Here is a 72,089-nt window from a genome sequence, read left to right as displayed (position 1 = left end):
TGTCTGTTACCTGGCTTGGCCATCCATTTGCAATATAATCATACACCTTTGACATAACTGGGTCACGTTTGGTTGCCCTCCCAAAAGAGAGAAGTGTGAAATTAAATCAGAAGGTGAGAGTGAAGAACCATTACCATAAATGGGTAAAGTGGTTACCAGGAAGAATGGTGAAGATATTTGGTCAAGATGTTTGTTAATGGACAGGTGAGGTTTGTTCACATTGATCAATAATGGAATCACTCCCACAGTCATGGAAGTAGTTGAAGGTGGGAGTGATTCCATTATTTCTGACTCATCAGATAGTTTTGATACACCAGTAGCATATCCTACATCCAATGTACTGGAAACAAATCCAAGAGAAAATCAGAATTTAAGTTTGAATCCGAGTCAGGAAAACAAACAGTCTGAAGTTAGAGAGAGTTCAAATGGAAATCAAGGGCATCCCTTGGAGGAAAACTTCCCTCAGGATCCGCCTTGAATGAGTTTAAATTCAACACCATGTTTGGAAGGTTCTGTTTGAGAGCGAAGGTATCCTCTTCGAAACAGAAAACATGTGGTTAAACTTGATTTGTAAATATGGCAAATAAGTCCATATCCTTTGCTATGTATAACCATGCAAGTTATGTATGATGATTGTTTGTTATAATAACTCTTCATTAAGGAGGGAGAAGTGTAATGTCTATAGCTCCACACTGTGGATGCCTATGTTACTGCAGCTACTGCTGTTAATAAGGTCAGGGGTCAGGGATCACCGGAACCTGCAGCCATTTTACAGGCTGTGTCATGCATGTGCTCTCTAAGATATGACAGAAATAGATAAGTGCAAACAATCAAAAGCTTAGGCAACGGCACCCCAATCATCCTGAAATGTAGGTCACAGCAATAACGACCATTCTGCTTTTACCATAACTTTGGAGCATTAGCATCAGCAAAGCTAATGCAGAAAGGAAGAGTGGATCAGACTGATGTAAGGGTGCACATGACTTCCCTGCATGCCAATCACATCTTGAATAACACAACCTGAGAGAAACTATTTCTACTTCATAAGGAATGCCAAATTTGTAAAAATATTGGCATACAAAATTAACTGGCATACCTCAGATGTACTGGTTACGTTATTCTGGCCATACTTTATTCCCCCATTTCCCTGACCTCTGTCAGAACAAAATAATCAAGTAATGCTTTTATCATCACATAGCCAGGGTGCATTCCAACCATATTACATCAGAAGTTAAAAGCGGACTATTAAGATGAGAAATCTCTCTCCATCCCTAAATAAATAATCCCCAAAATTATTAGTGATGCCACTCTGGATTCCCACAGCACTGCCTTGCACAACTCACTAAAAGGAGCATTCTGGCCATGGATTCGCCTTCCGCTCTCCTTCTCCCCTGCCTCCTCTCCTCCCTTCCCCTTTCCCTGTCCACAGTCTCTCACCCCCTTCCTTCCTATTCTTGCTCATTCCCTATCTCTTCATACTCCTTTTCTCTTATTCTCAATCTCCCCCTCCCCTTCTTTTACCATAGGAACAGGAGTAGGCCATTTAGTCCCTCGAGCCTGCTCCACCATTGTATTAGATCATGGCTGAAATGCACCTCAACTCCATTTACCCGCCTTTGCTCCATAACCCTTCATACCTTTAATAAAAATCTGTTGATCTCAGTCCTGATCATTTCAATTGACCCAACATCCATAGCCTATTGGGTGAGAGTATTCCACAATTGTACTACTCTTTGTGTGAAACAGTGTATCCTGATTTCGCTCCTGAATGGCTTAGTTCTAATTGTAAGATTATGGCCCCCTTGTTCTGGATTCCCCCATCAAAGACATATCTCCTCTGTATCCACTCTATTAAATCCCTTTTATCATTTTAAACATCTCAATTATTTCATTCTTCAGTCTTCTAAATGCAAGGGAGTACAAGTTAATAAAGAAAAGAGACTTGAATTTATATAGCGCCTTTCATGACCATCGGACATCTCAAAGCACTTTACAGCCAATTAAATACTTTTGGAATGTAATCACTCTGGTAATGTGGGAAATGCAGCAGCCAATTTGCACACAGCAAGCTCCCACAAACAGCAATGTGATAATGACCAGAAAATGTTTTTGTTATGTTGATTGAGGGATAAATGTTGGCCAGGACACTGGGGATAACTTCCCTGTTCCTCTTCAAAATAGTTCCATGGGATCTTTTATGTCCACCTTAGTTCCCCATCCTCCTTTCCCACTCCCTGTCTGTCTCCCTTCCTCTGCAAATTCACTGTCTCCCCCTTCCCCCTATCAATGCATGCAGGTCTGTGTAACACCAACACCTGGGAATTCCTGGCCCAAGACCGCTCAAAGTGGAGGAAAAGCATCCGGGAAGGCGCTCAACACCTTGAGTCTCTTCGCTGAAAGCAAGCTGAAGCCAAGATTAGATAGCAGAAAGAGCGCGCGGCAACCCAGGCACCCTACCAACCCATTCCTTCAACCACCGTCTGCCCCACCTGTGACAGAGATTGTAGGTCCTGCATTGGACTCTTCAGTCACCTGAGAACTCATTTTTAGTGTGAAAACAAGTCATCCTTGACTCCGAGGGACTGTCTAAGAGAAAGAAGAGACTAACATTGTAGGACCCTGGGAGATAATGTATTAATAACTAACTTGGGAAAGCTGGTAATTATTTGTGCACTTATATTTAAGGAACTTATTGTGTTCCTAACACAGAAGAGGCTGCACATAGGGAGGTTAAAGTAACAGTGACCTCAGTCTTTAATAAGACACTCTAGAGTGAGAAATAGGCCTTGGGAGCCGGCTTATATACAGTCCTCCCAAGGGATGCTGGGATCCCTTGGGACTTCAGGGGATGAGCTCCCTGGTGGCGGAACATGGGAGTGCATGCTTTACAGATACACAACATCACTACACCCCGCAAAGTCAAAGTGAAAACTATTTAGAAGGTGAGGCGGTCGGGAGCCTTTCTTTCCCTGGTGGACCGCCTCGGTACAAATGTCTGTTCTGGTATGTTGGCTGTGCCCTCGCTGGGCTGGTATGTTGTTGGCCCTGCAGGTATGCGAGGTGAGCTTGGCCTTGCTGGGCTGTTGGGCATGATAGGTTTGATTTCCTGGTCCGGCGTGGTGTCGTTGATCCTTTGGGTGTGTGTTGTGGGCTCGAAAAAGGTTGTGTCTGCTGTGGGTTGTTCAGGGCAGTCTGTGAACCGCAGCCTCGTTTGGTCCAGGTGCTTTCTGCAAATTTGTCCATTGTCTAGTTTGACTACAAACACCCGATTCCCTTCTTTAGCTAACACCGTGCCCGCGATCCACTTGGGACCATGTCCATAGTTTAGCACATACACAGGGTCATTCAGATCAATTTCCCGTGACACAGTGGCGCGACCATCATTTACATTTTGTTGCAGCCTCTCTACCAGATCATGCAGGTTGGGGTGAACCAGCGAGAGTCTGGTTTTAAGTGTCCTTTTCATGAGTAGCTCAGCCGGGGGCACCCCTGTGAGCAAGTGGGGTCTCGTGTGATAGCTGAGCAGTACTCAGGACAAGCGGGTTTGGAGTGAGCCTTCTGTGACTCGTTTAAGGCTCTGTTTGATGGTTTGTACTGCCCGCTCTGCCTGCCCATTGGAGGCTGGTTTAAACGGGGCCGAGGTGACATGTTTGATCCCATTGCAGGTCATGAATTCTTTAAATTCGTCACTGGTGAAACATAGCCCGTTGTCACTGACCAGTATGTCAGGCAGGCCGTGGGTGGCAAACATGGCCCTCAGGCTTTCAATGGTGGTGGTGGCGGTGCTTCCCGACATTATTTCACATTCAATCCATTTTGAAAAAGCATCCACCACCACCAGGAACATTTTACCGAGAAACGGGCCCACATAATCGACATGGATCGTCGACCGTGGTCTAGAGGGCCAGGACCACAAACTTCGTGGTGCCTCTCTGGGCGCGTTGTTCAACTGAGCACATACGCTGCTTTGCCGTACACAGGACTCTAAGTCAGAGTCGATACTGGGCCACCACACGTGGGATCTGGCTATCGCTTTCATCATTACTATATCCGGGTGTGTGCTGTGGAGATCCGAGATGAACGTTTCCCTGTCCTTTTTTGGTGGCACTACGCGGTTACCCCACAACAGGCAGTCTGCCTGAATGGACAGCTCGTCCTTTCACCACTGGAACGGCTTGATTGGCTCTTGCATTTCAACGTGGATGCTGGCCCAGCTCCCATGCAGTACACAGTTTTTTACTAGGGACAGCAGAGGATCTTGGCTGGTCCAAGTCCTAATCTGGCGGACCGTGACAGGTGATTTATCATTTTCAAACACTTCCATGACCATCAACAAGTCTGCGGGCTGTGCCACCATCAACAACTTTGCAGGCTGCGCCATTTCCACCCCCGTGGTGGGCAATGGTAGCCGACTGAGAGCATCCGCACAGTTCTCGGTGCCTGGCCTGTGGCGGATGGTATAGTTATACGCAGATAGCGCGAGTGCCCACCTTTGTATGCGGGCTGAGGCATTAGTATTTATCCCCTTGTTTTCAGCGAACAGGGATGTGAGGGGCTTGTGATCGGTTTCCAGCTCAGATTTGAGGCCAAACAGGTACTGATGCATTTTCTTTACCCCGAACACACACGCTAATGCCTCTTTCTCAATCATGCTGTAGGCCCTCTCGGCCTTAGACAAGCTCCTGGAGGCAAAGGCGACAGGTTGCAACTTCCCCGCAACGTTAGCTTGTTGTAATACACACCCGACTCTGTACGATGACGCGTCACATGCTAGCACAAGTCTTTTACATGGGTTATACAATACAAGCAGCTTGTTGGAGCATAAAATGTTTCTGGCTTTCTCAAAAGCAATTACTTGTTTTTTTCCCCATACCCAGTTCTCACCTTTGTGCAATAACACATGTAGGGGCTCGAAAAGGGTGCTTAACCCCGGTAGGAAGTTACCAAAATAGTTGAGGAGTCCCAGGAACGACCGCAGCTCCATGACGTTCTGTGGCCTGGGCGCATTCCTGATAGCCTCTGTCTTGGCATCTGTGGGCCGAATGCCGTCCGCCGCGATCTTTCTCCCCAAAAACTCCACTTCTGTTGCCATGAAGACGCATTTCGACCTCTTCAGCTGCAGCCCTACGCGATCCAGTCGCTGGAGGACCTCCTCCAGGTTTTGTCGGTGCTCGGCGGTGTCCTGACCCGTGACCAATATATCGTCCTGAAAGACCACCTTGTGTGGTACCGACTTGAGTAGGCTCTCTATGCTTCCCTGGAAGATCGCTGCAGCCGACCGAATTCCAAACGGGCATCTGTTGTAGATGCTTTGTACGTGTTGATGCAGGTGAGGCCCTTCGAAGACTCCTCCAGCTCCTGCGTCATGTAGGCCGAAGTCAGGTCGAGCTTGGTGAATGTCTTGCCTCCTGCCAGCGTCGCAAATAGGTCGTCTGCCTTAGGTAGCGGGTATTGGTCCTGTAGCGAGAAACGATTAATAGTTACTTTATAATCGCCGCAAATCCTGACCGTGCCATCACTTTTGAGTACTGGAACAATCGGGCTGGCCCACTCGCTGAACTCCACTGGGAAGATGATGCCCTCGCATTGCAGCCTGTCCAGCTTGACTTCCACTCTCTCCCTCATCATGTGAGGTACCGCTCACGCCTTGTGGTGAATGGGTCGTGCCCCTGGGACCAAGTGGATCCGCACCTTCGTCCTGGAAAAGTTTCCAATGCCTGGCTCAAAAAGGGAAGGAAATTTGTTAAGAACCTGGCTACATGAGGCCTCATCGACATGTGATAGCGCTCAGATGTCATCCCAGTTCCAGCGGATTTTGCCCAGTCAGCTCCTTCCAAGCAGTGTGGGGCCATCGCCCGGGACAATCCAGAGTGGCAGTTCGTGCACCGTGCCTTCGTAGGTGACCTTGACCATGGCGCTGCCCAGGACAGTGATAAGCTCTTTGGTGTACGTTCTCAGTTTCGTGTGGATGGGGCTCAGGGCTGGTCTGAATGCCTTGTTGCACCACAGTCTCTCAAACATCTTTTTACTCATGATGGATTGGCTAGCGCCAGTGTCCAGTTCCATGGCTACGGGTAAGCTATTCAATTTTACGTTTAGCATTAAAGGTAGACATTTCGTCGAAAATGTGTGCACCCCGTGTACTTCAGCATCTGCCTCCTCTCTCTGAGGCTAGAAATTGCTTTAATCCACCATGGACCGATCTTCTTCTGCCACGTGGTGGTTAGCAGGTTTTGCAGAGCTTGCAGCTCATTTGCAAGCACGTTGGAGGTGCCCCATTGTTCTACAGCTCTTGCAAACATACCATTTGAAATGGCATGAATAGGCTGAATGGAAGCCTCCACAACGCCAACAAGGTGTGAATTGCCTTGCATTCATCCTTTGTTGGGGACTCTGAGTCATCTGGGTCACCTGAGGCCTGCTGGCAGTTGCAGACTCGTGGGTTCTGCCCTGTACATTTCTGCTCGCAAACACAGTTCCAGTTAATTTATGAACATTGCTAGCACTTGTGTGCTAAGAGATTTGTTTGGTGTTATCACTGGTGGACATAAACGCCTGTGCTATTGCAATGGCCTTACTGAGGGTCAGTGTCTCTACAGTCAAAAGTTTTCACAGGATGGTCTCGTGGCCAATGCCCAGTACAAAAAAGTCTCTGAGCATTTACTCCAGTAGCCATCAAAGTCACATTGTCCTGCAAGTCGCCTTAGCTCGGCGATGTCGCTCGCCACTTCCTGACCTTCAGATCGTTGGCACGTGTAGAACCGATACCCGGCGCCTCACAACTTGAGCCTCTTCTGGGAAATCCCCTCCGTGCCTTTCAGTTCTGCACAGAGGGGATTCCTGTACAGGCTGCTCTTGCACACTCTCCACGTTGCCATCCTCGTCTGCCGTCCGGACACGCCATGGAGCACCACGTTGCCGTCCGGAGGAGGCGGGGGTCCTCAATGGAGTGCTCTCTATGCAGGAGTCCTCCCTCTATTTATTGGGGACTTGGCCTGGAGGGTGTTGCACGGAACAGTCCCGTGCAATAAGTTTTTAAGTCGGTTCACGGGCACCCACACCGCTTGTCATTTCTGCAGTCTAGAGGAGTCCGTGTTCCACGTGTATGTTGAGTGTGCGAGGTTGCAGCCCCTCTTCCAATATCTGAAGGGGCTGCTCCTCAAATTCTGGTTGCACTTCAATCCCACACTCCTGATCTTTGGGCACCCTGTGCGGAGGGGAACGGGAAGGTCGGAAGGCCACCTCGTAGGACTGCTCCTGGGCACGGCCAAGGGGGCCATCACCCGGTCCAGGCAGCGGGCGGTCGAGGGGGTTGTTCAGCCTGACTGCCTGTCTCTCTTCCGCGGTTACATCCGAGCCAAGGTGTCCCTGGAGATGGAGCACGCGGTGTCCACCGGTACGCTCGCGGCCTTCCACGAGAGGTGGCGCCGGAGGGAATGGAGTGCATCATCACCCCTGGCAACTAAACTTTAATTTGATCCTTAATGTTTAAAGTTTAATTTGTCTATGTTTGTCGGTTTTAGTGCCCCTCCCCGCTTTTAGCCACAGGGGGCACTTGTATAATTTGTGTTTCTGGTGCTCTCAAAAAAAACAAGGGGGCACTTGAAAGGTTTTTGGAGTGTGACCTCCCTTTAATCAGGGGGCACTTGTTTACTGTTCACAACTAAAATAGTTGTAGACCAGCAGGTTCTGCTGCCATTAACTTGAGTCCCGCAGAACCTGCCTTACCTGCTCCCAGTGCAGGCCCATTAGGCAGCAGCTCTGCCAATTATGTTTGAAGCAAATAAAAACAAAAAATGCTGGAAATACTTTTTAAAAATTCGTTCATGGGATGTGGGCGTCACTGGAAAAACCGGCATTTATTGCTCATCCCTAATTGCCCTTGAGAAGATGGTGGTGAGCCACCTTCTTGAACCGCTGCAGTCCGTGTGGTGAAGGTACTCCCACAGTGCTGTTGGGGAGGGAGTTGTAGGATTTTGATCCACCGACGATGAAGGAACAGCGATATAGTTCCAAGTCAGGATGGTGTGTGACTTGGTGGGGAATGTGGAAGTGGTGGTGTTCCCATGCGCTTGCTGGTGTTGTCCTTCTAGGTGCTAGAGGTCGCGGGTTTGGGAGGTGCTGCCGAACAATCCTTGGTGAGTTGCTGAAATGCATTGTCATCAACATCATCATAGGTGGTCCCTCATATCGAGAATGACTTGCTTCCACGCCAAAAAGGAATGAGTTCACAGGTGTTTCAATGAAGGACCTAATATTTCAGGTCCTAAGCTACATGTTAAAGGGTGGAAGATGCCTGTGCCTAGATTTTTTAATGTGTGGTGGCCGTTGCACACCAGCCACTGCATGGGCTTGAAAGAGCTAGGTCTTGGTCCAGTGACAAGGATTAACCAAGACGACTGTAGCGCATCTTGTAGATGGTACACACTGCAGCCATGGTACATCGGTGATGGATGGAGTGAATGTTTAAGGTGGTGGATGGGGTGCCAATCAAGCGTTCTGCTTTGTCCTGGATGGTGTTGAGTTTCTTGAGTGTTGTTGGAGCTGCACTCATCCAGACAAGTGGAGAGTATTCCATCACACTCCTGACTTGTGCCTTGTAGATGGTGGAAAGGCTTTGGGGAGTCACGAAGTGAGATACTCGCCACAGAATACCCAGCCTCTGACCTGCTCTTGTTGCCACAGTATTTATGTGGCTGGTCCAGTTAAGTTTCTGGTCAATGGTGACCCCCAGGATGTTGATGGTGGAGTATTCAGTGATAGTAATGCCGTTGAATGTCAAGGGGCGATGGTTGGACTCTCAATTGTTTTAGATAGTCATTGCCTGGCACTTGTATGGTGTTAGAGGGAGTTAGATATGGCCCTTACGGCTAAAGGGATCAAGGAGTATGGAGAGAAAGCAGGAAATGGGTACTGAGTAGAATGATCAGCCATGATCTTATTGAATGGTGGTGCAGGCTCGAAGGGCCAAATGGCCTACTCCTGCACCTATTTTCTATGTTTCTATGTTTCTATGATACCTCGCCATCAGCACGCTCTCCCTCAGGTTAAGATGCTCCTGAACCAGTGTACACAGCTTCTCATACGACTTATCTGTGGGTTTCACTGGAGCCAGAAGATTCTTCATGAGACTGTAGGTCGGTGCCCCGCAGACTGTGAGGAGGACCGCTCTCCTTTTTGCAGCACTTCCTTCTCCGTCCAGCTCGTTGGCTACAAAGTACTGGTCTAGCCGTTCGACATAGGCTTCCCAGTCCTCACCCTCCGAGAACTTCTCCAGGATGCCCACAGTTTGCTGCATCTTTGTGTTGGATTCGTATTCTCGTCACCAGTTATTGTGTTCCTAACACAGATGAGGCTGCACACAGGGAGGTTAAAGTAATAGTGAACCCAGTCTTTAATAAGACACTCCAAAGTGAGGAACAGGCCTTTGGGGCCGGCTGATATACAGTGCTCCCTAGGGATGCTGGAATCCCTTGGGACTTCAGGGTTGAGCTCCCTGGTGGTGGAAGTGCATGCTTTACAGATACACAACAGAACTAATAACAAAAACACCTGCCTCTTAATTTTTTTCTCATGAAAAATGAGTTTAAGAATATTTGACCATTTACCTCTTGCTTTGTGCTTGCCATTAGGTTAGTCCCAGCTCTGGCTGCAATTGTGGGCAAAATGCTGTGTTGTTGGGTCAGCAGGATTAGATGGTGCAAAAATGCTAGTGAGTATTGGGGAGGTGGTGGGTGGATTAAATACCACATCACTTTCCAGTCCACATGCAGTGTGTTCACATTGTGTTTGGAGATAGGTGTGGGCCCACTTGAATGGAAATGTGAAATTTTATTTGCTCCAAAGCTGTGTTCAGCTTTAGTTTTTACTTGCTTGTTTTTTTTTTCATTTTTCTAGTTTTAATACATAGTGATGTATCATATGCACTATATCATAGTGATGAAAGTTGACTTCTTGTACATTGCAGGGGTAATGAGGGACTGCAAAGCAGGCTAATCGTGTTTCACAGCCCTTCTGTTCTTAAACTATGTTGATACATGAAGGGGTTAAATAGTTTAAGGTTTTATCCTACTTCAAGTGGCAAGATAAACTAATTAAATTTTACCAAAAAGGTTTTTACACATAATCAGTTTCGAAGATCGGAATGCTCTGGGTAAATACGTATGCTTCCATTTGTTGCAGCATTGCTGACACGTTCCCAGAATTTGGTTGAACTGCGACTTTGGCTCATGAATTGAGATTATGTCATTCATTTAACAGATGAAAGGACATGTAATGCGTATGAGATTGCACAGCGATTTGACGCATGAGTTCTGTCTCGGATGCCAAGAATAAACTAAACTGCTCAGTAGGTCTGAACTTGTCAACTTGACAGGACCCTGGCAGGCCATTGCAGACAGTGATGTTGGTGAATTGTTTGTCTAGCACAGAAACTCACTCTAATCTTTGTAAAATTAAACTTGAGCCACATCACTTAAATCTAAAACAAATATTAGTTCCTTGCTTTCTCTTTTCTCTGCAGCGTGGTGTCCTCAAGTATCAAGCACTTTGGTGTCCAGCAGATTGGCAGAATTATTTTTTTAACACAAGTTAATGGATATCTGGAATCAAGAACAACTTGTATTCGTATAGCGTAGCAACATGTCTCCAGACACTTCACGGGAGCGTAATCAGATAAAAATTGATACCGAGCCAAAGAAGGCTGTAAGGAGCATCTTAAAGAAGGAGAGGTGGAGATCCAAAGAGGTTGTGGGGGGAATTCAAGTGCTTAGGGCCTAGACATCTGAAGGCACGGCCCCCAAAAGTGGGGCGAAGAGAGTGGGGAATCTCCATTGACGCTTTAATATTGTGTCAATTTGCGCTTTAAAATCTGGCTGAATGAATATCTAGTAACAAATGGGATTAAGGTTATAAGCATAAATACAGACAGAGATGACGGAATGGCCCATAAAATATAATGCTTCCTGAGCTGCTGGGATGGTGCAAATGTCACGCGGAGCAAGGCAACTGGTCTAAGATTGCTGATATAAGATGAAACGTTCGGCCTTCTGGGGTTTTTCTTCTTGGACCTTTTAGTCAGAGGGAGCAGGGAGCATCTTTGCAAAACCTTTCCTCAAGAGATTATGCAGAGTAGGTAGAGATCCTGATGGAGCACAATCTACATCATCACTGCAATGGGCTGAATGGCTTTTTCTCATTTAATACATTACGCTCATCTTTTGACACAGGCATTAAGATGCAGATATTTAGGTTGTTGCTATCTCAACAAATAAATTCTGCAGGGCAAAAAACTGCAATGTAGGTAGTGAGGATACTTATATAGGATAGATAACATAGGATTCCATAGGGTATACGGCCCAGAAACAGGCCATTCGGCCCAACCAATCCATGCCGGCATTTATGCTGCATTCACGCCTCCTCCCGTCTTTCCTCATCTAAATCTATCAGCATAACCCTCTATTCCCTTCTCCCTCATATGCTTGTCTAGCCTCCCCTTAAATGTATCTATTCTATTTGCTTCAACCACTCCCTGTGGTAGCGAGTTTAATACACTCACCGCTCTTTGGGTAAAGAAGTTCCTTCTGAATTCCCTATTGGATTTCTTGGTAACTATCTTATATTGCTGGCCTCTAGTTATGCTCTTCCCCACAAGTGGAAACATTTTCTCTGTATCCACTCTATCAAAACCTTTCATAATTTTAAAGACCTCTATTAGGTCACCCCTCAGCCTTCTTTTTTCAAGAGAAAAGAGACCTATCCTGTCCATCCTTTCCTGTTATGTATACCCTCACATTTCTGGTATCATCGTTATAAATCTCATGACATTAAGGAAAGTCTTCATATTCCAATATCAGTTCAACACAGCATAAATGTTTACCATTCATGAATGAAAACTGTCATGTATGTAGACCATGTATACTAACTGTATAGTCACATAAGGTGTGCCACCAGAGGGCACTGCGGTGAGAGACCTGAGGGTCACCTGCATAGGTGTGCAGGGCCCAGTATAAAAGGCTGCCCACCATGGTTGTGCCTCACTCTGGAGTTACAATAAATGGGTCTAAGGTCACAACAGCTCAAATACAATACTAGACCTCGTGGAGTCATTCATAAGAGTATTAAAGACATAACAACTGGTGACGAGATTACAAACTTTCACGCAAAAATGACTAACGTTGGTGCATTAGAAAAGATCTCAGAGGGTGAAGATTGGGAAGCCTTTATGGAGTGGCTCGACCAATATTTCGTAGCAAACGACCTGGCAGGCGATGATCCGGCCATGCTGGCAGATGAGCGCAGAGCTATCCTGTTGACCAGTTGTGGGCCCGCGGTCTACGGCCTCGTCAGGGACTTGCTTGCACCAGAGAAAACAACATACGAGGAGCCGAAAGTGCTAATTCAGGACCAACTCAAACTGAAGAAGAGCATCCTCACGGCCAGGCATCGATTTTATACACACCACCCCCCGAGGGCCAGGAAATCGCGAAGTACGCTGCCGACCTCAGGAGGCTGGCAGGACCGTGTGAATTTGGCGCATCCCTCGCCGATGCATTGCTGGATGTCTTCGTAATTGACATCGGTTAGAGGCCCTTCTTCACAGGCTACTGTCTGCCGAAACCACTGTCACTCTGCAGAAAGCCATCAGCATCAGCCAGGCGTTCATGACCTCAAGCTGCAGCTCCAAGCAGATGATGACTCACTCTCAGGACTCTAACCCACAAGTACTGTAAATAGAATGGCGCCTTTCACAGGCAGAACTGTTGAACGTGAATCTTCCCAGGGCAGAGTGTACAGGCCCCCGAGTCCTTTAACTCAGAGTCCGCCGAGGGGTGCAAACGTAAGTTGAGTAGCACTGTGCTGGCGTTGCGGAGGTAATCACAGGGCTCATCAGTGTCGGTTCAGAGACTATGTGTGCAAAGGCTGCAGCACAAAGGGCCACCTCCAGCAAATGTGCAAAAGAGCTGTGACTCACCACGTGGAAGAGGAGTCAGCAGATGGCTGTGAATCCAGCGCGGATTACGAGGAGATGGCTAGAGAAACAGGTCAGTCCCAGGACGAAGTGTATGGAGTATATACCTGCACCACAAATTGTCCTTCAGTGATAATGGAAGTCGAAATAAATTGCATTCCAGTCTTCATGGAAGTGGACACGGGGGTGAGTCAGTCACTAATGAGCCAGGAAGCCTTTCAGAGGCTATGGAACGATCAAGCTAAACGACCCAAGCTGATCTCGGTTAGGGCAAAGCTGCACACCTACACCAAGGAACTGATATCAGTTGTTGGTAGTGCGGATGTAAGTGTATCCCATGATGGCGCGGTACACAATTTACCATTGTGGATTGTTTCAGGTGATGGACCAACGATATTTGGAAGAAGATGGATGGGGAAGATTCATTGGAACTGGGAAGACTTCATCCCTCCAGCGATCGACATCCCCCGTGCTCAGAGGCAGAGTAATCCCCCACCTTTGGTTGGACGAGGCACCGGAGAGCAGATCCGCGCAGCCTCCGAGGCACAGACCGCTCATCATGACTGCGTGGCGATGATCTGGCCAAGATGACCCAAACACATCGTCCCGGTTTCAGTGGCAGGACTCCTGGGGAGGAAGATTGGATCCGAGGGCGCCTTCCCAGCTTCAGTGGCAGAATCCCTGGGAAAGAAGACATCATGGACAGGGAAAAGATGGCGTCCAAACCACGAGGGGCAAGGCTAATGGAGCAACGACACGTGGTTCCATGCAAGGAAGACGATTGGGGTAAAAGTAGTAAGGCCATTTTAAAGGAGGCCAGCAACCTGCTATTTTTGAATGAACTGCTTGAAATTGATAACCAATGTAAAAGTCGAGCTGTAATGCGCAAAATGTTGTTGAGCGATGTCGGGTGCAAATTGCAATCAGCCAAAGTAGCGGGCGAACATCTAATGGTTGTATACAGATCCAGCGGGCTACCCAATGCTGTAGCCTGCGTCCCGGGACCAGAACGATACATCACAAAGGTCCCCACAACTGACAGAAGTAGACAAGCCACCGAGTAAACGATCCCCGGAGAGCAGAGGCACCGGTAGTGATACCCTGCCTCAGATCGGTTTAACATTGCAGGCACCGGATGGCATGAACCACCATGGGCCAGAAACAGTAAACTGCACCTATGCTCGCAGTCGGCTACCGTCGCCCACCATCCAAGTGAAAAGGAGCAGCCCACAAACCCACTCGCCACCACGGCACTGCCCAAGAGCGAAGGGTTACCTGCAACGGCTCCTCCGAACGGGACCTGGACCAGCCAGGATCCCAAACTAGAGAGTGCTCACAATGGTGCCCTCAAGAAAAGCGAATCAGCAGTCCCCTGCAAACTGCTAGACAGGACGAGGCAGCCCCACCGTCGCTTAGACGAAACGCTCACTCACTTAGACCACTTCCCAAGGAGCAGCAGCGACACTGTGCAAACGAAAAGGACCGGGAGGTCACAGACACATCAGCTGTCTTTGGGCCTGCCTGACCCTAGGTGTAATGGCAAGAGCCCTGAGCTCCGGCAACTCGGGCAAAATGAGCTCACCTCGCCCACAGACCCACTAGCATGGGGCGCTGCAATGCCACCAGACGACCTGGATCTCATCCGGCCGTGCTGGACCTAGACTGTCCTTGTGTACCTGTACTGATATACCTGTACTGATCATGTAAATGTACCACACAAAAAGAAACTAATCCACCCAACAAATGTACCAAGATGTAAATGTAAACCCATGTGATGAACTTTGAATGCAACTTGCATGTAACGAGCCATTAGCACGATCTCTGTGTGGGGGGGAGAATGGAGTAGTTATGGACTCACAACCAGAAACCACTGTGACCCCCGCTGGCAACAAATCTCACTACCAACCCACCCAAGCTTGAAGCGACCCTCCAATGGTCAACCAGGAAGAGCAAAGCCCAGGTCACCGACAATGTACGAGTCAATTTGCATTAAAGACTTGGAGGGAAATGATGTCAGGTATGTAGACCATGTGTACTAACTGTATAGTCACATAAGGTGTGCCACCAGAGGGCACTGCGGTGGGAGACCTGAGGGTCACCTGCATAGATGTGCAGAGCCCAGTATAAAAGGCTGCCCACCATGCTTGTGCCTCACTCTGGAGTTACAATAAATGGGACTAAGGTCGCAACACTCAAGTACAACACTAGACTTCGTGGAGTCATTCATAAGAGTATTAAAAAGATATATCAAAAACATTCACGAGTGTTTGTATACAGAACACTACAAATGCAAGGGCTTGTTGTAGGCCCATGAAACTTTGTGTCTCTACAGCAGAATATTTTTGTATGGTGTGTTACTTTAAGTTTACTCACACAGTTTAAACCATTGCTACACGTCCTTTGCTTTCCTGAAAAATATGTTGATTGTTCTGGTAATGATTCTCTCGACTATTTGGAGGTTCGATGTTGTAAGTAATGCTGATTGTCTGCCGAAAAAAGGATTAAGTTCAATGTTTTACTTTCCCAAAACAATTTGTTTCACTGGAGCGTGCCTTGCTGTGTGTCTTCTCTTTAATTGCCAGTTTCTGACATTAGATGCCAGAGTGCTGTATGTCACACTCATTTGCATCATTCAATTATCACGTTTCTGCTTGTTAAAGCAGCAAATTTAAGCAGCAGCCTTATCTCACTGTTGGTGGTATGGAAATGGTACTGGGTCAGAATATTCAATGCTCATGATTCAATGGTAATGCCATAGAATGGTTGAGAGTGCCTTTACACCTGCCATTCCGAATGTCTGCTCTTGAAGTCTTCTATAGACATTTCTTATTTCTCTTCCCCTCCCCCCCCACACCACTTCTGTAAATTCCTGACAATGCCAAATTTATTGAGAAGCTGCCAAACAATGCAACTGAAAAAAAGAAAGAGTTTGCATTTATATAGCGTCTTTCACAACCTCTGGACGTCTCAAAGCACTTTACAGCCAATGAAGTACTTTTGAAGTGTAGTCACTGTTGTAATGTAGCAGATGCGCCAGCCAATTTGCAAATAGCAAGGTCCCACAAACAGCAATGAGATAATGACCAGATAATCTGTTTTTAGTGATGTTGATTGAGGGATAAATATTGTCCAGGACCGTGGGAAGAACTCCCCTTCTCTTCTTCAAATAGTGCTGTTGAATCATTTGCATCCACGTGAGCAGGCAGACATCTCGGTTTACCATCTCATCCAAAAGACAGTACTCCGGCAATGCAGCACTCCCTCAATACTGCAGTGAAGTGTCAGCCTAGATTATGCGCTTAGGACTCTGGAGTAGGACTTGATAGCCTGTGGCTGAGTTGATTGATGAAGGAATTGACTAGCTTAGCAGTGCTATGCTTCATTTTATATGTGTAAATTCTAACTTGTATTTGTCCAACATGATATTTTGATCCTTTAGCTATGAGGGCTCCAATATTTACAGGGAGGCGGGTAAGGCCGAAAATGGCCGAAGAACCCAGCAAGGCCAGGGGCCTGGCGGTCCTGCCAAGCTTAACGGCAGGGCCTTGTTAATACTTCTTAGCTCCGTTTTCCACCTGCCAGCCAGCCAAATAAACAGCCTGGCCAGTGAGGGGGATGGAACCCAAGCAGCAGGAGGCCACAGCCTAGGACCCTTGGGTGAGGTTGTCAATCAGGAGCGGGGGAGGGAGAGGAAACCCACAATCAGGATTGGGGATAGAGCCCACATTCGGGAGGGGGAAGAGAGCCTGCAATCGGGAGGAGGGCCCTGATCGGGAGGGGGATTGACGAGGCCCATGATCGGGAGCGAGGAAGAGGCCCGTGATTGGGAGAGGGAAGAGAGCCTGCATTCGGGAGGAGGGAAGAAGCGTCCGATTGGGAGGGGGAAGAGGCGCCCGATCAGGAGGGGGAGAGGCCCCCGATTGGGAGGGGGAAGAGGCCAACAATCGGGAGGGCTGGGGGGAGGTCGCCAACAGGGAATGCTGGGTGAGGAAGACTGGCAATCAGAGCCAGAGGAGGCTGAAGGCTTCCTTGAGGGAATTCCTGCTCCTCTTGGCACACAAGAAGTGCTGAAACAGGCACTTACCTTGTGGAGCCAGCAGCTCCTTCCTCCTTTTCACTGCCGGGTTTCCCAACCCCTGGGAAAACCGCGTAGCAACAGTAAATTTTAAATCGGGCTCCCAATAGTTGGACCAAATGTACTATAGCACTATCATCAGATGACTTCTTATTTTCATGTTTAAATATTTACACACATTGTTGGTTTTCAGGATTTATTTTTAAAAAGTAACTATAGTTACTCAGGCTACAGGTGTGTGCCAAAAGCATGCCTCTCATGACTGAGAAAAGCTGCTGATCAGAAACACTTGTGTTTACCAGCTAACAATTTTAAATAGCAGCTACTTTGTCATGGGGGGGATTAATATTGAGGCCAATGCCTTCAAATAACTAATCAGTGCCGAATTACTGTTTTGCAATTGTGTGTGAGAAAATGTTTAAACAGACAGACCTAGAAATAGCGCCGTGACCACTTTTGGGCATCCCCCACCCCACATGACTGAATCGGGACTTGGTCCCATTTCAATGTTGCAGGGGAAGCGGGAAGAGCCCGTCGGTCAAGAGAACGTATTTGATGGCAGATGATGTCGTCAGCGATTTCCTTACTTCTGCAGCTAAAGTCAAAAACAAGCTGGCACAACAGCCACTAAGGAGAACTTTGCTAAGGTAACTGTAAAAGGAAAGAGAGCTGTTAGGTGAAACCGAAGGATCGTTAAAGTAGTATTTGAAGCCTCTCTGGAGCAATCACGGGCTGCTGCAAATGTATGTTATGAGACCAGGGAGATCATTAGGGTGATGGAGCAGGATCAATACCTTCTCTTCATCTGCAATGGTGCTCAATTATATAGAATTGATCCGCAGCCAATTTTCCCTGGGTTAAATGCTGATGTCAGTGATTATCAAAAGGTTCTTCTGGACTAGTACCAATGATTGACAAGTCTGCTGATCTCCAGCAACAACAACAACTTGTATTTATATAGCACCTTTAACGTAGTGACACATCGCAGGAGTATTTTAGATAAAAAATTTGACACAGAGCCACATAAGTAGAAATGAGTGCAGGCTACCAAAAGCTTGGTCAAAGAGGTATGTTTTAAGGAGAGTCTTGAAGGAGGAAAGCGAGGTGGCGAGGTTTCGGCAGGGAGTTCCAGAGCTTGGAGCCTGGGCAACAGAAGGCACAGCCACCAATGGTTGAGCAATTATAATCAGGGATGCCCAGGAGGGCAGAATTAGAGGAGCGCAGACATCTCAGGGCAGAGGGGCAAGGCCATGGAGGGATTTGAAAATAAGGATGAGAATTTTGAAATCGAGCTGTTGCTTAACCGCAAACCAATGTAAGTCAGCGAGCACAGGGGTGATGGATGAGCGGGACTTGGTGCGAGTTAGGACACGGGCAGCCGAGTTTTGGTTATCTCTGGTTTATGTAAGGTAGAATATGAGAGGCCAGCCAGGAGTGCATTGGAATAGTCATGTCTAGAGGTAACAAAGGCATGGATGAGGGTTTCAACAGCGGATGAGCTGAGGCAAGGGCGGATACGGGTGATGTTACGGAGGTGGAAATAGGCGGTCTTAGTTATGCTGCTAAGCCATGCGGGGATCTCTGAGGTCTAGAATGAGCACTATACTGAGTGGGCACCTGACCTAGCAGACCATAGCAAGGACTCTTCTGCGTAAAGGTTGTATAAACCAGTTCATGTGCAGCACAAATAAGTTTAAATCATTTGCATAATCACCAATGTAAAATTTTCAATGAAGCACGCAATCGGACAGCACACACCTGTAGCCTGAGTAATTGTATCTTGATTTTTTTTCTTTCCATTAAAAATATTCCTTGATGTATTTAAGAGAGGTAGCCTGGTGCAATTTTATTGCTACAGCTGAAATAGCACAGTTCTAATGTGATAAACTGCACCAGTACCATTGTGCACACTTGGGGGTCCCTAAAACCTGGCTCTGTCAACCTGCACCTAAGCTGTCCGGACTGGTTAAGTGGTGTGTGTACCGATAGAGAGAAAGTATGCACTCTGTGCAGGTGTAGATTTCTCAGTAGCATGATTCAAAGGTGCTGAAACATGGTTTATGCATATGCCAGATACTCAACCAAATGTTTTATTGTATCCACAATGGATATTAACCAGTAAGATATTGGAGCAGAACAAGTCAACTGGACCAAGTCCATACACAAAGTAGCTACTATTTCAAATTGTTAGCTGGTCAACACACATGTTTCTGATCACCAGCTTTTCTCAGTAGTGAGAGGATTGCTTTTGGCACACACCTGAAGCCCGAGTAACTAGTTACTGCAAATGGTTTATTTTAGCAAATCTTGAAAACCAACAATATAAGTAAATATTTAAACATGAAAATAAGAAGTAATCTGATGTGATAGTGCTATAGTACATTTGGTCCAACTATGCTCGCATTGAGTGGGCAGGTGAACAAAACTGACTAAATATTTCAAAGTCCCAGCTCTCTGTTACAAACATCAAAAATTGCAATTCTACATTGATGTAACAATCCAGTTAAACACCTTTCTTCCTCCATTTTCTCCCTGACAATGTTGCTTGAGAGCCTGGGAACGGGATGAGGAATTAGATCAAATAAGTCACTTTTATTCTTTGCCAATACTGTACTACTGTATGATTGGCCCAACAGAAGACGCAGCATAAACACAGAAAAAAAATGATTCAAACGTACTGTTGAATGCTGTGTTGGAAAAGCAACCCACGCTTGCTGCTTCAAGAGATTCAACTGGTTTATGACATCATCCTAACTATTGTCTAAATTGCTGTCTTATAACTCACTGGCAGTCATTTGTTATCCTCTCCATAATACACAGAAGCCACAGTATTCTCATGGATAGTAAATGAATCCTGATATCACTGCACGTCACATCACATGGACAATGTAATTGTTTTTCAAACTATATGGTAGAATATCATGGTTTATCGAACCGTGAATTGATTGGGTGAACTGCCATCAGTTTGCTGCTTGCCATGATACCCATGACCTCTACCCACTTCCCTCCTCCCCAAAGACTAAGGGCTGAGAACGTGCACTCGTTCTGGTGGACTCCTGAAAGCTACACCAGGTCTCAGGTTCACCGGATCTCTGCTGCAGGGCAACGTTTCCGAAATGGCTTTGTGGGGCCTGAGCCTTTGCTCGTTCCTGCAAGGCCATATTTGGGGGGAGTGGTGGTATCTTCAAAGGTGTACCTTGCCAACAAGGGCAGATGTGGTGACCACCTGGGGTGTCCAGAACATAATCTGGACCTGCTTCCCCAAAGATAAGGGTGCAAAATTTTTTAGGAAATGTTACAAGTGGCCCCCTGAAACATAGGGGCCACAGAGGGCAACACTTTCACTTTTCAGATGTGTGTGTGTGTGTGTGTGTGGGGGGGGGGGGGGAGGGGTGGGGGTGGGGGAGGGACCTAGCAACAACCCGTAGCCCGGCAGGTTTTGCCGGAGTAAGTGACAGAGGATGCAGGCAGGTACATCTCAACATTTATGCCAGGATGCATTTAACAATTCACCATTTAGCCCTCTCCAGAATAAAATTCTAGGTAAAAATATTCAACTTAAATGAGTTTATTTCACAGAAAATAAAGCCCTAGCTATCAATACGTATCTGTTGCACAATAGGTCGTGCACATTTCGGCTTTTAGCTTTGATTGAAAGAACTGAATAGACATCACTGCATCAAAATCAATGTTATTACACTGCAATTTCATGGGACTTGATAATCTTTTTATCCCTTTTGGTTCATTTACTTATGGTGAATCCTATTTAATTGTGTCTTGCAAAGGGACTTAGCACTTCATTGTTCAGTCAAGCTGGTGAAATGAACAAAATGGCAGAAACACTGAATTGAACAGTTTCCCTGTGTTTTCTTATTGCATGTAACAATTCCGAGTCAGATTCGATGTAAATGAATCAGGAGGAATGGAAAATATGTAATAATAGAAAATGTGATCAAATGATATGCTACAATGATAGGATATGATCATTTTGATGATGAGGGCAATGCATATGGGAACTGGACTTTGAAGACTTGGATGAAAGTCTCTGTTTCCTGGCTGTGATGGCATTAAGTCAAATGTGTTTGGCCAGTCACAATACAATTTATAGCACTACAGCATAGAAGGAGGCCTTTCAGACCATTGTGTCCCCACTGACACCTTGGAGTCCCTGGCCAAAGATTGCCCTAAGTGGAGGAAGTGCATCCGGGAGGGCGCCGAGCACCTTGAGTCTCGTCACGGAGATCATGCAGAAATCAAACGCAGGCAGCGGAAAGAGCGTGTGGCAAACTAGTCCCACCCATCCCTTCCCTCAACGACTATCTGTCCCACCTGTGACAGGGACTGTGGCTCTCGTATTGAACTGTACAGCCACCTAAGAACTCATCGAGTCTTCCTCGATTCCGAGGGACTGCCTTTGATGATGGTCTAGGAACGTAGGAATTGCTAGATGAATAAAGATCAAGGTCCATCTAGTTTGCTTGCGACCATCCTGGTAGTCACATGATATAATGATGAAGGAGTTGTTAACTAATCATAGCAATTAATCTCTATCAATTATTCTACAAGAGACCCAGACATGAAGCGAGGAAAACCCCAATGGTGGAAAGCTTTGGGAACCATAGGTCCAAAGTCACTTGTTCCTCCTAAGCATGTCTGTTCTAGCCCTTTGCTAGATCAATCCAAAGCCCGTGCTGACTCTCAGCTCGTCCCACTCTCCACCCTTTCCCCGTAGCCTTACAAATTTTCTTCCTTCGGATACTTATCCAACTCCCTTTTGAAAGATAAGATTGAGTCCACCACCCTTTCAGGCAGTGCATTCCAGATCCCAATGACTTGCTGTGTAAAAAATGTTTTTCTTACATCGCCTTTGGTTCTTTTGCCAATCACCTTAAATCTATGCCCTTTGGTTCTCGACCCTTCTTCCAATGGGAATAGTTTCTCTCTATCTACTCTGTCCTGATCCTTCATGGTTTTGAACACCTCTATCAAATTCCCTCTCAATCTTCTCTACTCTAAGGAAAACAACCCCAGCTTCTCCAGTCTATCCATGTAAATTCTGCCAAACTTATAACGACAGAGCGGGAGCAGCTCCAAGGAATTTCCCAACCATAGTCTGAGCCTGGCTCAGTGGTGGCACTCTCATCTCTGTATTAGGAGGTTGTGGTTTCAAGTGCCATTCCAGGACTAGAGCACATAATCTAGGCTAACGCTTCGATGCAGTACTGAGGGAATGCTGCATTGTCAGAGTTGTCATCTTTCAAATCAGTGCCTGATGCTGATATTGTGATTTTGTGAGCAATGACATTCCTCACTTTGATAATCAGAAAAATGCACCCCCAAATATAAAAATATGGAACACCATCAGAATTTATCTGAACAAGGTGTTGATACCCTGCCAAATCAAATATTTATCAATCTATATCTAGCTGAATATTATGCTTTAACAGTGAAATGTTTGAAAATAAAATATTAGTTCAAATTAATTTTTCATGGAAGGTTACTACATGTATTTATCTGAAAACCCAAACCTGTAATCAGGTTGCTCAGACTTCTGCTCTTGATTTTTGAATATTTTTTGATTGTGAGAAGTAGGATTTATTCTGAAGCACTTATTGTACATAATTAGTCTAGACGCCAAATATTCTTGTTAAGTGACTGAAGATGATTCATCATCCCACCTGTCATGAAGTACATTGACAATCACTGTCAGTGTGATATAAAATCTGTCCCAGTCTTTCCATAACATTTACAAAACCAAAAAGGCTTACGGCTAATTTGTAAACTCTGGGAAATTTGTACAAGCACTTACCAATTTATCCTTCCACGCCAACATAAAAACTCGTAAATATAAAATGGGTACAGTGTACATGATGAGCCAGTAATCCAAATTGCTCATGGTGCATTCTCACAGTTTAGAACCTGATTGGTCACTTTTCACAGCAATCCCTGTATAGTCATTTTTGCATTTAAACCTTTCCTCATAATAACTATTAGTTTCGTAAAGGACTGGTAAATTTGTTTTCTAATCTGAAAAATAACCGTTATACGCTGCTGTGAAACTATAATCTTGAGATGATTTCAATTAAAATCTCCAATCAATATAATTTCAGCACTACTTTGTGCAAGCATTAGCATTGTTTGTGCATTATGAAAACAGTTAAATATATATATAATAATGAATGGTTGAGAGGAAATTAACTTCTTGGTTCAAACAACATTCATAAATCACCCAAGCTTTGCTGTTGTGGTGTACCTGTATGACAACATATATTCAGTTAAATAAGAGCCTTATTATCCCTTACCAAACATCAATAATCAATGTTTAGAAAAATGCAAACATATATTGTTCTCATTTTTGGACGTACAGTGTATTAACATTGCAAATGCTGCTGTTCATATAGGGCAACAATAAATATTACATCGCTATTCAATCATTTTCCTGCCATGAAGCTGCTCACAGACAAAAATAGAAAAAAAAGCATCGTCTCTTATTGCCAACTCTCTGATTCTATCTGTCTCCTCTCTTTCTGTTGAAATAACAGTTTTTTTTATCTTTTTCTTTGCATGGATCTCATACACTTTCCCTCGCTGTCATCTCTGTACTCCACCACTCTGTCTCATTTTTTCTTTCTGTAAGAAAAAATAAGCACAAGTACCCCATTAAGTCATTTTAAAAGGACAGGGACAGTGCCTGAAGGAACAGATTGGCAGCGGCAGCAAGCATTGAGTGGTAAGGAATTGTGTGTAGAAGTGGGTTGAAGGAAACAGGTGGCTTCTTGGAGGAAATGGGCTGGCCTCAAGATTGGAGAGAAGTTTTGAAGAAAGAGCTATAGAGAAGGAAAAGCTACATAGTGTCGAGGGAATGGGGGCTGGTTTGGGAGGTGCACTGGAGGAGGGGAGAAGAGCAGACAGACAAGTAGCAGCTACAATGTTGTACAAAGAGGTTGATGAGAATCAGAAGTGAGAATAAAAAAGAGGGAGAAGTTTGAACAGGCAGGTTACTGGTGGAATTCTCCTTATCCACCAATTATGCTGAGGTTTTAGAAGGATTTGGTCACAGAGAACTGTTGCTATGCAAGGTGGTCATGCCAGAAATGATGATGAACAGGCAGACTACTTGTGGGCCACATTCACTCTAGTCTTCAACTGATAAACTTGAGACCATGAAAGTAACTGTTATAGTAGGTGAGCATGAGGTGGGAGACCCCCCTCCCCCCCCCCCCCCCCCACAGAGGCAGGGTATAAAAACAGAAAATGCTGGAAACACTTAGCAGGTCAGATAGCTCTGATGAAAGGTCATCAACCTAAAACGTTAACTCTGTTTCTCTCTCCACAGATGTTGCCCAACCTGCTGAGTGTTTCCAGCATTTGTTGTTTTTATTTCAGATTTCCAGCATCTGCAGGAAAAGCATTTTGCTTTTTGTTATACAGGCAGGGTGGTTGCTCAGCAGATCACCAGAGACATCAGTGTCAGTGTGGGTGGCCATCCAGGATAGAGGGGGTTGGGGAGCTGGTCAGTGAAGTAGGGGGTAGAAAATGAGGGCGCACGTGTTCTAGGCTCCATGAAGAGATGAAGAAAAGATCAGAGTCAGCCCTCTCACAAATTGAGAAATTGGAGGTAGTGAAACTTTGGGTGATACCAAGCTCAAGTGGGTAGTCTCAATTTGGGTGGAAGAGTTTATGTGGATAGGAAAATAAAAGCAGGAAAAAAGTATAGAGGTTGAGCTCAATTTTCCTCTTAATACTGACTCCTGGACCCTGCTGACTACTTTAAATCCGTGGCTAACTAAAGAAATAAAGGATGGTATCCAATTAAAAACAAGAGCATACAAAGTGGCCAAAAACTAGTGGGAGGACAGAAGACTGCAAAGCTTTTAAAAGCCAGCAAAGAATGACTAAAAAAATGATTAAGAAAAGGAAGATAGACAATGAAAGTAAACTAGCACGAAATATAAAAACAGATAGCAAGAGTTTCTACAGGTATATAAAAAGGAAAAGAGTGGCGAAAGTAAATGTTGGCCCCTTAGAGGACGAGACCGGGGAATTAGTAATGGGGAACATGGAGATGGCAGAAACTCTGAGCAAATATTTTGTATCAGTCTTTACGGTAGAGGACACTAAAGATATCCCAACAGTGGATAGTCAAGGGGGGGAAGGAACTTAACACAATCACAATCACTAAGGAGCTGGTACTCAGTAAGATAATGGGATAAATCCCCTAGACCTGATGGCTTGCATCCTAGGGTCTTAAGAAAAGTAGCAGCAGGGATAGTGGATACATTGGTTGTACTTTACCAAAATTCCCTGGATTCTGGGGAGGTCCCAGCAGATTAAAAACTGAAAATGTAATGCCCCTATTTAAAAAAGGAGGCAGACAAAAAGCAGGAAACTATAGACCAGTTAGCCTAACATCTGTGGTTGGAAAAATGTTGGAGTCCATTATTAAAGAAGCAGTAGTACTTGGAAAAGCAAAATTCAGTCAGGCAGAATCAGCATGGATTTATGAAGAGGAAGTCATGTTTGACAAATTTGCTGGAATTCTTTGAGGATATAATGAACAGGTATAATAAAGAGGAACCAGTGGATGTGGTATATTTGGACTTCCAGAAAACATTTGACAAGGTGCCACATAATAGGTTACTGCACAAGATAAAAAAAGTTCATGGGGTTGGGGGTAATATATTAGCATGGATAGAGTATTGGCTAACTAATAGAAAACAGAGAGTTGGGATAAATGGAACATTCTCGGATTGGCAATCATTAACTAGTGGGGTACCGCAGGAATCAGTGCTGGGACCCCAACTATTTACAATATATATTAACAACTTGGATGAAGGGACCGAGTGTAACGTAGCCAAGTTTACTGGTGATACAAAGATGGGAGGAAAAGCAATGTGTGAGGAGGACACAAAAAGCCTGCAAAAGAACATAGGTTAAGTGAGTGGGTAAAAATTTGGCAGATGGAGTATAATGTTGTAAAGTGTGAGGTTATGAGCTTTGGCAGAAAAAAATAGAGAGCAAGTTATTATTTAAATGAAGAAAAATTGCAAAGTGCTGTGGAAGCTGGGTCATTGAATAAATTGAAGACAGAGATAGACAGTTTCTTAACCGATAAGGGAATAAGGGGTTATGGGGAGCGGGCAGGGAAGTGGACCTGAGTCCATGATCGGATCAGCCATGATCGTATTAAATGGCGGAGCAGGCTGGAGGGGCCATATGGCCTACTCCTGCTCTTATCTTTTTATGTTCTTATTAAATGCACAAGTGTTTATAGATCAACCACATTGTATGCAGGCTGTTCATAAATCACATCACAGATCCTACACTGCTATTAATCTTTCGCACACCTAATTTGTATCTTTAGATATATTTAGACGGCTATACAGTATCCGTGCCCTGTAATAAAAAGTTATGTTTTCAATGAAGCTCTGTCCTCCAAATGGGATTCCTTTCCACAACTTTGGTTGTTTCTGTAAAGCCTCTTGAAACGCCAATGATTATGGGATAAAAGCGAATTAAGCTTGCACAGGAGAACACGGCTGTACTTTCCAGTCTGAGAAAGAGCAATAGATTGACCAGAACCAAATGTCCACAGAACGGGGGCTGGACATCATTTGACTTTAGCCAAAGGGGAGCTTGGTGGAACATTTGCTAGCAACTTGTGAGGGTGTCTTTTTGTGAAAGTATTTCTATAATCAAGTTTAACTCTTCAAATTACCTTTCTGACACAAATCCTTCCCCTCTCCTCCCGGACTGGTTTAAGTGAAGAGGTCACTTTAGACGGAGGGGGGGGGGGGGGGGGGGATCGGAGTGTCGGGTCTAGTATCGGGCAGCACCGTTCCACACAACTCTTAACACTAAGCTGTCAGCCAGGGGAATGGTGAATGCCTGCAGAGCGTCGCCTGGTGCAAGCACAACTCCGGAGCTCGGCACAGAGACAGAAACCCACAGAGACACCTCCCCATCATTGGTATGGGGAGGGTGATGTGAAGCAGCGAGGAGGCAGGAGGGCTTCACTGACTTTGAGCATCTGCGTTGTACAGCGGCGCTCGCCAGTGAAAACGTGACAAAAGCCGAAGAAGCCCGCTGCACCACGAACGATATAGATATAGTGATATATATAATTGGATGTAGTCGAAGACGCGGGGAGCCGCAGCTCCTGGTGGCTGCAAAGGTTTGGTCCAACGACAAGGGCAGCAGTTGATTGATTGAGGGACGAGATTAGGGAGACGGTGCAATCGCAATCAACTTCCTTTCTGACTCTTCAGCGGGTGCCTGCAGAAGGCTTTGGGGTTTGGCAAAGTCAGGTCCCGGAGCGGTGCAGATGCATTTGTTCACAGTGCACCGGTGTCTCTCCGCTCAGTGACTTCTACGAATGAAGGGGAGGAATCTGTCACCTGGCATTTGGAGCTCGTTTAGCCACTGTTCGCCTTGATGATTGCATTATTTCCGACTCTCCGCAATCGAAAGGGAGGAAAATCCGGCGAAGGGACTCAACAAGCGCTCGCTACCCTCTGGAGCTGATCTGCCGTTCTCACTGCTGGGCCGCCTGTTGGCATTTTTTTGGCAATGCCACTGTGGGGTCCCGCTGTCTGCATAGTGACCCTGGCCCTGCTCTATCTGTTGGCCAGGCTATATTTCGGCCGGAGTTTGCAAGAGCGATTCCAGAGCTCAAGTCCACGCCAGCGGGACCCGGGGGCCAGTGACGCCCCCCAGCTAATCTGCAAACCCTCCGCCCTCGCGAAATACTTGCTCAAAAGCTGCCGGACGTTCACCTCGGGCTCGCAGGCCCGCTGGACCTGGAGGAAGCTTCCTCACCTGCAGACCATGTGGAACGGGCTCTGGCCGCCCGGCGCCGCGCTCCACTTCGTCCGCGACTACCTGCAGCTGGCCGACGAGGGGCTGGTGGCTCTGGACTGGGCAGTGCCCATCACTTCCAGCAGACGGAGGGCATCCAGCAACTCGCCAGCGCCCATCGTCCTGGTCATCCCCAACTCCTTCGGAAAGATCACCAGGAACGTGGTAAAGGTGAGAATCCACCCAGCTCTAATTATACCCCAGCCGAAAAATAAATGTGCCCCAATGGACTGATGATCGGGGCTTGATAGGGTTAATGCTGACAAGATGTTTCCCATTGCTGGGTAATCTCGAACACAGGGTGCCAGTCCCAGAATAAGGCCAATTAGAAAGAAAGACTTGCATTTATATAGCGCCTTTCACGACCACCGGACTTCTCAAAGCGCCCTACAGTCAATGGAGTACTTTCGGAGTGTAGTCACTGTTGTAATCTAGGAAACGCGGCAGCCAATATGCGCACAGCAAGCTCCCACGAACAACAATGTGATAATGACCAGATAATCTGTTTTTTGTTATGTTGATTGGCTAGGACACCGGGGATAACTCTCCTGCTCTTCTTCGAAATAGTGCCATGGGATCTTTTATGTCCACCTGAGAGGGCAGTCGGGGTCTGAGTTTAATATCTCATCCGAAAGACAGCATCTCCGACAGTGCTACATTCTCTCAACACTGCACTGTCAGCCTAGATTTATGTGATCAAGTCCCTGGAGAGAGACTTGAACCCACAAGCTTCTGACTCCGAGGTGAGAGTGCTAGCTACTAAGCCACAGCTGAGCTGAGGAGAAATGTCTTCACTCAAAGGGTTGTGAATCTTTGGAATTATCTGCCCCAGGTGGCTGTGGATGCTCAGTCATTGCATATATTCAAGGCAGAGGATACATTTTTGGGAACTAACAGAATTAAAGGCTATGGGGATAGTGCAGGAAGGTGGAGTTGGCGTAGGTCACCCATGATCTTGTTGATTGGTGGAGCAGACTCGAAGGGCCAAATGGCCTGCTCCTCTTATTTCTTATGTTCATATAATTATGGTCATGCAATAACCAGTATGTCATGCAGGGCACTGGGGAAAGGGCAGGGGATTGCGACTAATTGGTAGCTCTCTCTGGGAGCAGGCACAGACACGATGGGCCGAATGACCGCCTTCTGTGCCGAATGTTTCCATGGTTCAATATCGAAGAGACAACACAAGGTGTGCATGTGCTGCTGTAATGTGGATGTGCTTGGTGTTGGCGCGAGATGGTGGTCGCTCCTATTTTGCTCTTAAGTCTTCAGCTGGTCTGCCTTGAAAGGCACCACGTAAGGGCGACCAATGTGTCCCCTCCATCCACCTACCACCACTTCACATTGTGCAGCTCTTTACACTCAACTTCAGGAAACGGGGGTCGTGCTGTAGCTATGCAACGTGGGCGAGAACCCCCCCCCCCCCGCCTCCATTCAATCCACTTAAACCGATTTTACACACTTCTTCTCATGTGTATTCCGTGAATTTACACGGGTCTCGGTCTTGGTGTGAATCACTGGAATATAGAGAACGGATTTTACAGTACTGATGTAGAGAAGCGGCATATCAAAAACTCGACCCCAGAATCCAAATATAAAGAAATGTAAACATAAACGTAGCCAAAGGCGGTTTTATATTGATGCTTGGTTCGATCACGGGAGAGCGGTACCCGTGTGACAACTCCCTGTTTTGACACTGTGAAAATCTGACCTGATGTGTTGTCCGAATAAGAAGCTGAAATCTTCTTGTTCCGCTCCCAGTACCATTCTCGCTGCGTTTGTATCAGTGCTGTTTCATTGAAGATTCTGGGGGATTGGTGTGTGTGAGCAAGATTCTGGTGTTTGCAGTTCCCTTATCCCAGACTTGTAGATTAGTCTAAGCGTGTGCTGCACAGATAGAGGAGCCAATCTCACAGTATAAACATTGACAACTGGATCTCGCATGCTGGGTTCTCAGAATCCACATTAACTGGCAGCAGTGTAAGAACAGTTACTGCTTGAACCATTCACGCTGTCCACTCAATGTACAGTAACAATCAACGAATGTTGGACTATATAATCCAAAAACAACAGAGTACAATTCGAGGGAAATCATCCTTTAAACTGCATAGTGCTTTGGTCAGAAGACAGCTTGAGTACTGTGCACATGTTTGCCCTCCAGCACACAAGGGAGATATTTAATCAGAGAAGAGCCGATTCCCCCAAGGCTGGGATTTTCCACTTCAGCACTCCTGCTGGTGGCTGGGAGTATATATATCAGGAAAGTTGACACCCCCTGCTGGTGGCTGGGAGTATGTATCAGGAAAGTTGACAACGCTGCCTGTGATTTTTCTGACCATTAAAAGTGACCGGCCAGAAAATTGCTGTCAGGGTGTGAATGTCTCCTCCCAGAATTACTTACGCACTGCCCTTACTGTCAAAGGACTCAGCTGCGAGAAAAGACTGGAGAAATATAAGCTTTTCAGCCTTTAAAAGAGGTGTCTGACAGGTGATTTTACTGAGATAAATGAAATAATAAACACCACAGAAAAGCTAAATCTGGAACATTGCTCAAAGTAAACCAGGACTGTAGAACAGAAGGACATTGGTTCAGACTAACAACAGACAAATTTAGGCCGGTGTCACCAAGTTCTTTTTTCCACAGAGAAAAGAAAGACTTGCATTTATATAGCGCCTTTCACGATCACTGGACATCTCAAAGCGCTTTACAACCAATGGGGTACTTTTGGAGTGTAGCCACTGTTGTAATGTAGGAAATGCAGCAGCTAATTTGCACACAGCAAGCTCCCACAAACAGCAATTTGATAATGACCAGATCTGTTTTGTAGTGATGTTGATTGAGGGATAAATATTGGCCAGGGCACCAGGGATAACTTCCCTACTCTTCTTCAAAATAGTGCCATGGGATCTTTTATGTCCACCTGTGAGAGCAGACTTGGTTTAACGGCTCATCCAAAAGCCAGCACCTCTGACAGTGCAGCGCTCCCTCAGTGTCAGCCTAGATTTTTTTGTGCTGTAGTTCTACAGGAGTGAGACTTGAATCCACAACGTCTGACCCAGAGGCAAGGGTGATTTCAACTGAGCCACAGCTGACACTAAGCTGAAATGTCTTCAAAATATTGCCAAAGTCCCTGCCTGTCCCCCTTATCTCTCCACAATGCTAGCACCCACCCACAACTGGCCAGCCAGCCAGTGGGCCCGTGGTGACTGAATTATGTAATCAGCAGCTCAAGTGAAAACAAGCCTCCACGTGACATCATGGTTGAGTCACAAAGCATCATGTCCACTTTACTTGGACAGATAACTCACAAGTGTTTGGTTAATAATTTACCAAATAGTTCTAGTGCATACTAATACTGAAGATTGCTATCATTTTGCACAAATGGTGAGCAGACTCCAGAAGTGCATTCCCATCGGAGTGCGGTCTGCTCCGGTTATCAGGTGTTGCATAGTACAAATGAAAGGCTCACTATCACATCTGTCACTCCAGCTGGAGACAGATTGCAGGAAGGGGAGAGCATTTTGATTGCTTACTTTCATAAATTAAAAAAATGATTAAAATGGGAAAGTGCATTAAATTCACATTACAAAACTTAATTAAGACAATTAAAAATCCTCTTGGTTCCTTTTAAGATGCTGCCCAGCACAATTATTTTCTCTATTGCTCGGCGCAAGCTTAAGAAGCCTGGTCATGAAAACATTTCTTCTTCAAATTGAATCCATTTTGAATCGGATTAATAGTATCACCCACTTTCAGTAATGACCCCACTACCCCTTCTTGGTCACTGCTTCCTGACTCTATAATCAACATGAATCAATCACTGAAGAGTGGAGATAAGTGTTGCCAGTAAACTATTTGTGAATCACAGGTATGGATCCCAGCAAGAAAAACAAAACTCTCACGATGACTCCTAGGTGGGCACCTCAGCAGAGGCTGGGGAGGCTGCCAAACTTAGTGAAATGACCCTGGAAATCCAGCCAGAGGCAAGAGCGCATCCATGCGGCAGGGGTGCCAGTGTTATGGCCGAGCAGGAGATCTAGTTTCAGGGAGGGAGAAGCTGTGTACTTAGACCATTGACCTTTGCACTTTACCCCAGGGCTCCAGCTGTTCATGGAGCCAGAACCCAGGTCGCTTGAGTAGAGATCAGTTACACAAGTACACAAATTGACCTCTGTCATCATAAATTGATTGTTTTTAAAAAGCAAGACTTTTAAAACTGCAACATTTCTTTAGCTGTTACTGAGATAGCAGGGAGTAAATCATTGTTGGAACTCTATGGACCAAGTACACATTAATTTGTAAATCGCAGTGATTTGAATCAAATCTATACCAGCGGCCAGATTCAGCTCTCTGTATAATACAGAATAAGCATTGGGCTATAATTTGATACTGTCCAACTCAGGGTGGATAAAGGGGATGTGGTGTATTTGGACTTCCAGAAGGCATTTGACAAGGTGCCACATAAAAGGTTACTGTACAAGATAAAAGTTCACGGGTTGGGGGTAATATATTAGCATGGATAGAGATTGGCTAACTAACAGAAAACAGAGAGTCGGGATAAATGGTTCATTCTGTGGTTGGCAACCAGTAACTAGTGGGGTGCCGCAGGGATCAGTGCTGGGACCTCAACTATTTATAATCTATATTAACGACTTGGAAGAAGGGACTGAGTGTAACGTAGCCAAGTTTGCTGATGATAGAAAGATGGGAGGAAAAGCAATGTGTGAGGAGGACACAAAAATTCTGCAAAAGGACATAGACAGGCTAAGTGAGTGGGCAAAAATTTGGCAGATGGAGTATAATGTTGGAAAGTGTGAGGTCATGCACTTTGGCAGAAAAAAAATCAAAGAGCAAGTTATTATTTAAATGGAGGAAGATTGCAAAGTGCCGCAGTACAGCGGGACCTGGGGGTACTTGTGCATGAAACGCAAAAGGATAGTATGCAGGTACAGCAAGTGATCAGGAAGGCCAATGATATCTTGGCCTTTATTGCAAAGGGGATGGAGTATAAAAGCAGGGAAGTCTTGCTACAGCTGTATAAGGTATTGGTGAGGCCACACCTGGAATAATGCGTGCTGTTTTGGTTTCCATATTTACAAAAGGATATACTTGCTTTGGAGGCACTTCAGAGAAGGCTCACTAGGTTGATTCCGGGGATGAGGGGGTTGATTTATGAGGAAAGGTTGAGTAGGTTGGGCTTCTACTCATTGGAGTTCAGAAGAATGAGAGGTAATCTTATCGAAACGTATAAGATTATGAGGGGGCTTGACAAGTGGATGCAGAGAGGATGTTTCCACTGATGGGGGAGACTAGAACTAGAGGGCATGATCTTAGAATAAGGGGCCGCCCATTTGAAACAGAGATGAGGAGAAATTTCTTCTCTCAGAGGATTGTGGATCTGAGGAATTTGCTGCCTCAGAGAGCTGTGGAAGCTGGGACATTGAATAAATTTAAGACAGAAATAGACAGTTTCTTAAACGATAAGGGGTTATGGGGAGCGGGCAGGGAAGTGGAGCTGAATCCATGATCAGATGAGCCATGATCTTATTGAATGGTGGAGCAGGCTCGAGGGGCCATATGGCCTACTCCTGTTCCTATTTCTTATGTTCTTATGTTCTTAATCGTTGTTAGTAGGACAAGGTGCCTTTGATCTGCTGTGCGAGCAAAATCTGATTTCAATGATGAAATCTAATTTTCAGATCAAACAAAGCGTTTATTGCCATTATAAATATCATTAGGCATGACAGTCCACAGAATTAAATTGAGTTCCAATCACCCATTCACATTCCCATCATATCAAAGATTTGAAATGAAATGAGATTGCATTGGTCTGAATTGATTGGAATTGTTGGCTTTTATAATACAATTTTTTTGAAAGAGACCATGTAGATGTCAAATTGTTGTTAAAACCTAACTGGTCTACTAATGTCCTTTAGGGAAGGAAACTTTCCGTCCTTACTCGGTCTGGTCTTTGTGACTCCAGCCTCACACCAACGTGGTTGACCTTTAACAGCCTAGCAAGCCACTCAGTATCAAACCACTACACACATGGACTGCAGCGATTCAAGAACGCGACCTACCACAACCTTCTCAGGGCAACTAGGGATGGGCAATAAATGCTAGCCTTGCCAGCAATGCCCACATTCCGAGAATTAATTTTTTGAAGGTACATATCAATTAGCGATAATGGCTAAACTAAACAGAAAATGATGGAAATAGCTAGTCAGGCAACGTCTGTGGAGAGAGAGTTAATGTTTCATTGGAACGGACCTGAAACATTAACTCTGTTTCTCTCTCCACAGATGCTGCCTGACTGGCTGAGTATTTCCAGCATTTGCTGTTTTTCTCCAGCATCTGCAGCATTTTGCCTTTGTATTAGACATAAAGCTGACTTTTTTCAAATTGATGGTGGATTTTCATTGTCCTGTTCTTACAACCTTGATCAATGTTAAATTGAGGATAATCAGCATTATTCCGGGATTGTCAGGTAGGGGCTGATTGGGAACATTTAAGTTAATTCACATTGTATTGTCAGTGCTTGAGAAATCAATGAAGTGTAGGTTTGCACTTGTAGCTGTAGCGTGAATGATGTACAAATAGATTTGGGTTAAAACAAAAGAGCAAATGGACTTAATCCAATTCAATCGGAATTAAAAATCTATCTTCATAGTATGACCTGAATTACCTGTGCAATGAGTTTAGGTTAAACAAGTGTAAATCTTTGTTCTAGATTCATGGTAGAGTTAGTGCTGTACAGTGCATCATGCATGCTACTGGCATAGCTTGTGATGTAAATACAGACCACATGTGTCCACTTCAGATTTATTTATTGTGCGATTGAGGCAATGAGAATTTTCTATTTGGTGACAGACTTTTCTCCGTGTAAAATGTTTGGGAGAGAATTTCTATGTGGTGAGTTGGACTGCTGTTATACCACGAAAAAAAGATTTATGCCCACTGGTGGTCAGGAGAGGTATTTACACCAGGGTTTCCTGAAGTTAATCCTGTGTTAAATGGATGTAAGCTGCTACAGTGCATAGAAACTGGGCTGCAGCTTTTAAAAAGACAGTTCAGACTGAACACCTCAGCAGTAGACTGGGGACAACCAGGTAAGGAAGGAGCAGTACAAAAGCAAAATACTGTGGATGCTGGAAATTTGAAATAAAAGCAGAAAATGCTGAAAATACTCAGCAGGTCGGGCAGCATCTGTGGAAAGAGAAACAGAGATAACATTTCAGGTCGATGACCCTTCGTCAGGTAATGAAGGAGCAGTGCGTGGCTCACCCGCTTGAGTCTCACATTACTTCACTGCACGTCTCATCAATCTTTTTCTCTAACTTTTCAAGAATGTCCACAGCAGAAATCTCTGCAGCAAACAGTCAAATAAGGCAGCAGGGCATGGCACAAAGGCACAGAAGAAACTGAGGAAATTGAAATAAGGAGGCACAGATGCCTAGGTTTCCATGCCTGCAAGCCTGCCAGGATGTCACTTGTGCCACCTGGGGGCACTGAGTGGCAACTTTCTCACCCCCCAGGACTGCTGACCAGTGCCACAAGATGTTTAATGACCACAACTTGCCCACTGTGGACACCAGCACATACTTGTACAACTAACCCTCAGGACAGCAGTACATGCTGGGCCTCTGGCCTTCACCCTCAGAGCACCAGGTCAGTGGAATGTGGGAGGCATTAAAAGCTGACCAACAGCAAGCTCCAGGGAATGAACAAGAAAGCAGCTTCCTGATGGGAGAAAGCTGCCCTGAGATGCAGGTCATCTCAGTCCCATGACCATTTTGTAGTGCAAACCATCTCTCATAATGCTGGCCCACAGGTTGCACTTAGGAGAAGCACTGGGATAGGTAAAGGATAGGCACGAGTAGGCACTCAGGGGAAGCATGGTGTCAACATAGAATTGGCTGTCTTTTGTTCACTTTGTACTTCATTATATTAAAATAGACATGGAACTGATATGGTACTTTGTTATTCATGGAGGTTACTATCATGCAGGAAAGAGCACAATTATTTGGTGCAGAATTATTCACAGGTGATGATTACGGGCTTGCTCATTGAGTGGCAAAGAGGGCAGATGTGTTGTCGTTTTGTAGGATGGATAGTGGATTAAAGAAATATCCCTTCATTAGAAAGTGAGGGAGAAGGTGGAAGTTGGTGGTGTCAAATGCTGTGTTACACAGAAGAGCAGACTTGAATGATGAGATGTATGGTTTGTTGCCTCATTCAGCAGTCACTGAGAAGTCTGAGTGCAGTATTTGTGATGCTCTCCTCCATATCTTATCGAAACGTTTAAGAATATGAGGGGGTTTGACAAGATGGATGCAGAGAGGATGGTTCCACTGATGGGGGAGACTAGAACTAGAGAGCATGATCTTAGAATAAGGGGTCATCCATTTAAAATTAAAACGAGGAGAAATTTGTTCTCTCAGAGAGTTGTAAATCTGTGGAATTCGCTGCCTCAGAGCTGTGGAAGCTGGGACATTGAATAAATTTGACAGAAGTAAACAGTTTCTTAAACGATAAGGGGATAAGGAGTTATGGGGAGTGGGCAGGGAAGTGGAGCTGAGTCCATGATCAGATCAACCATGATCTTATTGAATGGCAGAGCAGGCTCGCGGGGCCATATGGCCTACTCCTGTTCCTATTTCTTATGTTCTTATGTAGTTCTTGGTCTAATGGAGTCACGGTCTTCTTGCCAGCAATGTCAAAGACCAGCCCTTTTTGAATGACAAAGTTGAGAAGGCTCCACCAGGTTATAAATATTCATGATACACTGCAAAATCCCTCTCAACCTGCCCAAGCAGTGAAAACATGCCTTTAAGATCCTGATAGTCTTCTCGATGATCAATCTTGTAGAGACATGTACAAAAGCAAAATACTGTGGATGCTTCTGACGAAGGGTCATCGACCTGAAACGTTAACCCTGTTTCTCTCTCCACAGATGCTGCCTGACCTGCTGAGTATTCCCTGCATTTTCTGTTTTTAATGTAGAGACATGTGCCTTGTTGTAGTACTCGAGAAAGTAACTGCAGGTGTCTGCAGACAGAATGGCAAAAAAACATGCAGAAATAATATTGTTTCCCAGCTGCAGAAATGCTTATTCAAACTCCCCAGACATGTCAGGTTCGGAAACTCCTAACTTCCGCTTGTATCAGCCAATCCTGGCAGCTGCTGCACCATATAAATCTCAGTTTTGCCTTTGTTACCTATAGACTTGACTATTCTAACGCACTCCTGGCTGGCCTCCCACATTCTACCCTATGTAAACTAGAGGTGATCCAAAACTCGGCTGCCCCTGTCCTAACTTGCACCAAGTCCCGCTCATCACACCTGTGCTCGCTGACCTACATTGGCTTCCGGTTAAGCAATGCCTCGATTTCAAAATTATCATCCTTATTTTCAAATCCCTCCATGACCTCGCCCCTCCTATCTCTGTAATCTCCTCCAGCCCCACAACCCCCCGAGATGTCTGCGCTCCTCTAATTCTGCCCTTTTGAGCATCTCTGATTATAATCGCTCAACCATTGGTGGCCGTGTCTTCTGTTGCCTAGGCCCTAAGCTCTGGAACTCTGTGCCTAAACCTCTCCGCCTCTCTACCTCTCTTTCCTCCTTCAAGACACTCCTTAAAATATACCTCTTTGACTGAGCTTTTGGTCACCTGCGCTAATTTCTACTTATGTGGCTCGGTCTCATATTTTAATCTCATAATACTCCTATGAAGCACCTTGGGATGTTTCACACCATGTTAAAGACGCTATATAAATCCAAGTTGTTACCCTGAGTACATTAGAAGTGTAAAACTAGCAAACTCGGGGCTGCTGTCCTACAGGCACCTCTCGTTGGCACGTGTGAATGACGTCAGTCGGGACTTGGTGAGTGAATGGCAGAAAGGTTCAGAAAGCACAAGGGAACTCGGATGAAGTGGAATTTGGTGGAAATCTGCCCGATTTTCCTGCCCCTCCCAAAAAATATCCTGCATGTTTTATGTATCGCCATCATTAGCTGCTAGACCACTCCGTTCCTGTCCAGTGGAGAGAGCTAAAATTGCCCCCCACCCCGGATATCAGGTCACTCATCTGTCCTCTCGGCAATGTAGGATCATGATCCAGCTAGGGGGAAAACAAAAATCAAGGGTGACCTAAAAAGCCCCTCCTCTGCAAAAATAAATGATCAAAAACTTTTGTGTTTATGCTGTATTACCATGCAAAATGCCCGGTGTGTAATATATTTCAAGGCTGAACACTGTACCACAGGGCTGGGGCTCTCAGTACCGGTACTTGTTTAGTGTGCTAATATACACCATCTAATATACAAATGTCTGTAGTTTCATGCACAATATTAGAAGTGTTGGTGAAGTCACAAGGAAGCACAAAAGGAAATGCAACTGATTCAAATCTAATCACATCTTTGCAATGTTATACATTTTTATTAAATGCATTTCCAAAAATAATTAGGCTTTCTTTACATGACCAGAAGAAGTGAAATCCACTCCCTTTGTTCTGCTTAGTTTCTAAGAAACTGGAGGAATTGGTGAAACATAATAATTTGCTATTGGGAATGCACAAGACTTAATCAACTTCCTCCATGAGTTAAACAATACCTCACTCCTGTGGTGTAGCTGGTCATTTTACACAACGCACTCTGTTCGACAGGAAATGGACTAAGTGAGAAACATCATTTTTCCTGATGAGCTGAGTTCTTCATTTCTTACCATGAACCTTCCTCTTAACCCATAACTACAGGCATTCATCACAGTCAACCCACCAAATGAAAAATGCTATTTGTTCTTCAACATTAAAGAGACAACTACAACTAAATCTGATGTTTGATATTCATCCTAGTCAGTTTGGTTCCAGAAGCAGAGGTATACAGATTAACAGTGTAAAAACCAATGGTGTAGGTTGATAATGGTAAAAGTAATGATGTCAGCTGTGGCTCAGTGGGTAGCACACTCACCTCTGGGTCAGAAGGGTATGGGTTCACTTGAGCACAAAATTCTAGGCTGACACTCCAGTGCAGAATTGAGAGGGTGCTGCATTGTTGGAGGTGCTGTCTTTTAGATGAGATGTTAAACCAAGGCCCCATCTACTTTCAAGTGGACATAAAAAATCACACATCACTATTTTGAAGTAGAGCAGGGGAGTTATCCCTGGTGTCCTGGCCAATATTTATCCCACAATTATCTGGTCATTATCACATTGCTGCTTTTGGGAGCTTGTTTGTGTGCAAATTGGCTGCTGTGTTTCCTAAATTACAACAGTGACTACAGTTCAAAAGTACTTCATTGGCTGTAAAGCGCTTTGAGACATCCGGTGGTTCTGAAAGGCGCTATATAAATCCAAGTCTTTATTTCTTTCTAAAATGAGTATAATCAGCCTTATACTGGTGAGGGCAGGTCCTGGAGTGACTTGACCTTGTGTAGAATCCCACAGTCCTTGTGGGATGAAGGCTATAAAGTGACAATGTACCTTATCTATCATACCTTCCAATCATGCAACATGAGCTGCCTGAAGTAGCACAACTACCTCATATTTCACTTTCATTCTGACAGGACTATGTAGAACTCCCACATTAATGGTACAGCAGCAGCAGCAGCAGCAGCAGCAAAACCACATCAACTCGAGAAACCAATAGCAAGACATAACTAGCAGCTTCACTATGGCCAGCTAGCCCTCACGATATTCTTCAGCCACAGAGAGCTATTTATGTCCACACACACCTGATCACATGAGCAATCCCAAGGATGCACTTTTAAGAAATACATTTAGTTAATGTTCCAGCACATAAATAGCAGTTGATTTTCTTTTCCATAAGGTGTAACTACGTGTGACTGGATCTGTGAAAATATAGGGTTGGTTTGATATGTGCGGTGGCATCTATTATTGATTAGAGAGATAACCCCATGAAATGTTAATTGTTGACAGAATGATGGTTATCAGAGGATGTGGAGCTCATCAGCAGTGACATCCAGACAAATACTTGCAGAACTAGACCACATGAAACACTTATTGTGAGTGCCATGCATTTCAAATGACAGAAAGAGACCAAACGGAGCCTTATGACTGTTCTTTTATGGTGCACACCTATTTTATTAGAGATTTGCATTGGTAACCTTTGATGTAGTTGATTAGATTATGCATTTTTATGTTGTATTAGTTGCATGCATGAAAGTACGTGAAATTGATGAATGCAATGGAGCTGCGCTATCCTTTTGGGTTGTTTTGCCTGTTGGCTCATTTGTGATCTAGTTAACAAGCAGCCTCCCCCGAGCAGGTTTACTGCAGCCATGTTTGCAATTTGCATCTGTTATGTGATTAGTACTATTTGAATTGCAAACAGCAAATTCACAAAATGGCTTAGTTTGATAATTAGTTTGATCTTGATCTCAATGCAAGGTAATTCGCATAACTTAGTTCATAGAATCATAGAAAGTTACGGCACAGAAGGAGGCCATTCAAATCATTGTGTCCGCGCCGGCCGAAAAAAGAGCTATCCAGCCTAACCCCACTTTCCAGCTCTTGGTCCATAGCCCTGTAGGTCAAGACACTTCAACTGCTTGCCCAAGTACCTTTTAAATGTGATGAGGGTTTCTGCCTCTACCACCCTTTCAGACCCCTACCACCCTCTGGGTGAAACAAGTTCTCCTCAACTCCCCTCTAATCTTTCTACCAATTACTTTAAATCTATGCCCCTTGGTTATTGACCTCTATGCTGAGGGAAACGAGTCCTTCCTATCCACTCTATCTAGGCCCCTCATAATTTTATACATCTCACTTAAGTCTCCCCTCAGCCTCCTCTGTTCCAAAGAAAACAACCCCAGCCGATCCAATCTTTCCTCATAACTAAAATTCTCCAGTCCTGGCAATATCTTCATAAATCTCCTCTGTGCCCTTTCCAGTGCAATCATATCTTTCCTGTAATGTGGGTGACTAGTTTTATCAGCCCTTAGCCCTCTAAACTAGCATTGAGCGCTAGGAAAGAGAATGTTTAACCATTTGTATCTAAACTGCATCTCTTTAGAATGCAAACATTACAACAACAACAACAACAACAACTTTATTTCTATAGCGCCTTCAACGTAGTAAAATGTCCCAAGGCGCTTCTCAGGAATATTATTAGACAAAAAAATTGACACCGAGCCACATAAAGAGAAATTAGGGCAGATGACCAGTGCAATTCAATCCAGATAAATGTGAGTTAATGCATTTGGGGAGGTCTAACAAGGCAAGGGAATACACATTAAATGGTACGACACTGAAAAGTGTAGAGGAACAAAGGGACCTTGGAATGCAGATCCACAAATCCCTGAAGGTAGCAGGCCAGGTAGATAAGGTGGTTAAGAAGGCATATGGAATACTTGCCTTTATTAGTCAAGTTACAGAATACAAGAGCAAGGAGGTTATGCTTTAAATGTATAAAACACTGGTTAGGCCGCAGCTGGAGTACTGTGTGCAGTTCTGGTCACCACATTACAGGAAAGATGTGATTGCACTGGAAAGGATGCAGAGGAGATTTACAAGAATGTTGCCTGGACTGGAGAATTCTGGCTATGAGGAAAGATTGGAGATGCTGGGTCTGTTTTCTTTGGAACAGAGAAGGCTGAGGGGAGACCTGATTGAGGTGTATAAAATTATGAGGGGCCTGGATAGAATGGATAGGAAGGATCTGTTTCCCTTGGCAGAGGGGTCAACAATCAGGGGGCATAGATTTAAAGTAATTGGGGGGAGGATTAGATGAGATATGAGCGGAAATTTCTTCACACAGAGGGTGGTGGGGGTCTGGAATTCACTGACTGAAAGGGTGGTAGAGGCAGAAACCCTCAGCACATTAAAAAAATACTTAGATGTGCACTTAAAGTGCCATAACCTACAGGGCTATGGACCAAGAGCTGGAAAGTGGGATTAGGCTAGATAGCACTTGGTCAGCCAGCAAGGTCACGATGGGCGAAAATGACCTTCCGTGCTGTAAATTTCTATGTCTCTATGATTCTATGACCAAAAGCTTGGTCAAAGAGGTTTTAAGGAGAGGCAGGGAGGTTTAGGGAGGGAATTCCAGAGCATAGGGCCTAGGCAACGGAAGGCACGGCCACCAATGGTTGAGCGATTATAATCAGGGATGCTCGAGGGCAGAATTAGAGGAGCACAGATGTCTCGGGGGATTGTGGGGCTGAAGGAGCTTACAGAGATAGAGAGGGGCGAGGCCATGGAGGGATTTGAAAACAAGGATGAGAATTTTGAAATCAAGGTATTGCTTAACCAGGATCCAATGTAGGTCAGCAAGTGAACGGGACTTGGTGTGAGTTAGGACACGGGCAGCCGAGTTTTGGATGACCTCAAGTTTACTTAGGATAGAATGTGGGAGACTAGCCAGGAGTGCATTGGAATAATCTTAGAAAAGCTGTGTTAGAATGCTGGGGATCAGTACCTGCTGTCCAAACAATGTATAATCCATTTCCTAATAGGAATTTCAAACCATAGCAAACAGTGATTCTTTTACCGGAATTCTTATATTGTTGCTAAAGGCTAAGATCTGTCTTATTGCTTGAGAGCTTGGGGCCAAAATTGCCCCTTTCTATAAGGCCAAATGGCTGGTGAGTCTCCGCGGAGGGGCCGTCATTTAAAAAAATTGCCCTTCCTCCATTTTGGAACAGCTTAGGGGACCACTCTGCCCGTTTTCCTGCCGCAGTGTGCACACACCGACCCCTTACCAACTGGCGGGGACCCCTTCCCGAAATTGCCCCTTGGGAAAATTGCCCCTTTTCCGGAATTGCCCTGCCGCCAGTCAGTGCCACTGACAGCTTTTGCTGTCGGTACACTCCCTATGGCTTTGCAGCGTGGCCGCCCTTAAAGGAGAGGTGGCACTGCCGCTGACGCCATGTCATTTGTTTGTGTCGGCTGACTGCCAGGTCAGGCCAACAATTATGGTCGTGGGTTCCGCCAGGGCGTGAACAGGCAGCCTGGCACTCCCTTTTGGGTGCCAGGCCGCTGGCCCAGCCGAAATCCTCCCAGGTGGCCCAGTGTTTGCCACTAAACTGGCTGCAGAGTTCGCAGCGGCCCTCCCCTTTAACCGAAGGGGAGGGGCGTTGTGACGCGTCAGCGCGCGCAGCACATCCACGTCGCGCTGAGGTCATCAGCGATGTGCCGATGACTGGTCAGGGCACACCGTTGCAAGGACACTTCCGCCCCGCAGCTGCCTCAACTTCCACACCCGAGCCAATAAAAATTTCAGAGGTGAATTTCTCCAGTTTCTCCTTCTCATGAGCTAGGGCGGAAAAATCTTTCAAAAACGGTAGGTGCGCTCCGTTTGGGTCGGGGCTCAATTTCGGCCCCTTTAACTTTTGAGCCTGAGATCAGCAAACAGACCATTACTGCTCTATTTTTTACACAATGCAATAGCGAATATCCAACATTACTGTAAGCCCACATTATCCATCTGTGACTAAGGTCTACACTACTATGTAACTACTTATTTATTTGTTTATTTCTTTTGGAAGGGGAAAGGGAAAATTGTCTTTTTAATTGATAATGCTGATTGATTAAATTAAAGGAACAAGGACCAGGCTTTTTTTCCTTTGACTGGTTTAATGCCAGAAGTGCATTTCTGCCTGTTGGTATTACACCACCAAGAACCAGGTTCCCAACGCAATGAGAACCTGCTATAGGGGCATAAGGGAGAAGGAAATCTAGTAAACCAGCTGCTCTGTGGGGATTGTTATTTTGCAGATAATCTATCCGGCCGTGACAATTTGACCAGTGCGCTTGCATGAAATGTTGGCATTTTAACATTGCGTCATGATGTTACCATGAGCTCAGTAGTCATTCGCATACATAATGACATGATATTGTGTCACGATGTAATGTGGCGAGACCATGGAGGGTTTTGAAAACAAGGATGAGAATTTTGAAATCAAGGTGTTGCTTAACCAATGTAGGTCAGCGAGTGAGCGAGACTTGATGCGAGTTAGGACACAGGCAGCCAAATTTTGGATCATCTCTAGTTTATGTAGGGTAGAATGTGGGAGGCCAGCCAGGCGTGCGTTGGAATAGTTAAATCTAGAGGTAATAAAGGCAACATAAGAACATAAGAACATAAGAAATAGGAGCAGGAGTAGGCCATACGGCCCCTCGAGCCTGCTCTGCTATTTAATACGATCTTGGCTGATCCGATCATGGACTCAGGTCCACTTCCCTGCCCGCTCTCCATAACCCCTTATTCCCTTATTGTTTAAGAAACTGTCTATTTCTGTCTTAAATTTATTCAATGTCCCAGCTTCCACAGCTCTCTGAGACAGCGAATTCCACAGATCCACAACCCTCTGAGAGAAGAAATTTCTCCTTATCTCAGTTTTAAATGGCCAGCCCCTTATTCTAAGATTATGCCCTCTAGTTCTAGTCTCCCCCATCAGTGGAAACATCCTCTCTGCATCCACCTTGTCAAGCCCCCTCATAATCTTATACGTTTCGATAAGATCACCTCTCATTCTTCTGAATTCCAATGAGTAGAGGCACAACCCACTCAACCTTTCCTCATAAGTCAACCCCCTCATCTCCAGAATCAACCTAGTGAACCTTCTCTGAACTGCCTCCAAAGCAACTATATCCTTTTGTAAATATCGAAACCAAAACTGCACGCAGTATTTCAGGTGTGGCCTCACCAATACCCTGTACAACTGTAGCAAGACTTCCCTGCCTTTATACTCCATTCCCTTTGCAATAAAGGCCAAGATTCCATTGGCCTTCCTGATCACTTGCTGTACCTGCATACTATCCTTTTGTGTTTCCTGCACAAGTACCCCCAGGTCCTGCTGTACTGCAGCACTTTGCAATCTTTCTCTATTTAAATAATAACTTGCTTTTTGATTTTTTCCTGCCAAAGTGCATGACCTTGCACTTTCCAACATTATACTCCATCTGCCAAATTTTTGCCCACTCACTTAGCCTGTCTATGTCCTTTTGCAGATTTTTTGTGTCCTCCTCACACATTGCTTTTCCTCCCATCTTTGTATCCGGCAAATTTGGCTACTTTACATTCAGTCCCTTCCTTCAAGTTGTTAATATAGATTGTAAATAGTTGGGGTCCCAACACTGATCCCTGCGCCACCCCGCTGGTTACTGATTGCCAACCCGAGAATGAACCATTTATCCCTACTCTCTGTTTTCTGTTCTTTAGCCAATCGTCTATTCATGCTAATATATTACCCCCAACCCCGTGAACTTTTATCTTGTGCAGATTTGAGGGGCTTCAAGAATGAAGGGCTTCAGCAGCGGATGAGCTGAGGCGAGGGCGGAGATGGGAAAGCTTATGGAGGTGGAAATAGGCGGTCTTAGTTTTGCTGTTATGAGTTTGCTCAGTAGCAATGGGAGCAAACCTTAACTATCGAATTTTGACAGACTTTGTGCCGGGGAAGGATTCTACGTTTTGTTTTCTAAAATTCTTCCTTATTTACAGAAATGAATAGCCACGGAGAAATTCAAACGCTATCACGGCAACCCAGCAATATAAATTGCCAAATGACCTTCCAAATCTGGTGAGCTCAGGGCATTTGCTAAATTGCACGGCATTCTGCCCTTATGATACGTCATATATCAGGGCTTTCATGTGAAATTAAGTATCTCATTAGAAGAGAATATTCTACATCTTAATCATCACAGCACTATCCATAATAATGTCACAGCATAATCCACTGTTTTGAGAATTTATACTTAGCAAAACTGCACGGAATGCTATAATTATGGGAGTGGATATGGCCTTTGATTCACACATGTTCACATACGAATGAAATTAGTAATACTATATCACTTCCTGTATACCCTGTGATTCACAACATCATCAGTAGCGGAGTCTGAAATTTATAAAGCTCCCTCGGAGGCTGCTGAAGTGTGTCTAGTCTGTGTTAGGAGTGACTCATTTCTGCTTTTTACACACTTTCTTTGATTTGAGATGCTGTAATGTGGCTTTTCCCAAGATATTTAATTTTTAAAATCTGACTACGAGGTGGGGAGTGCTTCAGAGCAGTCCATTTACAACAGCCCTACCTAACTGACTGGCGATGGCAAGATATTTTACCAAAGTTTTCTTAAATGATGATAACGTGGGTTCAAAGTGAAACTGGTTGATATATTTCTGAAGTTGAGATATGAGAGCAAATCTTGAATATTTTGAGATATTCAAGATTTGCTATCTCATGAAATTATTTATGAAATCTTTAAAAATGTCATACTCACATCCTGGATGCAATTATACACGCCACAGGGAATTGTTGGAATTGTAGTGGGAAAATATTAAAGGTTGGCTTCCCCGAGTCAGTTCAGGCCCCATTATAAAATAATTCTGATGGCATCCAAGAGATGACACATTTTCAGAAAGATATACGTAAGAAACCCAGTAAGTGTCAGGTGTGGCTCAGTGGGTAGCACTGTTGCCTCTGTCAGAAGGTTGTGGGTTCAAGTCCCACTTCAGAGACTTGAGCACAAAGATCTAGGCTGGCACTCCAGTGCAGTGCTGAGGTGGTGTTGCACTGTCAGAGGTGCTGTTTTTCAGATGAGGTGTTAAATCAAGGCCTCGTCTGCTCTCTCAGATGGACATAAAAATCGTATTGCACTATTTCAAAGAAGAGCAAAGGAGTTATCCAATATTTATCCCTACAACATCACTAAAAACAGATTATCTGGTCATTATCACATTGCTGTTTATAGGAGCTTGCTGTACACAAATTGACTGCCGCGTTTCCTACATTACATGAGCAACTAGACTTCAAAAAGTACTTCATTGGCTATAAAGCACTTTGGGACGTGCAGTGGTCATGAAGGGCGCTATATAAATGCAAGTCCTTTTTTTATATGTTGTACGTAAGAAAGGGGCAGGTGTGTTCAGCTACTTACTGATGGAAGCTGCAGCTGATATAAGTGAAAAGATTAGTTGGACATCCTGGATTTAGGACATCTCGGGCTAGAACCTCCACTTTTTTTGCATGCTTAACGCCCACTTAACGGCCATTTTACTATTGAAATGACGTATAACGCCCAGATATCGCCCATTTTGGCACAAAATGGAAATTGACGGGCATTTTTAGAAAAGTTATCACCGAGCGTTACTTTTCCCATGTAGTTGACGCCAGGAAAAAATATTACCGCCCGCCTACTATTTTGGGGCGGAATCATCAGAATGGGCGAAATCAACGGCCATAATATTGCCTAGTGTTACTTTCTGCACGGAATTAATGCCAAAATTCAATAATATCGCCCGCCCACTTTTTTTTGTCGTTAAGAGCACATTTGGCGAATGTAACGCCCAGGAGATCGCCCACCGTCACTTTGCCCACCTTGTACACATATCGCCCACAATATCGCTCGTCCAAAAAACTGCCCACAAAAAGTGGAACTGTTCTGAATGAACGCCAGCGGTGTGGCTGGCATTCGTTAAATCCCACTCTTACGTAAGGAGCTGAAATCTGAACAATTTGCCTGAAAGAACATTGCTGTGAGTGACAACGCTGCCACACTGCTGTTTGTGTGCAGCTCAGACATCAATGGTGCCCATCACCTTGGTGCCTGTTAAAGTTTACGTTGATTGATGTTAAGTTGTATTTAACCCTTTCATGTTAAGGAAACAACAGTGTGTAACGGTGCAGCTATCTGAGACAATACGCAACAAGGTTATGTTCAATAACAAAATTTTATACCAACATTGGTCTGAAATCGTAAGTATCACCCAACCCCCGCCCACACCCCACTTTTTCCACCATTGACATCAATCACATGTTCAACATGTCCAACAACACAGAATACAAAGGCAAAGCAGGAGCATGGTCCCTAGCCCCCATACATTGCAACAAATTGCATACACCCAGATGGAGATATAACACAGCCATCACCTGCGGGCATGCACCTCACTTTCCTTCCCTCCTCCCCTTCTTCTCCCCACATCTACCCCTTCCCCTCCTCGCTCCACGGCATCTGGCCGAGGAGCTCCGCAGGTGGTGCCTCATTGGGGTGGGATGAAGGCAGATGCAGTCTTTGCACGGGTACAGGAGCGGGGAATGCCGAGGGGGCAACATTCTCTGATGCAGAAGCAGGATCTTGGTCCTTGCTCTCATCTTTCATTCGCAGTGGTGGTGGGGAACCTAGGGGTGGAGTGCCGCACTCGGGGACCACTGGGAGGCTTGTGGCAGCAGTGTTCCTGGCTATTGCATCCAGGGCCTCCGCCATCTGCGGAATGTACTCAGTTATGGTGGCCAGCTGTTAGGATATGCCCCTCAATGCTTCGATGAGTTGGTCACCAATGTCTACAGTCCTCCTTGACAACTGTACCATCTCTCCGCTGTCATGTGGCGAGGTGCTTGGGGCCGGTACCTCCAGAGTGGAGGCGCGAATGACTGGAGGAGTACTAGATGGCCTTGGGGTGGAATGGCTTCTGGAGCGTGGTGATGCAGGTTCCTCGAAATCCGCACTCTCACCCGTGGAGAAAAGACCCAGCGGATTGACAGGCAAGAATCGAAGCTCCTCAGTACCAGATATGGGATCGTCCATTGACTCCTGCCTCACGCCCCCACCTTCTGGCCTCTGTAGTCTTGCCTTGGGACGTGCTGCTGGCTGAGCTGAAAAACACATATGAGGTTATTACAGGAGAAGGGGGTGTTAGGGTGACAAGGTGAGTCCAGCGCTACACACAGCATTTGCACGACAAAAGCACCATCGCTCTTAAAATCATCGCAGACATCACATTTCATGACCATCAACACATTTGCATTCCAATGATTTTCATTAGGCCACCATTATTTCCATGACAATTGAAAAATCATCTATCATATATGACTGCTCAGAGATGAGTGGGTGTGGCATCTATTGACTTTACATTATGCAATGGTGTAAGCTTTACTCACGTGGCATCATTTCAGGGTCTGCAGATGCATCCGTGGTTGTCCAGGGATGCTTCCCCACGAGTGCGAGCACACGCTCCTCCATGTCAGTGATGTCGCTGGGGACTGGTGGCCTCTGCACGGACCTCATTGTCGATAGCTTCTTCTGTAAAAGGTGACAGGACGACATGGCATGAGATCATTGCTAGGTACTGTCACAGACAATGATACAACACATAACTGACAGATGTAATCATCATTATTATGAAAATGATCCTTCTTTATCTAAAGACATGCACCATGACCGCAGGCTTTGAATAAAACATTCCCGGTAAAAGTGAAAGACCTCACATCTGATGATAGTCACTCATGACTGTTACAAATCAAATTATATAAATACATGAGTACATGTAAATCAATGTAATACTTACTCTTGCGGATCCCACAAGGTCGTTCCATCGTTTGTGGCATTGGTTGCCCTCGCACACCTCGTTGGTCACTGACAAGACCAACTCTGCTATCTCAGCCCATATCTTCTGGTATGCCTTTGGGATGGGTTTCTCACGCTCTCCCTGTGTCAAATCACCCCAGCGTAACTCGACCTCCTGCAGGAGGGAGGTGTTTGCCTCGTCCGAGAACCTCCTGGCTCTTTTGCGCCCTCCAATGTGCTCCTCTCCCACCTCACTGCTCTCTCCAGCTTCAGTCTCCACAGCGTGCTGTGATGCCTCCTCCTCTCTCTCCATTATAGGCCAAATTCGGGCAAAAATGTGGCTGGTAACAGCTACTTTTTGTTTGCCTACTTGCTGTGAAGCTCTAAAGTCTCCCTCCTTCCTTCCAAAGCAGCCACACCACACCCAGCCACATCTTCAGTCCCTCTGAGCTCCCTCTCTCTCTCTGACTCCTCTTCTGCGCATGTCATGATGACCCTTGACCTCCAGAATCGCGGGAATCGAACGCTGCTATGCTGTTGCTAAGGACGGCCACACTTTATGGCAGAAGGTCAAAAAAATTTAATGCTACCGCCCATTTTATATCGCTCGTGGTAACAGCCATTTTCAAAAGTGGAGACTAGGTGGTTTGAGAATGGACGAGAAGCCGGCGATCTAAAAACCCTTTTTTACGCTCACGCCGGAAATATCGCCCATTTGGGCGATAACCACAAAAGTGGAGGTTCTAACCCCTGGTCCCACTTAATTTCAATACACGACTCTGAAGAAGTAGAATTGTTACATTATCTGTGGCCTTTATCTAAACTAAGTATAGTGTAGAAAAGAATGTGTTAACAATACTCCAGGGTGAAGGCTCCTGGAGCGACAATTACTTAATCATTCCTGCTCAAGCAAGCACCACAGGGTATACGATGTTCCTGCCTATACCACTTCCGTTTAATTTTAGTCTGGGTCTAGCTAAAGGATGTTTATTTTTTACTGATTTTGCAAGTGCAAATTGTAAAACATTTAGTCATTGGCACGTGCTTTGATTGAAGATCATCAGACAATCTGCGACCATAAGGGAAATATTAGCAGATAATGCAATAACATAATGTTCAATAGAAACCAGCTTTTCAGTATTGAAAGAACTATCCATCTGAAGCAGCTGGTTAGTGCAATGCTGCCTCATCCTTACAAAGGCTAATCTGTTAATTATTCATCTGAACATGACAGTAACTCATTTAAGCACTGCATTACTTTGTGATCCATTTCAGCCTAATTAGTGTTATACTGATGTTGCATGATGAATTTGGGGCGGAATTTCCACCAGAATCCTTAATTGACCACAAATTCTTAGTACGATATTGGCAAGTGGCAAATTAGCTCCAATACACCACCACCGACCAGTCAATGGTGATCTGACTGCAGCTTCATGTTAGATCAACTCCAGTGTAACACAAGCAGCTGACACAATATTGGGGCTCTAGCTGCAGTCCGTGACAAAGAAGGGAATGTTGATTAAAGGTTCTTCGATGTATTTCTTTCTTTAATTTCACATTGAGCCACACCGTAACATTTTATTCAGGCTGGGGATTAGGCTTTAATCAGATTGTATTTCTTTAATATTAAAAATAATATCAACCAATAAAGAAAGCAAGAGACTGCTCTGATAATAAAAATGATAACTAGTTCACTGTGCCATTAAATGCACCTTTAGCGGTTTTCTATAAAATCATAAACATTTTAACTGACTGTAGTTGCTTACATTTAAATGTAATGCATGTTAATTGTTCCTTTTTACTGAATCATTTGACACTTAAACATATCCCTGTGTTACAAACTAGTAGATAACACATCACTAAAGGTCATATTTCATATTCTATGCTTCATAATTGCTATAAACAAGAATGATGTTGTAGAGTGAGCATAACACTGTTCTGATTTAGTGAAGTGCTGCTAATAGTTTTACTGGTACTATTCTAGTATATAATGCCCTTTTTAAAAACTCATAACTGCCAGAATTGTGATTCACAACATGATTGTCGGTCTCCACAAACCACTGCATAAAATGTGATATTATGTTTTGTTATGTACTCAGGATGACAAAATGCCATTGAGCCCATATGTGCTCACCCCACTTACTAATAAACTTGAACCTGAATCCCTACTCTGCATGGCCCTCCTCCCAACCTCCTGGGAAAGGCAAAAGCTGAAACCTAAAACCAATCAGGAATTTCTGTCAAAATGTCCTTAAACCTCAAAATTCCTCAACCCCTCAAAGGTGATAAAGTTAGCCCCAGGAGGCCCAAACCCATCAGTAATTACACAAGATCTTACCTTACTTCTGCTGTGATCTCGTAAGTTTTCAGAAATCCATTGAATGCCTTCTTGAAGCACTGCAAGGAGTCAGTCCTCACCATCACCTTTGAACTGCCATTCCACGGGTTAATAACCCTCAAGAAAAATTAGCCTTCTACACATTCAACTTCAGTCCCTGCTTCCTCTATTTAAATAGATGGTCCATAGTTTGGGATTAAATTGTCAATGAATACCTTAAAAATACTAATAAATGAAACAATGTTTCACATAATGATTTTCTTATCTACTTGATACTTTGTTTTGCTCTTACACAAATTCAAGATGACCACCACAATGACCACAGTGATTGAGGTGGAATCCTCCCCTTTTTACATTGCCAAGTCAGCATAGTCGACGCACTCCTATATAATACAGCTGATGGAGAAAAACATGTGACGTGAGGGAAATGTTGGATTGCTCATTTCAATCAATGATAGGCACTCCCTCGAACGAGGATGACTTCCTTCCACAGCAAAAGGGATGAATTCACTGATGTTTCAATGGAGGACCCGATATTCCAGTCCTGAACTCCAGGGGGTGGAAGATGCCTGTGCGTGGATTTTTTTTAACGTGTGGTGATTGTTGCACATTAGCCACCACACGGGATTGACAGAGCTAGGCCTTTATCCAGTGGCAAGGGTAAACCAGGATGACTGGAGACCTGTTCTGCTGCACGGACCTAGTGCACACACATATCGCAGTGTGGGCTGGAACGAGTTGCTCCTGGGCCCTCGGCTCTCTATTCCAAATGCCTTTTTAACTATCTTATTGATTCGTCCTGCCACACTCAAGGATCTGTGAACATGCACTTCAAGGCCCCTCCGATCCTCCACACCTCCCGTTATCCTCCCATTTATTGTGTATTCCCTTGACTTGTTGCCCCTCCCCAACTGCATTACCTCACACTTTTCCGGACTGAATTCCATTTGCCACTTTCCTCCTCACTGTCAACCACACAACCAATTTTTGTATCATCTGCAAATTTCTTTATCATGCCCCCTCCATTCAAGTCTAAATCATTAATATATGCTACAAAATGCAAGGGACCAAGTACTGAGACCTGTGGAACCCCACTGGAAATAGCCTTCCAGTCACTAACAACACCCATCAACCATTACTCTTTGCTTCCTGCCACTGAGCCAATTTTGGATCCAATTTGCCACTCTCCCTTGGATCCCATGGGCTTTTACTTTTTTGATCAGCCTGCCATGTGGGACCTTGTCAAAAGCCTTGCTAAAATCCATGTAGACTACATTAAATGCACTGCCCTCATCGACCCTCCTTGTTACCTTCTCAAAACATTCTATCAAGTTAGTCAGGCACAACCTTCCCTTAACAAATCCATGCTGATTGCCCTTGATTAATCTGTGTCTTTTTAAATGAAGGTTTATACTGTCTCTTAGAATTGATTCCAATAATTTGCCCACCACCGAGATTAAACTAACTCACCTCTAATTACTCAGTTTATCCCTTCCTTCCTTTTTAAACAATGGTACAATGTTAGCAGTTCTCCAATCCTCTGATATCACTCCTGTAGTCAGGGAGGTTTGGAAAATGATGGTCAGAGACCCTGCAATTTCCTCCTTTCCTGCTTTTAATAGTCTAGGATATATTTCATCTAGTCCTGGTGATTTGTCTACTTTCAAAGATGCTAAACCCTTTAATACTACCCCTCTTACTATGTTTATCCCATCCAATATTTCATTCTCTTCCTCCTTAACTTCAACGTTGGCATCGTCCCCCTCTTTTGTGAAGTTAGCAGCAAAGTATTCATTAAGTACATTACCCACATCCTCCGCCTCCACTCATAGGTGACCATTTTGGTCCTTAACTGATCTTTTAATGTAGTAGAAAAAGGCACTTCAGATGAGCCGATCCACACAAGGAGATATTAGAACAGCTGGCCAAAAGCTTAATAAAAGAGATAAAGGTAGAAAGGCGGAGAGGTATAGAGAGGGAATTCTAGAGCTTAGGGCCGAGGCAGCTGAAGGCACAGCCAGCAATGGTTGAGCCATTAAAATCAGGGATGCTCAAGAGGCCAAAATTGGTGGAGTGCAGAGATCTCTGGGGGTTGTGGGGCTGGAGGAGATTACAGGAATAGAGAGGGGGGCGAGGCCCTGGAGGGATTTGAACACAAGGAGGAGAAATTTAAAATTGAGGTGTTGCCAGACTGGGAGCAGGTCGGCGAGCACATGGGGTAATGGATGAGCGGGATTTGGTGCGAGTTAGGATACGCGTGTCAACGGGGATCAAGTTTCATCCTTGTCATGTATTCAACTGTCATTGTAACCCATGTATAAGCTGACCTAAGTTGTATACCTTGAGAACACTGACCATGGGGGGGCGAACTTGTGGGAGACACTCCTAACCTGGACTTTCCGGTATAAAAGGGGAAGCTCCACCCACCGTCTGCCTCCTGAGGTCTTGGTAATAAAGGTAACTGGTCACAGAGTGATCTTTTCTCAAGTATGGGCCTCGTGTGCATTTATACTGTATAGTAAGGACATATTATTGGTGTCGAGAAACTGGGATTTAAACCACCGAGCATGGCCACTAGCAGCACAGAAGAGAGGTACTGTGTTGGTGATGATTGGGACGACTTTATTGAGAGACTACTGCAAAGTTTTGTCGCTAAGGAATGGTTGGGGCAGGATTCGGCCGACAAATGCAGAGCTCATCTCCTGACGGTTTGTGGATCCAGAAAGTACTCCCTGATGAAGGACCTTCTAGCGCCAGAGAAGCCGACAGACAAGACATTCGAAGAGCTCAGTAAGTTGATCGGGGAACACCTTAACCCGGCGAGCAGCATACACATGGCGAGACACTGGTTTTACACACACCGGCAGCGAGAAGGGCAAAGCGTTCCAGACTTCGTGGCAGATCTCAGGCGACTGGCGAGCCTATGTAAGTTCCCAGATGCATGCAGAGCGGAGATGCTGCGAGACTTTTTTATTGAGGGCATCGGGCACGCTGGGGTTTTCAGGAAACTGATTGAGACCAAAGACTTGACCTTGGAAGCAGCAGCTATGATAGCCCAGACAATTATCTCAGGGGGGAAGAGACCAGAATGATTTATGGCAAAAATCTTGGCTCAAATGCAGCAAATGATCAGGGAGTCAACATTGTTAACGTGCCACACAGTTCTCTAGGCAGACAAGGGCAATCGGACATGCCTCAGCATGCAGTCGAACCCAAAGGGGGAATTCAACAGAGACAATGGCTAGCTGAACAGCGATTCATGCCATCGCAATGGACAATGCGGCCAGTAATGGGGCCATCAACACCTGTTAATGGTGCGCTTAAGGACAGTTACAGAGACAGTCAGAGACGATCGACTGGTAATGGATCCTTTGTTTCCAGCAACGGGGCCTCCAGCTCATGCTGGAGGTGTGGAGGCAAACACCCAGCCAGAGCTTGCAGGTATCAGTATATACCTGCAGAAACTGCAACATCAGCGGTCACTTGGTGCGTATGTGCAGGAAGCCCGCAGCCAGGTTGATGTACGAGGAGGACGGGCTCGATGTAAGCCCTACGAGGCCAAATGAATACTGGGGGAAATCACTGGAAGCTGAAGTTCAGCGAGTTCATGTGGAGCACATATACAGTTCATATACCAGGACACCACCGATAATGATGAAAGTGCTCCTCAATGGCATCCCAGTATTAATAGAGCTAGACACGGGGGCCAGCCAGTCCCTGATGAGTATCAAACAGTTCAAAAGGCTGTGGCTGTCCAAGGCCAGGAGGCCAAAATTATTGCCGATTGATGCACTTTCATGGGGACCAAGGTAGTGATTCACATAAACCCGGACGTCAGGCCAGTATACCACAAGGCCAGAGCGGTGCCGTACGTGATGCGGGAAAAGATAGAATGCGAATTGGAACGCCTGCTGAGGGAAGGCATCACCTTGCCAGTCAAATTCAGTGACTGGGCGAGCCCGATCATGCCGGTGCTCAAGGCGAATGGGTCGGTCGGGATATGTGGTGATTACAAGGCCACCATCAATCGGGTGTCATTCCAAGAACAGTACCCGCTACCGAGAGCGGAGGACCTCTTTGCGACGCTATCCAGTGGCAAACTTTTTTCAAAATTGGACCTGACCTCAGCTTATATGACCCAGGAGCTGGCGAGTGAGTCGAAGAAGCTGACCACCATCACGACACACAAGGGGTTGTTTGAGTACAACAGATGTCCGTTCGGGATTCGTTCGGCTGCCGCGATCTTTCAGCGAAATATGGAAAGCCTCCTCAAGTCGATTCCAAGGACGGTGGTTTTTCAAGACGACATCCTCATCACGGGTCGCGATACTGAAAAACATCTCCACAACCTGGAGGAGGTGCTACGCAGACTGCACCGGTTAGGGCTGCGACTGAAAAAGGCGAAGTGCGTCTTCTTAGCTCCAGAGGTAGAATTTCTGGGGAGGAGGGTAGCAGCAGACGGGATCAGACCTACTGTGTCCAAAACGGAAGTGATCCAGAGAGCACCCAGACCCCGTAACACGATGGAGCTGCGTTCATTCCTGGGGCTCCTGAACTATTTTGGCAACTTTCTTCCCAAATTGAGCACGCTGTTAGAGCCGATACACATGCTCCTATGCAAAGGTCGCGATTGGGTCTGGGGGGCAGCCAGGAAAGGGCTTTTGATAGAGCATGCAATTTGTTATGCTCCAACAAACTGTTACCATTATATGACCCGAGTAAGAAACTTGTTTTAACGTGTGATGCGTCGTCCTATGGTGTCGGGTGTGTGTTGCAGCATGTGAATGCCAATGGTCAGTTACAGCCAGTAGCTTATGCCTCCAGAAATCTGTCCCAGGCAGAAAGGGGCACGGGATGGTAGAAAAGGAAGCGCTAGCATGTGTATATACTGTAAAAAAAGTACATGTTTGGCAGGAAATTTGAGCTGGAGACAGATCACAAACCCTTAACGTCCCTTTTGGCCGACAACAAGGCCATAAATGCGAATGCATTAGCCCGCATACAGAGGTGGGCACTTACGTTAGCCGCCTATGAGTACACAATTCGGCACAGACCGGGCACTGAAAACTGTGCCAATGCACTCAGCAGGCTCCCACTAGCCTCCACCGAGGGGGCAACTGAGCATGATGCTGAGATGGTCATGGCTGTTGAAGCTTTCAAAAACAAAGGCTCACCTGTGACAGCCCGTCAGATTAAAGTCTGGACAAATAAAGACCCGCTACTGTCTTTAGTTAAGAATTGTGTCCTGAATGGGGACTGGCAGCCACGTACGGGGCATGCTCTGAGGAGTTTAAATCATTTCATAGGCGCAAGGATGAATTCTTGATTCAGGCCGATTGCCTACTGTGGGGAAACTGAGTAGTCATGCCCCAGAAGGGCAGAGAGGTGTTTATCAGAGAACTTCACAATGAGCACCCGGGTATTGTCATAATGAAGACAATTGCCAGGTCACACGTTTGGTGACCAGGGATAGATGCAGACCTGGAACTTTGTGTTTGCAGGTGCAACACGTGTGCTCAGCAAGGCAACGCACCCAGGGAAGCCCCCCTTAGCCCTTGGTCCTGGCCCGCCAAGCCATGGTCACGCATCCATGTGAACTACGCAGGTCCTTTAATGGGAAAAATGTTTTTGGTTGTAGTAGACGCCTACTCCAAATGGATTGAGTGTGCCATTTTAAATTCAAGCACATCCTCTGCCGCGGCAGAAAGTCTACGGCAATGTTCGCCCCCATGGTCTACCGGATGTCTTGGTCAGCGACAATGGCCCATGCTTCACAAGCACTGAATTCCAGGACTTCATGGCAGGCAATGGAATCAACCATGTCAGAACGGCACCGTTCAAGCCAGCCTCAAATGGTCAGACGGAACGAGCAGTGCAGATAATCAAACAGGATGCTCAGAATCCAAGGGGGTTCCCTACAAAGCCGCTTATCATGCCTCCTGTTGGCCAATAGATCCCGACCACATTCTCTCACAGGGGTTCCACCCGCAGAGCTGCTAATGAAAAGGACGCTCAAAACCAGGTTATCCCTTATACACCCTACTATGAAAGAAATTGTTGAGAGCAGACATCAGTCACAATGTGACTACCATGACAGAAATGCGAGGGCGCGATGTATTGATGTCAATGGCCTTGTTTTTGTCCTTAATTATGCTGCAGGGCCAAAATGGCTTGCAGGCACTGTGATTGCCAAAGAGGGGAATAGGATTTTGGTAGTTAAACTTACCAATGGACAATTCTGCCGCAAACACGTGGATCAAACTAAAACGAGGTTCAGCAACCCCATAGAAGAAGCAGAGGAAGAACACGACGTAGAGTTTACTCCACCAGAGGTCACCGAACACCGGAACCAAATGGAGGAGAGCCCAGTCACTGTGGGCAGTCCGGACAGGCCTGAGGCACCGCAAACAGCAGACACAGGCCAGTGCCCAACAACTGGAGCCCCAACTCAGGCGCTCTACAAGGGAGCGTAAACCACCAGAGAGACTTAACCTGTGATCCCAATAAGACTTTGGGGGGGAGGTGATGTCATGTATTCAACTGTCATTGTAACCCATGTATTAAGCTGACCTAAATTGTATACCTTGAGAACACTGACCACAGGGGGCGAACTTGTGGGAGACACTCCTAACCTGGATTTTTAGGTATAAAAGGGGAAGCTCCACCCACCGTCTGCCTCTTGAGGTCTTGGTAATAAAGGTAAATGGTCACAGAGTGATCTTTTCTCAAGTATGTGCATTCATGCTGTATAGTAAAGACATATTAATTCTATTGTCAAATATGCTAAAGACTCACATCTGAATGAGCCACTTGGATGATTCAGAGGTAAAGTCACTCTCTCTTGTCGACCAGAAAGGACCTAGGTTCAATCTCTGGTGTGTGCTGAGTTACCTGACCCCAGCCAGGGTATCTATAAAGGTACAGCTATTGCTCAGCACCCATAATAATGTTTTAAAGAAAAGGACATGCTTAATGGCACTAGCAAAATGCTCTGATTGGCTCTCCATGATCACATGACTTGATTGCTGATTGGTCCCCTTGGAGGATAAGACTCACCCAGCAGTTTCCCTGGAATGTGTAATTAGAATCGCCCAGCCCAAGTTCTCAATGACTTTGCAAAGTGTAATTCGAGCCATTCTGACTGTCAGCTCCAGACAGGATAGTGCTCCCCCTTCCCCGCCCAAGTTCCTGCCCCATCCCCCAGCCCAAGTTCCTGACACACCCAGGATGTTCCTGACCGTCCCAGCCCAAATCCTTCCCCATCCCCGCCACAGGGGGTGGTGGTGCGCATGAATAGGCATAGGGACGGAGTCCAGGGCATGCAGGCGCAGCAGGACGTTCAAAACACGAGTGCAAATAATCACTCTGGAAAAAAAAGACTACTCACGACCTCAGGGCGTCCCAAGGCTTTAACAGCCAATGAAGAACCCTTTGAAGTGTTGTCACTGTTGTAATGTGGGCAACACAATAACGCCAACAACTTGTATTTATATAGCGCCTTTAACATAGTGAAACGTCCCAAAGTGCTTCACAGGAGTATTATGAGATAAAACAATTTGATACTGAGCCGCAAAAGTAGAAATTAGCGCAGGTGACGAAGACTTACCATTGAGTACAATAGCAAAAGTATCATTATTGTTAAATCCCTTGAAACAATCTTATATTGAAACTATGTAGTTTTTTTGAGCCAGGAAACGTTGAGTTTGGAGTAGTTCTCTGTAATTCTTTGTCTGTAGTGTATTTCCATGCATGAAGAAAGAACACAAGCTGAACCAATATGGCACCTTACTAGGTTGAAAATGTATTTTCTGAAACGTTATCAATTGGCCTTAAGAGGCTGCTGATAAGTGCTCACATTACTCACTCTGCTCTAATTACCCGATGACAGAATATGGACAGATACAGAATTGTATTTCTTGACAGTCAATCATATCGTAGCAGAGAAGGAGGTCAGACCAGTCCACAGCCCCGATTGTGTGCACTTTAGTGTCAATTGCCCACAAGTGGAGAAGAAAGTCCTGTTCCAATAAACTATGTTCTAAATCACACTATTCATTATTTTGTCTTTGAAGCTTTGTGCCTCAGCTCTGGATTGTGGTCATCGTCCAGTGATTTTTAATAGAAGATGCCAGAATGGAAGTCTTTTAACTACACTGAAGCTACAACAGTTTGGTGACCCATCCGATCTGAGAGAAGCTGTCAGATACATTCGATACAAACATCCAAATGCCAGACTTTTCACTGTAAGTGAGAGCACAGGAGCTGGGTTGTTGCTTTCCTATCTTGGTGAGTGTGGATCCTCCAGTTATGTGACGTCTGCTGCCTGCATTTCGCCCATCTTCAGGTGCCAGGAATGGTTCGAAACAGGACCACCCTGGCTTTACCACTGGTTCCTAATCCTTTACCAAAAAACGTGGCTTAGCAGGTGAGTCTAACCAGATCAATAATATGCTACATGGAGAACTGTATAAGGTGGAAGTAGACAGTGTATCATAACTATTGTTCTTTATGGAATCGCTCTATTGTGTGGCTGGAGCTCTATTGCCCATTCTGCAGACGAGGTCACTTCTTAACCCATTGCAGGCCCTCCTCCAGATAGCTATGGTTCACCTTCTGTTAAATGCCTCTATCTCCAGCACAGGCACATTAAACTTTCAGAAATATATGCAGCACCAGGCCATCCAAAAACATTTGCACATCCCTTTACCTTTAAGGGTGAGCAGCAGTGGCTGTGAGTGTCACTGGGTTTTCATGCGTACACCCTTGCATTGACTTGTGTGCACTTTCTGTGGCTTGTGACCTGACACTGTTCCCTGTTTGGGTATGAGGCTGCACCAAAAACAGTGTGTGACAGGATGTTTCGTGTGGGTGTAGCCGCAGGGCAAACAATTTTACTCCTGTGCAGTGGTTTGCACTTACTTTCCCCCTCCTGCTTAATGGACTAAACTTTTTCCAACCTAGTGCTGGTGCTACCGATGACCTCTCGACAGCCTTGTCCCCGCATGCCACTATCTTTAAGACATTCCTTCCATCAGCTGCTCAATTGCTTCGTGATCGAAGCAGATTGCCCTTATGTAAGCTACCCTGTTAACCAGCATTCTGAATAATTCCACCCTGTTTGTCCTACTATTTTGTGTTTGGCACTGCCAATTGTAAAATGACCTACTGGCATAATTAAGTGCACAGAAGCACCTCAGAATATTTCTTTGCAATCTGTGAGCTTGATAAATTTTCAGACAGGTTCATAAGAACATAAGAATTAGGAACAGGAGTAGGCCATCTAGCCCCTTGAGCCTGCTCCGCCATTCAACAAGATTAAGGCTGATCTGGCCGTGGACTCAGCTCCACTTACACGCCCGCTCCCCGGAACTCTTAATTCCCTTATTGGTTAAAAATCTATCTATCTGTGACTTGAATACATTCAATGAGCTAGCCTCAACTGCTTCCTTGGGCAGAGAATTCCACAGATTCACAACCCTCTGGGAGAAGAAATTCCTTCTCAACTCGGTTTTAAATTGGCTCCCTCCTATTTTGAGGCTGTGCCCCCGAGTTCTAGTCTCCCCGACCAGTGGAAACAACCTCTCTGCCTCTATCTTGTCTATCCCTTTCATTATTTTAAATGTTTCTATAAGATCACCCCTCATCTTTCTGAACTCCAACGAGCAAAGACCCAATCTACTCAATCTATCATCATAAGGTAACCCCCTCATCTCCGGAATCAGCCTCGTGAATCGTCTCTGTACCCCCTCCAAAGCTAGTATATCCTTCCTTAAGTAAGGTGACCAGGGTTCACTATTTCCTTCAAGGCCCCAGGATGCACCTAACCTTTTAAGCATGTGCAGCCCTTTAAGGCCTGCTGCTCCGCTTTTATTTCCTGGGACGTCATCACTGCACCCAAGAGGAGTCCTCAGTGCCCCTCCGTGTAATGCCCAAGAGATGCAAATGAGGCCTGAGACAAAATCTAGGCACACAGTACTGATGTCAGATGCAGCACTATTTTTATGTGCTGCGCTCACGTTGCACTCATTTTCCTGGGCCCAGGAAAATCGGCCCATTTCTCTCACTTGCGCAATGACAGTGGAAGATGTGGGAGATACAGGAATTTTAAGGGTTTAAAAAGCAGGGAAAATAATATAAATCACTTACAAATAAATCATTAAAAAAATCAAGGTAGTCCAAAGTAAAATCATACTGCAACCTCAGTGATGAGCAATTGTTAACAATTTGTGAGATTTTATTCGATATAAACACACAGGATACTTACCTTTATTAGCCGAGACATAGAATATAAGAGCAGGGAGGTTATGCTTGAATTGTATAAAACACTAGTTAAGCCACAGCTAGAGTACTGCATACAGTTCTGGTCACCACATTACAGGATGTAACTGCGCTAGAGAGCTTACAGAGGAGATTTACGAGGATGTAGCCTGGACTGGAGAATTTTACTTACGAGGAAAGATTGGAACAGAGGAGGCTGAGGGGAGACCTTATTGAGGTGCATAAAATTATGAGGGGCCTAGATAGAGTGGATAGGAAGACCTTTTTCCCCTCAGCAGAGGGATCAATAACCAGGGACATAGATTTAAAATAATTGGTAGGAAGTTTAGAGGGGATTTGAGGAGAATTATTTTCACCCAGAGGGTAGTGGGGGTCTGGAACTCATAAGAACATAAGAACATAAGAAATAGGAGCAGGAGAAGGCTATATGGCCCCTCGAGCCTGCTCTGCCATTTAATATGATCATGGCTGATCCGATCATGGACTCAGGTCAACTTCCCTGCCCGCTCTCCATAACCCTTTATTCCCTTATCGTTTAAGAAACTGTCCCAGCTTCCACAGCTCTCTGAGGCAGCGAATTCCACAGATCCACAACCCTCTGAAAGAAATTTTTCCTCATCTCAATTTTAAATGGGTGGTTCCTTATTCTAAGATTATACCTTCTAGTTCTAGTCTCCCCTATCAGTGGAAACATCCTCTCTGCATCCACTTTGTCAAGCCCCCTCATAATCTTATACGTTTCGATAAGATCACCTCTCATTCTTCTGAATTCCAATGAGTAGAGGCCCAACCTACTCAACCTTTCCTCATAAGTCAACCACCTCATCTCTGGAATCAACCTAATGAACCTTCTCTGAACTGCCTCCAAAGCAACTATATCCTTTCGTAAATATGGAAACCAAAACTGCACGCAGTATTCCAGGTGTGGCCTCACCAATACCCTGTACAACTGTAGCAAGACTTCCCTGCTTTTATACTCAATAAAGGCCAAGATTCCATTGGCCTTCCTGATCACTTGCTGTACCTGCATACTAACCTCTAATGTTTCATGCACAAGTACCCCCAGGTCCCGCTGTACTGCAGCACTTTGCAATCTTTCTCCATTTAAATAATAACTTGCTCTTTGATTTTTCTCTGCCAAAGTGCATGACCTCACACTTTTCAACATTATACTCCATCTGCCAAATTTTTGCCCACTCACTTAGCCTGTCTATGTCCTTTTGCAGATTTTTTGTGTCCTCCTCACACATTGCTTTTCCTCCCATCTTTGTATCGTCGGCAAACTTGGCTATGTTACATTCAGTCCCTTCCTCCAAGTCGTTAATATAGATTGTAAATAGTTGGGGTCCCTGCGGCACCCCACTGGTTACTGATTGCCAATCCGAGAATGAACCATTTATCCCAACTCTCTGTTTTCTGTTAGTTAGTCAATCTCTATCCATGCTAATATATTACCTCCAACCCCATGAACTATTATCTTGTGCAGTAACCTTTTATGAGACACCTTGTCAAATGCCTTCTGGAAATCCAAGTACACCACATCCACTGGTTCCCCTTTATCCACCCTGTTTGTTACATCCTCAAAGAATTCTAGCAAATTTATGAAACATGACAAGGGTGGTAGAGGCAGAAACCCTCATAGCATTTAAAAAATACTTGGATATGCACTTGAAGTGCCGTAACCTACAAGGCTACGGACCAAGAGCTAGAAAGTGGGATTAGACTGGATAGCTCTTTGTTGGCTGGCAAGGGCACGATGGGGCAAATGGCATCCTTCTGCGCTGTAAATTTCTATGATTCTATGATTCACAGGGCAAGTGCCCCAAACGAGGCCTTTTTAATATCTGTATGGATAGAGGCTTATATTCTGTATGGGCCAAAGTTCAACTATCAGCATTTCTTTGTTGGATCCAATATTGATTTAAACAGTGACTGTGTGAAAGTACTTGGAGAAATGTTGATGTAGTAAGGCTCTATATAAAGGTAAGTATCAAACACCCATGCTTACTGCTGTTTCTGAAGGGACATGGAATCAATGCCGAGCGACACTTGCTTCAGTGTTTCTGGTTATGTAACCAATGATTAAAATCATAACCTACTGTGGTAAGAATCCTTTATCACTGTTTGACATTGTAAATTATAGAACATGATAACATTAAGGCACATTTAGCATAATTAAATGTGTCAAGGCACTTCACAGAAGCGTTTTCAGACATAAATTAACACAAAGTCAAAAAACGAGACATTAAGACATGCAACAGTCAAAGAGATTGGTTTTAAGGAGGATTCTTAAAGGAGGAGAGATGTGGAATGGAGGAGAGGTTTCGAGAGAAAATTCCAGAACGTAGGGCTTAGACGGCTAAAGGCATGGCTTCCAATGTTTGGAGGGAATGGGAATGGGGGAAGCACAAGACACCAGAGTTGGAAAAGCTCTCGGAGGGTTGTAGGGCTGAAGAAGATTACAGAGATATAGAGGGACGAACCCATAAAAGGGAATTGTTAATTTGAGGTGTTGTGAGAACGAAGCCAATATAGGTCAGTGAGCACAGTGGGGTTGGGTGAGCAGAACTTGGTTGGGATAGGATACGGGCAACAGGGTTTTGGATGAGTTGAAATTTATGGAAGGTGGAGGATGGGAGTCTGGCCAGGAGAGCATTAGAATAGTTGAGTTTGGAAATGACAACAGCATGGATGAGGGTTTCGACAACAGATGGGCTAATGTAGTGGTGCAAACGGGCAAGGTTACAAAGGTGGAAGTAGGCAGTCTTTGTGATGGAGTAGATATGGGTTTGAAAGCTCAACTCGGTGTTAAATAGCAGGCCAAGGTTATGAACAGTCTAGTTCAACCTGAGACAGTGGTCATGAAGGGAATAGAATCTATGGCAAGGGCACGGAGTTTGTGGCGGGGGCCGAAAACGATAGACCCTTGAGGAGCTCCAGAAGTAACAGTGCGAGGGTGGGAAGAGAAGCCATTGCTCTGACTATGATTGGATAGTGGAATCAAGCGAGGGCAGCCCCACTGAGCTGAACAATAGAGGCTAGGCATTGGAGGAGGATGGTGTGATCGACAGTGTCAAAGTTCTGCAGAGAGGTCGAGAAAGACGAGGACAGCTAATGCTCTACGGTCACAGTCACAGAGGATATAATTTGTAACTTTCATTAGGGCTGATTCTGTGTTGTTGCAATGGAGGAAACCTGATTGGAGAGAGGCAAACATGAAGTTGTAGGAAAGAGGTGCATGGATTTGGGAGGCGACAACATATTCAAGGACTTTACAAGGGAAAAGGAGGTTGGAGATGGGACTATAGTTTGCCCTTCTGTAATTGGTTATTTGTTGTCTATTAATTTTCAGGGTGGTAGACTGTATCCTGCATTTGATGCAGGGACAATTCTGCAAGGATCAAATCCAATTGACATTTTTCCAACTAAAAGTTGGATCTTAGAAATAACATTAGTAGAGAGTTTTCACGGGTCCATAAAATAATGAAGATTGAATCAACTGTAGTGTTAAAAGTCTAATTATTAATGATCTTGCCAACTCTAGGTACACCACCGTGCTGGGAGAGATCATAGACATGGATAAATTGTTTGCCACTCGGACTCTGAGGGAGGTGGAAGAGGTCCTGTTCTGTCAAACAAAGAAGAGCAGCCCATGCTGGGACTTGTACTGGGAGAAGAATGATCCTTTACGGGATGTGGATGAGGTTGCAGTGCCGGTGCTGTGTATTTGCAGCCAGGACGACCCATGCAGAGGGGACCCAGACACAACCCTGCCCTTCGAGCTCTTTGAAACCAACCCCCATTTTTTTCTGTTGTTAACTAAACATGGTGGCCATTGTGGCTTCCTGAAGAGTAGATCCTCTGTATGGAGCCATGAGGTAATACTGGAGTATTTTAAATCTGTCAGTGACTTCTTCGTGACAGAGGAAAGGACGAAAAGTTTTTCAAAAAGGAAAAGTGTGGGAGCTGGAAACTCCGTGTCCTATAAATGTGGCAGAGGCAACAGCTTCAAAAGAGACTCATTTTGCTCTCATAATATCCATGAGATTTTCAACTGGCAGCGATCCTATACCAGGTGATAAAAAATTAGGAGCATTCAGGAAATGATTGGTCTTATTGACCCTAAAGGTCAAATTAATGCAGCTCTTTTTTATGTGGATCGTAAAGTGGAACTTAATTAGCATAGTTATAGGTGCACCAGTTCTTTTTTTACCAGGGGCTCATGTTGTTGAGATTTGAACCCCTTGCCTGACTACTTAATTTCCAGGCAGCTAGAAAATGAACACACTGGTTTTGTTTTTGATTGTTAGTGGAAATGCATCTACAAAATTTTAATAATATTAAGTAGCTCCTATTTAAATTACAAATTAATTTATAACTGGGCTAAGATGGTCACAATCCATGTAGTGGGACCTGCTGAGGTGTTTATGAGTCGTATCTATGGTTTAAGATTTCCTACAATTACCGGGTAAAGTTTTCTATATCAATCAGAGCTATGTGAACAGTTTGTTGTAATGAAGTTTGATTTTTATATTCTGTCAGTTGGCAATTAACCTCTTACCCTTCCGACAAACATCAAACAAGACTGCCAAAACCCAAAGGGAAGGTTGGGCTTAGCCTTTGCATAGTCTCCAACCTATTTATTGAAACAAAAGTAACTGTAGGGTATCACTGATTACTGCTTTGTGGCACAATGCGGTCGGAACAAATTTACGTTTTCAGTGATCTATTTTTGAGATTTAAACTATTTTACCAACAAGTTCAAGATTACATTTGACATTGCTCAATTGAAATAAAGGCTTGAGGATGGGACGTTTGATGGCAAAATATGTATAATTGTTAAAAATGCAGCAAGAAAATTAGTGTTGTTCTGATATATGCATTTAAAGTGTCATTGATAAAAATTGTAGATGTCTTGTTTCCTATATCTTGTGGTTTTTCAATCTCTATATTTATTGTATCTGTGCAATGTGCTTCAACTTTAATCTGCTCCGAGACGTGAAACCTACCCATTTGAGCTAAAAGGCCCCTAGCAGGAAGCCTTCTTTATCTTTTAGCTTTCATTTTTGAAATAAAATATTCAGTATCACCAGCATTCTGTCAGTGACTCCATAAGGAACAGATGGAATTCATTCAATCGCAGACAAAAATTGGCCAAAAATATTCAGATTAAAGGAAGTGGTAATATTTTTCATTTCTTACTGGGGAATCTGACTTTAACTCCCAATTAAAACTATAATTAGATATCATTTTTCAAGCTGTAGAATAAAAGACGTGCATATTTTTAAGGTTTGGAGTAGCAACCATATTGAGCAGCACCACTGTCCAAATTCCCCTCCGCTCCGCCTCCCCCCTCCCCCTCACCCAGCTGGTGTTGGAGAGTAAACAGTGTATTCCCTGGCATCACCACAACCAATTCAATCTCCTGACAGTTTTCAGGGCAGTTTATTTAAGTGCTTTGAAGAGAGACATTTTTATTTCCCCCCAAAAGTAAGTTTAGTGTATATCAATCTGACAAATTGCGGACCACAAACAAGCTGAGGCTATAATCCACAGGCCCACCAGATTTGGTTTTACTGCAGAAGCACTGATCTCTGCTTTTGCACAAAGTCCATATATTTTATGTGAAAAGCAAAAGTTATGTTTACATACAATCCTGATGTCACACAATTTTATATATAAGCACAACAGAGAACGTATTCCTGCTCTCCTTCACCAGAATGGAGTAAACCAGCACTTTTTATGATAACCTGTAACTAACTGTTCATTACCTATGGGTGGAATTTTGCTGGCACTCAGCTGACTGGATGGTTGGTGGGTCAGCTGTTAAATTTAAAATGATTGACAGTGGGTCAGGATCCAGATCTCCCGGATGTCGGGCCTGTCAACGGTGAGCAGATCCATGCAGCGGCGGGGGAGGCAATTTAGGTAATAATGACCTTGATAGGAGCCTATTAAAAATAATTTTGAGCTGAACTTAGCATTTTACTAGGTTATTTACAGAGTTTACGCTGCTCAGGGATCATGTCAGGTAAAGACGTTGGGAGTTGTGTGTCCATGAATTCATTTCTTTACTTGACAGTTGCAATTGTGCTATAAAAGCTCCCATCTCACAGCTGTTCACTTTCCAAGATCCAAAGCTGTTGCTTACTGCATTTGGAAGGCAGATTGAGCTTTATGCAGGTTGCAAGTGTTTGGATCTTGGAAAGTGAACAGCTATCCGTGTCACCTCATTGGAACAACCTCTCTCACCATTGACAGATCGCTTCTGTCATCTCAAGTTCACCTGCCATCTATTACATTAGCATCGGTGCCTTTGAAGCTATCTCAGCTCGGTTGGGGAAATTGCGGCCAAATTTAGTTCTGTTCAAATAGTCAGCTCTTAGACAAGGAGTTGCTTTCTCTTAATCCTCACTACAGGAGCTTTCTGTGATTGGTGAGCACCATGTCATAGCGATTGCTATGCCTCAGCATACAACTATAAATTAAAGTATTTTCCTTTGTTCTCCGGACTTCAACTTGGACAGACATCCCATTCTCCCTTTAGGCTTTGTGATGCCCTATCACCTAATGGGATTAACCATTGAGCCTTCCCACGATATCTGAGAAGATAGTTTAGTACCTGTACTGTTTTAATTGGTGTGAGCTGATTGGATTTTGAAACAAGATTTGAAAAAGTTCATTGCTTATATCCGTTTAGATTTATTACATTATAGCTCTGTGCCCTGTTATGGCTCCATCGCTGCATCCAGGACTCTTAAAGTAACTCATAAAGAAACAAATGTCCAGAGGCACATATATACATACACAGACAAGCAGAGTGAAAGTGAATGACATGCCAATTCCAGTCTGAGACATACACAGACAGAAACATGTACGTAAAGAGACACAGAGAGAAAAATAGAAAAACTCCCAGGTCCATATACAAATATGAGATGCACTGAAGTCAAAGCAAGCAAACTTACACAAGAGGTGGATAGAATAACAAAAGCAGCCAAAGACAAGCATGAAGATCCTGAGACGGCAATCAACCAAAGAATCTCAGAACCAACCCAAAGAAAGATGCAGAAATGATTCAAGAGAAACAAGAGCAGAGAGTGAAAGAATAAAAGAAAATACAGAATAGGACACAAGCAACAACATAAGAGAATTCCAAAGCTTCATGGCCCTCTGAGAGAAGAAATTCCTCCTCATTTCTGTCTTAAATGGATGACCCCTTATTCTGAAACTGTGCCCTTTAGTTCTAGATTCGCCTATGATAAGCTAAGACAACATAAGCTAAGACATGAGCAATGCAACAGGATATCAACTAATACTGAAATAAAAATGTTGGACTGCAAAGCTGATTAACCAGCAAATGAACGGAAATGATGGATTAATGGTTCCACTGGGACATTTTGTCAAACTTGTCTGTTTTGCTTTTGATTTCCCTTGCGTTCAGATATCTCCATGAAATAGAAATTCTAAACTTTACATAAATATCTTCCTGTATCTTTAAGTTCACTATTGCTCAAAAATCACTTAAAAGAACCAGAAGGGTAATAATGAGGTAATAAAATGCAGCAATCTTTACCAAAGTTAAAGGCCATGCTATCTCTGGTAACACAGTGGCACAAAGTGCTTGTGCAAAAACTACAGAGGATCATGTTTCCAATGTCACAACTCCTTTATCATTATTCACAAACCACTGTCTCTTCTGTATAAACCACACAGCCAGTTCCTGTAAGAAGGTAAGTGTACATGCACTGTTTCGATCACAAATTAACTGGGAGATAAGTAGTGAATATTGTTCCATGCTGGGTTTGAATTTGCAGAAGGAATGATCTAAAATCAATTCAATGCAATCAACTTTTGTATTGCAGCCCAAATGATTAGCTGTACTCATTGTGTCAGCTGTGAATCATTGGGTAGATTTGTGTGATGGAGGAGCCTCGACCTTTGCTCTTGTCCAACAGGTTCGAGGCTCTTACTCCCTGTGTGAACGAGAGCAGGGACTGCAGGGAGGATGAGCAAACTGACCACAGCACCGTGGTACAGGGGGCCATTCAACTGGGGGGGGGGCGTGGTAGGGGGCTGTATCATTAAGAATAGATAAGGTTCTCTGCAGCCGAGAGCGTGAGTCCCAAAGGCTGTGTTACCTGCCCGATGCCAGGGTTAAGGACATCTCCTCTGGGCTGGAGAGGAACCTGGAGTGGGAGGGGGAAGATCCAGTTGTCGTGGTCCACGTAGGTACCAATGACATAGGTAGGACAAAGAAAGAGGTTCTGCTGAGGGCGTATGAGCAGCTAGGGGTCAAATTAAAAAGCAGAACCACAAAGGTAATCATCTCTGGATCACTACCTGAGCCACGAGCAAATTTGCATAGGATAAATAAGATCAGAGAGTTAAACCGGTGGCTCAAAGACTGGTGTGGGAGAAATGGGTTTTGGTTCATGGGACACGGCCACCAGTACTGGGGTAAGAGGGAGCTGTTCCATTGTAATGGACTCCATTTAGTCCATGCTGGGACTAGGGTCCTGGCGAATCGAATAACGAGGGCTGTAGAGGGGGCTTTAAACTAATTAGTGGGTAATATGTCCTTACTATACAGTACAAATGCACACGAGGCCCATAGTAGAGAGAAGGTTACTCTGTGACCAGAAACCTTTATTCCAGCACTGAAGTGGAGAAGATGGGTGGAGCTTCCCCTTTCATACCTGAAAGTCCAGGTTAGGAGTGTCTCCCACAAGTTCACCACCTAGTGGTCAGTGTTCTCACGGTTTACAACTTAGATCAGTTTATACATGGGTTACAATGACAGTTGAATACATGACATCACCTCCCCCCCCCAAAGTCTTATTGGGATCACAGGTTAAGTCTCTCTGGTGGTTTACGCTCCCTTGTAGAGTGCCTGAGTTGGGGCTCCGGTCGTTGAGCGCTGGCCTGAGTGTCTGCTGTTTGCAGTGCCTCAGGCCTGTCCGGACTGCCCACAGTGACTGGGCTCTCCTCCACTTGGTTCCGGTGTTTGATCACCTGTGGTGGCGTAAACTCTACGTCGTGTTCTCCCTCTGCTTCTTCTATGGGGTTGCTGAACCTCCTTTTTGTTTGATCCACATGTTTGCGGCAGATTTGTCCATTGGTAAGTTTAACTACCAGAATCCTATTCCACTCTTTGGCAATCACAGTGCCTGCAAGCCATTTGGGCCCTGCAGCGTAGTTGAGGACAAAGACAGGGTCATTTATATCTCACGTTCCCGCCATGGTAGTCACATTGTGACCGGCGCCTGCTCTCAACAATTTCTTTCATGGTTGGGTGTATAAGGGATAACCTGGTTTTGAGCGTCCTTTTCATTAGTAGCTCTGCGGGTGGAACCCCTGTGAGCGAGTGTGGTCGGGATCTATTGGCCAACAGGAGGCATGATAAGCGGCTTTGTAGCGAACTCCCTTGGATTCTGAGCATCCCCTGTTTGATTATCTGCACTGCTCGTTCCGCCTGGCCGTTTGAGGCCGGCTTGAACGGTGCCATTCTGACATGGTTGATACCATTTCCTGCCATGAAGTCCTGGAATTCAATGCTTGCAAAGCACGGGTCATTGTCGCTGACCAAGACGTCCGGTAGATCATGGGCGCGAACATTGCCCGTAGAGTTTCTACCGTGGCAGAGGATGTGCTTGAATTGAGAATGTCACACTCGATCCATTTGGAGTAGGTGTCTACTACAGCCAAAAACATTTTTCCCATGAAAGGACCACATGGATGCATGACCATGGCTTGGTGGGCCAGGACCAGGGGCTAACGGGGGCTTCCCTGGGCGCATTGCCCAGCTGGGCACACGTGTTGCACCTGCGAACACAAAGTTCCAGGTCTGCATCTATCCCTGACCACCAAACGTGTGACCTGGCAATTGCCTTCATCATGACAATGCCTGGGTGCTCATTGTGGAATTCTCGGATGAACGCCCCTCTGCCCATCTGGGGCATGACTACTCGGTTTCCCCATAGTAGGCAATCAGCCTGAATTGAGAGTTCATCCTTGCGCCTGTGAAATGGTTTAAATTCCTCAGGGCTGCCCAGTCCCCATTCAGGACACATTTCCTGACTAAAGACAATAGCGGGTCTCTATTTGTCCAGACTTTGATCTGATGGACTGTCACCGGTGAGCCTTCACTTTCGAAAGCTTCAACAGCCATGACCATCTCAAGCAGCATACTCAGTTACCTCCTCAGTGGTGGCTAGTGGGAGCCTGCTGAGTGCATCGGCGCAGTTTTCAGTGCCGGTCTGTGCTGAATTGTA

General features: G+C 45.0%; 1 protein-coding gene across 1 annotated transcript; it reads left to right on the top strand.

Annotated features, from left to right (window-relative positions):
- The first annotated feature begins 26,911 nt into the window (after nt 1–26,911).
- Nucleotides 26,912–66,902, top strand: LOC139227008 (protein ABHD15-like). Its single transcript, XM_070858098.1, has 3 exons — nt 26,912–28,073; nt 59,613–59,965; nt 65,363–66,902. Exons 1-3 carry the CDS (start codon nt 27,615–27,617, stop codon nt 65,895–65,897), a joined length of 1,347 nt encoding a protein of 448 aa, XP_070714199.1. The 5' UTR covers nt 26,912–27,614; the 3' UTR covers nt 65,898–66,902.
- Nucleotides 66,903–72,089: the final 5,187 nt, after the last annotated feature.

This window comes from Pristiophorus japonicus, chromosome 16 (genome assembly GCF_044704955.1).
Source record: "Pristiophorus japonicus isolate sPriJap1 chromosome 16, sPriJap1.hap1, whole genome shotgun sequence".
Classification (NCBI taxonomy): Eukaryota; Metazoa; Chordata; class Chondrichthyes; family Pristiophoridae; genus Pristiophorus; species Pristiophorus japonicus.
The sequence above is the reverse complement of the archived record's forward strand: the minus strand, read 5'-3'. Positions and strand labels throughout refer to the sequence as shown.

What these genes read in the sequence shown, in the direction of transcription:
- LOC139227008 (XM_070858098.1), top strand. Translation starts at nt 27,615, where the DNA reads ATGCCACTGTGGGGTCCCGCTGTCTGCATAGTGACCCTGGCCCTGCTC. An exon ending in TCACCAGGAACGTGGTAAAG is followed by an intron (nt 28,074 to 59,612) that starts GTGAGAATCCAC and finishes TTGTCTTTGAAG; the next exon opens with CTTTGTGCCTCAGCTCTGGA. An exon ending in CAAAAAACGTGGCTTAGCAG is followed by an intron (nt 59,966 to 65,362) that starts GTGAGTCTAACC and finishes TGCCAACTCTAG; the next exon opens with GTACACCACCGTGCTGGGAG.